The following is a 68481-nucleotide window of genomic DNA, read 5'->3' as shown; positions in this document are numbered from 1 at the left end:
GTTCTCTGCTCTTTCAGTGGGAGCTGCAATCCCGAGCTGCTAGTGATCAGCCATCTTGGATCTCTCTCCTACATCTTTCATAATGATGGTACAATGAATAAAACCAGGAAATTAACTTTGGATCAATGCTGTTAACTAAACTACAGATTTAATTAAGATTTTAGCTGGACATGGTGACTCATGCCTCTAATCCAAGCACTTTGGGAGCCAAACTAGGTGGATCACTTGAGGTCAGGAGTTTGAGACCAGCCTGGCCAAAATGGTAAAACCCTGTCTCTGGTGAAAATATAAAAAATTAGCCAAGCATGGTGGTGGGCACTGGTATAACCCAGCTACTTGGGAGGCTGAGGCAGTTAGAATCACTTGAATCTGGGAGGTGGAGGTTGCAGTGAGCTGAGATTGCACACTGCACTCCAGCCTAGGCTATAGAGCAAGACTCTGTCTCAAATTAAAAAAGAAAAAGAAAAAGAGGTTTCACTATTTTTCTACTAACGTTTGCTATGGTCTGAATGTTTGTGTCCTCCCCCAAATTGATGGTATTAGGAGGGAACCCTTTGGGGAGATGATTAGGTCATGAGGGCAGAGTCCTCATGAATGGGATTAGTACCCTTATAAAAGAGACCCCAGAGATCCGCCTTGTCCCTTCCACCAAGTGAGGACACAGTGAAAAGGCACCATCTATTCTATGCACCAAAAAGTGAGTTCTTATCAGACACTGAATCTTCCCATGCCTTGATCTTAGATTTCCCAGTCTTCAGAACTGTAAGAAATAAATTTTTGTTGTTTATAAGCCACCTAGTGTATTTTGCTAGAGTAGCAATGATTAAGGCATGGTATTTTCCTCCTCCGGGATCCAATCCAAGATTTCACATTGATTTAATTGTCGTGTTTCTGTAGTTTTCCCCAATCTAGGAGTATTTCTTTTGTCTTGTCTCTCATGTACTTCAGTGCTGGTCAGCTATTTTGTAGAATATCTCTCAATTTGAGTTTGTCTGATGTTTTCTCAAGACTAGTTTGAGGTCTTGCATTTTGGGTAAAAATAACAGAGGAGTGATGTCGTGCCCTTCTCAGTGCATCTTTATATTAAGAAACATAATATCAACACAAATTATTACTGGTGATCTTAGCAATGATCACTTGGTTAAGGTGGTGTCTGTTGGGTTTCTCCACAATAAAGTTATGATTTTTCCCTTCGTGATTAATAAATATCTTAGGGGAGCTATTTTGAGATTATGCAAATAGCCTCATCTCCTCAAACATTCGTCCACTAATTTTAACACCCAGTGGTAGATCTACCTGCAAAAACTATTTCTGTGACATATACCAGGTATATGTTCATAAATGTTTAATTATGTGAGAAATGTAAACCCCCATTAAGCTACTGCAGTAGGATTTCCTATTAATTGAGCCTTCTTTGAACTGTCTTTATAATGGAGTCCATTGTAACAGGATTTTAATCTAATAGTGGCACAATTAAATAAATAAAACACTGTTTCATTCATTCATCTCTCCAATCATCCATCCAGACATCCATCCACCCATTCATCCAAGGCTTCTTTTCTTTGTAAAATAAAATTGAGGTACCAATATTCATATTTCTCCCAATTATGCCTAACCATGCTACCTACTCCCTACTGCTCTGTTTGAATTGTTATGTGAACTTACTGTTATGGCCAAACAAGTCAGCCAAGATGAGAACATTAATTTCTTTGAGCAGATGGTTGTAAAGGTCGACCTGTGAAAAGAGGTGCCAATTTGTTTTTCTGTAGTGTGTCATCACAGAAAAGGGACTCTGTTATGGACATCTGTTGTTTTTGCTTGCCTGGCATCACTCATTCCTTCTTTAGGTCACAGCCCCCATATTTCCTTTTCAGTATTTCACCTTTCATGTTCTTAGTCCATGCAGTTTGGGTGAGGCCATTCCACCTGCTGGCACCAGAAGTGGGCACGTGCCTAGGACAGAATTATCCATCCCCTACACCATGTGATTGGTCAACAAATTGGCATTTAGCTTTAGTTGACCAATCAGAGTTCCCAAAAGATTTTTGCTGGAATGGTCAAATAAGAAACTCGCTTCTTCTTGAGAGTGAGTTTTAAGCCTGTAGCTTCCACTCAACATCTTTGCTGCCATGTGGGGAAAGACAGTCTGAGAAGGAAGCCAACAACAGGGGCAAGCAGGAAAGCGGGAGTGAGGAAGAGCTGGTTATTCTTCAAAACATCAACTGATCATCTACGTCCAGCTTTTTCTGAAGCCAGATCCACTCCAGGACTTTTCCATTACATGAACCAATCAATTTCCTTTCATTGTCTCAGGCACTTTGAGTTGAGTTTCTGCTACCTGTAAGCCAGGGGGTCCCCAACCCTCGGGCCACAGAGCAGTACTGGTCTGTGGAAAAATTGTCTTCCATGAAACCAGTCCCTGGTGCCAAAAAGTCTGGGAACTGCTGCTGTAAGCCAAAGTTCTGACAAATACAGTTGCTTTTTGAGCATCTGCTACCTGAGAGGCAGATGCCCAGGGCTCTTCAGGATTTAAAGGCAAACCAGACGTGGCTCCTGCACTCAAGGAGCCCTCAACTTAGCAGAGATCATAACATCAGTGCATAACTTATCTACATATCTACAAAAAAAATCTACAAAAAAAAAAGTTCTCATGTTATCAGCCTGATCCACACATATAGCACTTTGGCTAAAGAATCACAGTGAAGTGAGTGATAAATACCACCATGGGAGTATTTGGAGCATTGAAGATGTGAGGGACATTATTTTCAGCAGAGGAAATGGCTGGGGCAAGGGTACAACCGTGAGAAAGTGCCACAAGCTCAACATGTATTTTCAAGTTCTGCAGGACATCCATAGTAACTGAAAGGTTGAGTTTAGGTATAAAAGGAAGATTTCAGGAACAAAAACCAAAAAAGAGCTAGAGAAAAGTGTTGTTTGATGCAGATTGTGGAGGTTCTGATTGGCAGTCTGAGTGATCTGATTGGCAGCAAGATCAGGGAACCCTGTGAGGAGGCCAATGCCATGGTCTGGTCAAACCTTAGTGCAGGACCGGGAAGGACTGGATGGAAAAAGAAGGCTGGAGGTGGGTGGAATCCCAGCCTCCGAGAACATTCTGCAGAGAAACTTTGGCCATATTTGCTCAAGAATCTTCCTCGTGGTATCATTTGAAAGCCATACTTTTTATTTCATGCTAAACATTGTCAGAGGGAGCAGTGGCAGATTCATCCCAGAATGTGAGCCAATGCACCGGGCATGCATTTTAATGGCATTCCAGACCTCAGGCTGGCAGCTCCCTCGGATCCTTGCCCTGCACTGGCTCCTGCCTTACCCCAAGTTAGGATGTCAGGAGAGAGCATTTATTTTCTTACCTTCCCCGCAGAGAAGGTGCAGGATGAGACATCAGCCCCCCCTACTTCACCTCGTAGAGATGTCACTGCACTGGTGTCAGCCTCGTTGCTGTTCTGGTGGCACCCTCTCTCCTCTTTTGTCCTCATGCCTGATTTTTGGGGACACTGTGTCAGCACTGCCATCGCTATACCCCAGTCCAAGTTACCGTTATCATGCCCTTGGATTCTCACTTGAGCCTCCTGGCTGGTCTCCATGCTTCTGCTTTTGCCCCTGTACAGTCTATCCTCAACAAAACAGCTCAAAGAAGCCTTTAAAAACACACCCAGATCCTGTCTCCCTTTTTCTTAAAACCTTCTGATGGCTTCCTGTCCTATTCAGAGTGAAACCCTAAATGGCTATCATGGCCCATAAGATTCTATGTGATCTTGGCTGCTTTTTCAGCTTTATTTCTTCCAGCTCCCCCATCGCCTTGGGCCTTTCTGCTTGCTCTCCTCTTCATGGCCCATAATGCACCTCTTCACAACAGAAGCTTGTGCCTGTCAGGATAGGCTCCTATACGCTGCAGCAACAAACACCCTCCAAATCTCAGTAGCTCAAAGTAGCAAAGGTTTATTCCTCAGTTACCACACCATGCTGTGCCTGTTGTAGGTTGGCAGAGGGGCTCTGTTTGTCATCAGCACTTGAAGTAGACAGAACTGCCGCCATCCTGAATGTTGCCAGCTGCTGTCTCAGAGGAAAAGAAAGAGGCCCTGGAGGGTCTCATCATGTCCACTAAACGTGAGGCTCAGAATGTTACATTTCACTGGTCCCTTCTGCTCACGCTCTTTGGCCAGTCATTGGCTTCAGTCAACCACAAGGGAACTGAAATGTGTAATCTTACTATGTGCCCAGAAGTGTACAGGATCTGTAATTGTGAAGTGAACAGCACTAATGATGACCACAACTGCACTATAGTGGAGTCAGCCAGCTGGAGTGAGGGTAGAGGATGGTGGAGAATGAGGCTGAGGGAGGAGGGTTGGTCATCTCAGCTCAAGCTCAGGGGGAAATGAGAACCTGGAGGGGGAGACATGGGGAGGGTTAATGGGTATGAAAGGTAGTTAGAGAGAATGAATAAGACCTACTGTTTGGTAGCACAACAGGGTGATTATAGTCAATAATAATTTAATTGTACATTAAAAATAACTGAAGGAGTATAATTGGATTATTTATAACACAAAGCATAAATTCTTGAGGGGATGGATACCCTGTGATATGATTATTACACATGGTGTGCCTATGTCAAAATGTCTCATGTGCCTTATCAATATATACACTTACTATAGACCCACAAAAATTAAACATTAAAAAAGTTAAAAAATAAAAAAGGGAAATGTGAAGATGGCTGTGTTTAACGCTCACTGGCCCAGTCTGAGGTGTGATGTGTGAAAGAGAGCTTGGTGGCCATTTTTCAGGTCCTTCTGGCCAAGTGTGCCTTTCCACAGATGGCAGGTTGGGAAGATCCCCCTGCCCAGAAAGAATTCTGATGTGTGTAATTCTTCGATTACAGATTCATTCCTTTGGCTCTAGAATAGCATTTTCCACATTTTGTCCAGCAGAACACTTCCGTTAGATGCCAACAGATGCTCCTTGGTCAAATAAGATTGGGAGATACTGGGTTAAACAAGATTAAATGGGCTTCCCTCCACAGGCCTTCTCAGAGCCTTGCTTCATATGCGAATGTGTGATGTCACTGCTGTTCTGTGAGTGGGGCCTGAGTATGCGACATGTGACATTTCTCCCATGTTTAAGATCAAGAAATCCCAGCCTCCAGGGATGCCTCCTAGGGCTCCCCTGGCAGCTTGGGAAATGCGGGTCTGGAAGACTGGCAGCCCTACTGAGTCTCCTGTGGGAAGCAAATATCCCTGGGAGGCGAGTCTGTGGGAGAATGAAATCAGTGCTGACAAGGCCTTGGAAGCGTGGGCTCGAGAGGGGCTGCAGGGGCAGTGGGTCTGAAAGGGAGGGGGTGAGTGTGAAGATCCAAAGTGATCCTTTTCCCAAGGAGCCTGGAGCCCAGCAGAGCAGAGCTCCCTGCGCCCCCACCTCACGGCTGCCTTTCCCACGAGAGGCCTCTCTCCCCTCTCCTTCTGCCCAGTGAAGCTCTATCCTCTCCCCATCGCCACCTTCCCAAGCCAACAGCACCCCAGGCTGTGTCTGGGCTTAGTGGCTGAGCTCTTGCTGTCCCTTCAGCCTGGAATGCCCTCCCCTCTCTCAAGCCCTCTCTGGGAAATTCCTACTCATCCTTTAATAGGTTAGGCAGCTACTTCCAGGAGGCGGTCCCTGATAGCATCACCCTGCCCCAACTTCCCCACCCTCCTCCCCTACTCCCCAGGCTCAGCAGGATTTCCTGTCACTCATGGGAGCTCCTGTGACACCCTGCGCTGCACTTCTTCATCGCTGCCCCTCCCCCTGTTCTCATGCTCCATTTCTGTCCCTCTAATCTGGGAGCTCCTTGCGACGTTGTCTCTGTGTCTTTACATCCTCCCCTGGCAGAAGATAGCTGCTCAATAATTAATTGAATGAATGAGACCCAGTCCTGGAGCAGGCAAGCAGGGAGTGGGTTAAAATCCCCTACATGTACCACTTTAAAGAGTTTCTCGAGTTAAAACAATCGATTCCACATGTTCTGAAACCTCATCCTTCTTCGCCATTGCTCAGCTCCACGGTTCTCTGGTTTCCTGGAGGCTGAAGTCTCTCCATCCCTCGTATGGTCTGCTCATCCTGTCTACCTTCCATCTGACCTGCTCTTCCCTCTGTTGCCATGCCCTTGACTGCCAGTCTGCTCTGGGCCACCTAATTCATATTATTGATTCTCAGAAATCATGAATGAGCCTTGGGATATCAATGGCTTGGCCTTTATGCTTCCTTAAGTAGGAAGTAAATGCAAATGTCTTGAGAAGACAATCTAACTTGAAGAGTGGAAAGAAGGGTTGTTTTCCCATTTTGCTCTGTCACCCAGGCTGGAGTGTGGTGGCACGATCTCGTCTCACTGCAACCTCCACCTCCAGGGTTCAAGCGATTCTTGTGCCTCAGTCTCCCGAGTAGCTGGGACCACAGGTGTGTGCCACTCTGCCTGGCTAATTTTTGTATTTTTAGTAGTGACGAGGTTGTACCATGTTGGCGAGGCTGGTCTTTAACTCCTGACCTCAAGTGATCCACCTGCCTCCACCTCCCAAAGTGCTGGGATATTTTTTAAGCACAAAGTTGTCTTTGATAATTCATGAGAAAGGGAAAACTAGAAGGAAACTAGAAGCAGAGGATGCAGAAAATTTGCTGTTAGCAGCGCACCCAGGGCTGCATGATGACTCTTCATGAGCTCTGGGCACTTTTGCCTCTGTGGGCCTTTTCTCCATTAAAATATACAACCTATAGACAAGTACAATCTAAGCTGGGTTCATTATTATGGATGTGATATTGTTATATTATTTTTCTTTTGATTTAAAAAATATTTAAAACATGTTTGAGCCCCTAGGCACTGTGTCTATTAGCTTAGTCTACTCTGAGCCCACCACTTGCCCTTCTGACACTTTGGGTCGCACTATTCCTCCTGCCTGAAATATCTGTTGCCCATCCCAGCCTGAGTTGACCCAGACCACCTGACAGATTACTACTTACATGCAAGGTCCAGCTCCAATGTAACTTTCACCAAATTTAGCAAATTAAAATACAGCATGCCCACTTAGATTTGCACTTCAGGCAAATTAGAAATACACGTTATTTGTTCTAACAAGCATGAGTATGCCCCACATGTCGCATGAGACATACTTGTACTAAGAAATTGTGCCTGCTTATCTGAAATTCAGATTTAACTAGGCATCCTGTATTTTCTCTGGCAACCCTAATCTGTAGCTGTCTCTGATTCATTTTCCTTTTGGCTCTTCCTCCCACCTGCAGCTCTCTCTGAGGCCTTCTAGTGCTCTCTCCACACGTCTTCCTCCACATCTCACTTTTGGGGTGTCACAGGCTCCTCCCCGCATCTGCAGTCCCATTTTCATCCCACTCAGTCACCGCGGGCAGGGACGTGGCAGTGTATTACTTGTCTTATATGAGCTTGCCCTTTGTTTCCCCGACTGCCTATTTTCAGGGATTACTTGGCAGCATTTGGTTTTAATTTCATTCAGGATGTTGTGAGGCTGAGACTACAGATGAGTTAACTATTGTATGAGATTCCAGCAGTGCTTCTGTTAACACCTGTAAGCCCCAAGAAGACACTTGGGGCTCAGACACTTCATTACCTGAAGGAAAAAATCCAGAGGCCCTGGGCTGAAACCCACGCCCCCTCCCTGGGTGGACTATGAATGGAAGCATCAGGCTTCCACCTCCCCAGGATTCTGGTGTCAGATAGTAAATCAGCCGTGGCCCAAGTAAGACCTTGTGTTTGAAGGGAAGGTCTTTGTTTTTGAGAGGTTCAGGAAATTCTGATTTTCCACCTCTATCTCAGGAGTGGGTTGATTCTTTTGAAAGTTCACTTTAATCTACTTCACATCACACTATCACCCAGCGTGCCTCCTTAACACAACAGAAAGCTGGCCTGAGATGATCTTGTGGGCACAAGCCACATAAGGCGTTCGGAGCCAGTTTCCAGGCTCCTCCCCCGGTGCTCTTCCACCCTTCTCCCCAGCGCAGATGTCAGAGTTGGAGGCCGGCAAGCATGGCCTTCCCCTGGGGATCACAGTGAGGGGTAGCGTGCGTTCAGGGCTGCAGGTTAACAAAGCACCAGCCCAGGAAGGACAGGGGGAGCACAGTGCAGGCCCCCCCAGGCTGCTGAGGACTTCATAGCTCTCAGCATATTCTCCTTTTCTTGGTTGAAGGAGGTTTCTAAAGTTGACCACTGGTTAATCATTTTGTTATTCATTCTCAGCAGGAAACCAGTGTCCAAATATTACGTGTGTGTGTGTGTGTGTGTGTGTGTGTATTGGGGTGGGGGGTGTCCTCTGTGTGGGTGTTTGGAGAGGGGTGTCCTCCCAGTGGGGAGCTGCATAGTGGTTTCTGCCTCTTATTGATCTCTAGTCCAGCTCATAACTCACCCTGAAGCTCACAGGAACAGGCAAGATGGCCCAAAATAGTTCCCAGGGTGGTCACCAGATGTGATGAGAAAGAAGACAAAACAATGAGCCGTTTCATGGTCACAGCTATATGGGGAATTCTGTGCTCAGCACCCCTCCTGGACTGTGAAAACATTCATTGGCCTAATAAAGGCTCTGATAAGTTCTACAATTATATTTTAAACTTTATAACATAGTTTGATGCTATTTAACTCAGTATTTTCCAAAGTTATTTGATCAGAGAACCATCCTGTCCTCCTCTTCATTTTTTAAATTTGAGGAGCATCTTACCAGGTAAGTAATCCTGGACACACTTTGGGAAAATGGCTCTAAAAAGGGAGGTAAGCATGAGTTTTACCATCTTGTGTTCCCACTTCAAGTCACTGAGTTTGGACGGGAATTTTTGGCTTGGAGAAAACACAGCTGGCCTCAGCACTGCCCTCGAGCCTCTTCCAGCCAGTCCTGGCAGAAGGACTTTGAATGCCTGAGCCCACAAGTTGGTGCCTGTGACTCCACCAAATCTCCACGCAGGGACAGCGTGCATCTGGAAGAGGGGGCATTTCAGGCAAAGGCTAGTGCCACACAAATGCTGTCCATGGGGCAGCCCAGGCCATGCAGAAGAGCCACAGAACCCCACGCAAGGCCGCCTTTTGATAGTCACAAGGCAGTCTGTGACGTGACTCAGAGTTTCATACAAGCTGCTTCCTCTGCCTGGACGCTCCTGATCTGTTGGCACTGTTTCTTAACTTCGGTCTTAATGTCATTTCTAATTAAAGCAAGCTCCCCTATTATTGTCTATATCATAGGATCCTGTTTGTTTTCTTTTAGCATTTCTCAACACATGGATCACTACATATTTTACTTTTTTTGACTGTTGTCTGTCTCCCTGCAAATAAAATAACTCCAGGAAGGCAGAGGTTTTTGCTTTGGTCACCATTGAGCTCTGGTGCCAGAAAGAGTGCTGGCATAGTGCAGGCACACCTTGAAAGTTTGTTGAATGAATAAAGAACAATTTTCCAAGTTTTTTCCCTCCTGAGTGGTGATTGGTTGCTGAGAGTTGATGGGCAAGGCCACTGACCAACCAGTGGGCTGTGTCGTAAGAAGGGGATGATTCCTAATAAATGCTTGTGGATGGCTGCCTGGCCCAGTGCATTCGAGGAAGTACAGAAGTACAGAAAGCGATAGAAATGGGTTTTTATTTGTAAAAAGTTACAAAATGATATTGTACAAAAATAAAGTCTGTAGAGAACTTTGGTTGTATAACACAAACGACCAAGACAGATCAGAGAAGTCAGAACTTCCAAACAAGTGCACTCCTTACTGTATCAGATGGTGATCACAATGATAAAGAAAAATCACAAACTTTACCCTTTTGTGGATTTGGTGGAGCAATTTGCTTCCACTAAAACCTGCTTGTGGTGTGTAGGTGATGCCGGGTACGAGCTGTCAACACCCATTGGATCCTACAGCTTTTCTGGGCAGGGACTTTCCATGGGGAGCCGGGGTGGGGATCACTGAGGTTGAAGCCTGGGAACAGCAACCACTGCACCTGCCAGGGATCTCTGAAAGGGACAGATGTCTCCGGGGCCACATCCAAATTGCACTCCATGAGTGCCTGGATGGCTGGGGTTTGTCACTGTTTCTAGCAGTCTGACTTTCAGCAAGATCCCAAGGGAGGGTGAGAGGGAAGGCCTTTCCTCCATGTCCCAGGAGGGCATGGGGAGCAGAAAGGACAGAAAAGGGCAGAATCATGATGAATTTGGGCATTTTGGGGGGAGTGGATGGGATGTCTGGTAACTGCTCCTTCTTGTTATTTTGTAAAATTAACCTGATTACTTGATGGAGGACAGTAGCTCATTTAATTGCTAAATCTGTCATAGTTTTGTGGCTAGTAGCCACTAAGGTAGTGATAGATCATCTCCTTGATGAAAATCCTTTATGAAATGTATAACAAGCTCTAATACAGGGCTTAGTGTGTCAGCTGCAAATTCACAATCTAGGACACAGAGGTGGTGGCTGTTCCCACCCCATGCTTCCTCCCCTTCTAACCTCTTTTTCTTTCTTTCTTTCTTTTTTTTTTTTTTTGAGACAGGGTACCAGGCTGTCACTCAGGCTGGAGTGCAGTGGCATGATCACAGCTCACTGCAGCCTTGACCTCCTAGACTCAAGTGATCTTCCTTCTTCAGAATCCTGAGTAGCTGGGACCACAGGTGTGCACCAGCATGCCTGGCTTTTTAAATTTTTTGTAGAGACAGGGTCTCCCTATGTTGCCCAAGCTGGTCTCAAACTCCTGGGTTCAAGAGATCCTCCAACCTTGGCTTTCCACAGTGTTGGGATTATGGGTGTGAGCTGCCATACTGGCCCCAACCTCCTTCATTTAAAGGCAGCACATTCTTAAGCATGAGGCTCCATGTGTGTGGCTATGGCTGGCCCAGACATAGCTTCCTCAGCACCCTTCTCAGCCATCTGCTCTCCAGTGAGCTGTCAGGTGCTCAGGTATATAGGAGCAGCAACTGTTGACCCTCGATGACAGCCCAGGAGTTGTATAGGACCTGGCAGACCCTATCTGTGGAAGGCCCCTGTGTCTCCTGGGCTGCACTGGGCAGCGGCATATTCTCAGGAGGGTGGTGGGTGGGCAGGGATGGAGGGAGTTGGTAAAATGGTAGCTACCTGACAGCACTGTTGACATTACTTTTAGGTCAGCATTAAATCCAGGACTACCTACTAAAGGGAATTGAACCTTTTCTACACATGGTTATGCATAGTATAGATAGATATATGTGGAGGGGACCAAGAGCTTAAATACAACAGGAAGTGGAGCCCACGACATTTCTGTTCCGTGATGGAGCAAGGAAGAAATAAAGCCAAGTGCCATTGGTCTCTGCATGCTGCTCCAGGAAAGGGGGCCTGCCCAAGATGCTCCACAAATAAAAATTGGGGAAAATGCTGAAATCTGGGGGGAAGTGAATAAGAAATTTTCCTGAAAAGGTAAAGTAAGTGATTTTTAACTAGCAAAAAACTTTTTAATACTTTGAAAAGCATGGACCCTTGTTTCCAATTCAAATTTCCTTTTGTCACCTTTCTTTGCATTTTGCGAGCACATATACTTTGGCACCTTTGAAAAGAAATTTTAATAAATAAGGGAAAAAAGAGAAACTCATTAGTGAACGATAATAAATAACAATAACTTAAATCTCAATAAATATCTTCTCTATGTTTCTGTATCTGAAACAGATGCATTGCATCGAGTAGCTTCTCCGGTCACTGGTGACCACACATCAACGGGGCTGGGTATGTACCGTCTGTCTCTCTGTAAACCAACAGGCCAGGGGGGCTCTCCCTGCCAGGGGGCAGCTGGGGGCCTTCCCCGCTTCTCTGCTACAAGAATGCTGCTGAAAACCACAACTCATTTCCTGTTTCCAAGGACATAAAGGAAATACCTTCAGGTTTGTGTTTAATCATGAGCACAGCCTTTTTGATTCCTAGCCAACTTCTTCCCACCCCACACGCCGTGATGGAAATCAATCACCAACCGTTGGCAAAAATGCTGGTTGTAGTAAACCTCAGGCCTTGACTTTCAAATTATCTCATGTATCTTTGTTTTTTTTTTTTTCCTCTCCTTTCCATGGTATGTCTCCACTGAGTGACAGAAAAATAAACCTCTCTTAATTTCAGCAGTAAAACGTAATGACAAGGAATGACACCAGGATTCCTGTTCCCCTGGTGTCTTCGAACACATGAAAACAAACCACAGGAGATACACTGGTTTGGTTCTTCAAGTGCATCCGCGACCACACCGGTGATCGGTTGATGGTGGACTGTATCAGCTGGAACGGTGGTAACAGCCAACCAGGAACATCAGCCCTGAGCTTCTAGTGACATCGGCTGCCATCCTGGAGAATCCAGAGGGCTGTTTTCTTTCTCTCCTGTCCAGTTGTTTGTAGCTGGATTTCCTCACCCGGCTCCCATGATGGCTGCCTTCCTCCTCCTCCTTCTCTTCCTCTTCTTCCTCCTCCTCTGCCTCCTTGGTCCTCATCTTCCATTCTGGGCAAACATTTCCTGGGAACCTTGGTCCCTTTCTTTGCACTGTAGCAGGAATGCAATACACAGCAGTCTCTGGAGCCGGAGTCAGATACATCCACACCTTTTAGCGGAATGCTTTCTTAGAATATGGTAAACCAGGTTATCATCTAAAAATGACAGGTTATCATCAAAGGCGATGGGTCTGCAACATGCCTTCCCTACTTTGTTACTCACCAGCTTTTTATTTCTGGATAAGTTTTTTAATATTTTGTCGTACGTTGTCTCAGCTGCATCGCAGGAGCCGCTGCAGTACCTAAAAATCAGTGCCTCCTTGGTTTCGTAGCCCAAACCCAAGTCAGTGACATTTAAATGTATTGCAGTTAAGACACAACCCCGGTTTTTGCCCCTGTGGCCTTTCTGACCTTTTCCTTTGGAATATTCTGGGTTGGCAGCTGCAGCTTCCCGATTTCGCTCTCTTCTAGAAAGCTCTGCCATTTGTTTATCTGGTGACCTTTTCAGTCTTTTAATGGTGGCTTGAATAAAATCCATGACATCATCGAACTGATCAGGATAATCCTCTGGCATATTTGCTGTTCAACAAGAAGAGAAAAAATGGTACATGAGACAAAATGATCATTTCAAGCCGTCTTCAAGATCAAAGTGCCCCCCTAAAGTCAGCAAAGATTGGACCCACAGCAAAACTATCAACCGGTTAACCTATGGGACCACTGTAATCCCCAAGAACAGAGGCAAAAATGATTTAGCTGGAAGAGGAGACTAATGTGGTGGTGACATACTTCCTCAAAGAAAACAAATCCTTAGAAGTGTAGTTTTCATTTGAATAACATCCACTGTTTTTAACAAATCCATACAGAGGTCGCCGTGAGCTGGCCAATCCTCTAGGGCCATTTTTCTTGCCTAGTCACACAACCTAGAATAGTGGTTCTCAAATGTGAGTGTGCAGGAAAATACCCTGGATATTGACTGCAATGCAGATTCTTGGCCTTACCTTTGGAGATGATGAGTCATTTGGTTTGGGGAGAGGCCATGGAATCTGCATTTCCAACAAGCCCCAAGGAATTCTAATGTCAAAGATCCTCACACCAAACTTTGAGAGACACTGTCTGAAAGGGTGAAAAAAGTAAGGTCTTCTAATATGACTACTTTCATCTGGAATACTGAGTGCTTGTCCCTCAAACTTGCTTTGATCCTGCGTGGCTGAGTGGACAAGAACCATTCTGACAGAAGAAATGAAGAGCTCAGGAATGCAACTATAGTTTAAAACTTCCTTAAAAATCATTAAGGAACAGGAAAACAGTTTATACTTTACTAACAAAGAGACTAATTTACTGCTTCCTTTGAACAGCATGACTTAAAAAAAAAAGCCCCAAAGCCCAGTGATAGAGTACAGTGGCATTTGTGCATCAGAGCAATAAATGAAATGAGATGCTGTTCGTGGACAGAGCAGTCCTGCCCCCAGGGGTGAAGTCCAGCCTCTGCTGCAGGCTGTCACTGGGCTCCCACTGTCTGGCTGCAAGCAGGACAAGAGGCTCATTAGAGAGATCACATGGAGAAAGGATGAGGGGACAGTGAGATGTCTGAGACCTTTGGTAAAAGTATGAATCAGCAGTCTTTTGGTGCTTTCTGCCCCATTTCAGCGTTTGTTTTGGTAGATCAAGTAAGAAGAGAAAAGTAACTAATGGAACAATGTAATAAATTTCTAAATGGGTGGGGGAAAACAATTCAAACACCTTTTCTTAGGTATTAGGCCTTTTATGCCCCCCTCACCTCATTTTTCAGGTCATTTATGTTTAGGATTGTAAGTTGCTTAGAGAAATATACCACAGAAGAGTTGTCAGCAAGAGTAAATGTTTTTTGCCAAGATTGAGTTAAAGCATAAAAAGGTTACATTATGTCTAACCCATGTCAAATTGTTTTGTCATAAACCTAACCTATTTAATTGTTAAAATATATCAGGTATCCCTTCCTATAGAACAAAATCTAGCAAAGGCAACTTAACCACGTGTGTGTGTGTGTGTGTGTGTGTGTGTGTGTGTGTGTGTGTAATATAGAAAACATATGATGTATAATAATGAAAAGACTGGCGATTGGAATCCCTAGAAAGCCTAGTTGCTATCTGAAATTTAGCATTGGCTGGATCAGCTGTACAGAAGTCACAAAGCTGTTTCCACACTGGCTGAAGCCCTGTCACCTCTTGCCTAGATAACAGCAGTGGCCCCTGAACTGGTCTCCTTCATTCTACCCTTACCCACCTTTGATCTATTTTCCACCCAGCACACAGAGGGATACTTTAAATGCAGATCATAATCCCCTTGCTCAAAGCTCAAAACCTTACAGTGGCTCCCCATTACTCTTGAAGGAAAAGCTCAAATCCACACTGGCCTTAAAGGCCCTGCCTGACCTGGCCGCCCCTCTCCTCCAGCCTTTATTACCTCAAACCTCCTCTCCTGTTTCTCCTCTTATTCACTCTCTTCTAGCTACCCTGGCTTCCTTACTGTTCCTCAAACACGGGGCTCAGTGTCAGCACCACTGACCTTTTGGGCTGGGTCATTCTTCATCGTGGGAGGCTGTCCTCTGCACTGTAGGATGTTTGGCAGCATCTCCACCCAGGAGAGGCCTGATACGGTTTTGCCATGTCCCCACCCAAATCTCATCTTGAATTGTAGCTCCCATTATTATCCCTACATGTCATGAGAGGGTAATTGAATCATGGGATCAGGTTTTCCCTGTGCTGTTCTGTGATAGTGAATAAGTCTCACAAGATCTGATGGTTTTATAAAGGACAGTTCCCCTTCCTGCCCATGCCCTCTTGTCTGCAACCATGTAAGATGTGACTTTGCTCCTCCTTTGCCTTCTGCATGATTGTGAGGCCTCCCCAGCCATGTGGAACTGTAAGTCCATTAAGCCTCTTTCCTTTATAAATTACCCAGTATCAGATATTTCTTCATAGCAGTAAGAAAATGGACTAATACAATGCTCGTAGCAACCTCATCCTAGTCATGACAGATCAAGGTATCTCTGGATATTGCAAATGTCCCCTAGGGGCAGCACCATCCCTCGAGAACTACAGCTCTAACAGTCAGGAACTCAGGGCCTTTATGCTGGCTGTCCCCTCTCCTCCTGAACCCTGTTCCCCTGGAGAACCCTGTGGCCACTCCCACATCTCCTTCAAGTCTTTGCTCAAATGTCACTGTCCACAAGTCCCACCCTGGCCTCCCTGTTTAAAACAAGATCCTTTCCCAACCCCTAATCCAGATACCTCTGCCCTGTGCCTCCCGCTCCATCATAATTCTTGCTACATTCTAATACACCATCTAACTGATTTCTTAGGCTTGTTATTTACAGTCTGTCTTTCCAAAAGAATGTCAACTCCAAGAGGCAGGAACTCTGTCTGTCCCGCTTGTTCACTGATGGATCTCCAAGTGCTTCAGTAGGCCCTCGAGGTAACTGCTGGCTGAATGAGTCAGGTTATTTTACTAGGGGGAAAGAAAGTTCTTAATTTTTCAAGGGGACACTGGGACTTCTGCTGAGAGCTGCTTCATTATGAAATAAAATGCTCCAAAATAAACAGCCCACATCACTCAGGAAAGCTACTCTGCTCTGAGTGGCACAGTCACTGCCCACCAGAGAGCTGAAGAACTGTCTCCAAACTGCCTTTCCTCCTCAGCTTTCTGCAGCTTCGCCGTAGCAGTAACTCTCAGTGCCTACCTCCCCTGGGTCTCCCAAAGAGCTCTGTTCCCTGAGTAATACTTTCTTAAGGGAGCCCGAGAGAGTACTTTTTTTTTTAAGACGGAGTCTCACTCTGTCACCCAGGCTGGAGTGCAGCAGTGTGATTTCAGCTCACTGCAACCTTCACCTCCAGGGTTCAAGCAATTCTCCTGCCTCAGCCTCCTGAGTAGGTGGGATTACAGGTGCCTGTCCCAACACCCAGCTGATTTTTGTATTTTCAGTAGAGATGGGGTTTCACCTTGTTGGCCAGGCTGGTCTCAAACTCCTGACCTCAGGTGATCCACCCACCTCAGTCTCCCAAAGTGCTTGGATTACAGGCATGAGTCACCACGCTTGGCCAAGAGTACTTTTAATTTGTCCTTTCCTTTGGACTGCTTTATCACTGGACTTCCTTTAGGAAGTTTTCTTTCAAAACAAAACAAAACAAAACAAAACAAAACAAAACAAAACAAAACAACAACTTTAAATTACTTTGACAGAAACTGATGACTTGTTTTTAAAACAATGAGCTGCTTTTGCTATTGGTGATTTCTTTCAATAATAAGCTATTAAAGAGGAAATAAATGCAGATGTGCCCACTTTCAAAAAAAATGCTTACATAGAAATCAGAACTTATAAGATAGATATATTAGGAGTGATCAATCTTAGGCATGTGGCTAATGATTAATATAGGAGTGATTAATCCTAATATATCTATCTATACAGAAGGGCCTTCAAATTAAAAAAAAAAGACTTGTTTTACAAAAGGACTCACATCATGGGCTCTATTCAATAATTTTAAGTAGGCCATTAATTTAGGAACCTGGGCATATAGAAAGTTAAGATCGATTAACAATCAACTGAAGATCAATCAGAAATGAGGGTAAAAAACTTACTGAAATTTTAATATAAGCTAATGGGAAAACATTAGAGTCACAGAAGTTCAAATTATACAGGCTTAGAGACTTATTAATCTATATGTTACATAATTCATATTACTAGAGTAATAATAAGGATTTGAATCAGCACTTATAGTTCGCTTTTAGCCCTCAATACTTGAAAGATCTTGAAAAACATTTTTCCTCCCTTTTTAAGACATTTTGACTGCATGGCTCTGTCACAGGCTTTCTTTGCCAGGTAAAATACAGACAGTCTGGTTATATTTGAATTTCAGGTAGATAGTGAATACACATCATAGCAAATTTGTCCAAATCCATGGCATGTATAGTACCAAGAGTGAGCCCCAATGTCAACTATGGACTTTCAGTGAAAACGATATGTCAATGTAGGTTCATCAGTCGTAATAAATGTACCATTCTGGTGGGAGATGTTGACAGTGGAGGAGGTGATACATGTATAAGGGTAGGGAGTATATGGGAACTCTGCCTTCCTCTCAATTTTACTGTCAATCTAAAACTGCTCTAAAAAATAAAGTCTATATTTTGTTCTTAAAAAAAGGCTTTCTGGCATATGGCTAATGAAAACTACTTCCTTTGATAGAAAATCTCCCTCACACTTTGTTGCTAATGTGGAAATATTTAAGCCTCAAGTTCAGGCCATAAACAACTCTTATTAAGCTCAAGGTTTTTGCTCCCATTCAAATTCATGAAAAATAGAACAAACGACAAATATTTATGCTGAAAAGTTTACATGGATATGAATTCTGAAAGCCAGGAAAGGGCATTGTATTTTTCAAACCACAGGGCAAATAGGCCTGCCTCTTTTAATTAAATGAGTTCATTCTTAGAGCCAGCCTCAATTTATGGTTGTGAGGCACTTGGGGGCATTAGGAGCCATATTCCTCTGCAGAGGGTGCTAGGCAACTTCACTGAGCCTGTCCTTAATTATTCTGCAGAGTCCTGTCACCCAGCCCAGGCAGGAAACTCCTGGTGATGAGCTGAGATGCCCACAGCTGCCTCCATCTTCCAGGAATTCACTGAGCTGAGGGAAAAGAAGAGGGGTTTGAGTTTGGATTTGTTCCCTGAATTAAGACTTACTGGTGCATCTCTGTCTTTATCCTATAAAAGGCTTGGCAGAATGTCAGATACAAAATGACCCTCATTTATTAACTTTAATAGTGAAATATTTGCAAACCACAAAAGAAAAGCATCATTAAAAAAAAAATAGGTCAAATCCTTGCTCATTTCCCAGACCTGCTTGGAGGATCTATCTTGGAAAACATGTCCATCTAAAAGATAAAGTTTTTGGAAATCCAAAATGCTCAAATGCATTTAAGCTATCCTTCAGAGTGCAACTAAATATTTTGGCATTATTCTATTTAAAATATTTTAACTTTGATGTGTTCTTTGTATAAACAGTGTTACTTAAACAAACGAAACCTTGTACTGGGGCACCACTCTGGGAACAAACTGTTCACTGCAAAGACTTTGGTGCCCTCGATTATGGGGAAAAAATCCAGTAATGTCACCTCAGGAACAAAGAACTGAGATGGTGACTATTTTGTAAAGCCAACTGAGTTTTTATAGGAACAATGGTGAGGGGTCCAGGTCCTTCCTGTAATAGCTGAACTCAAAATTACATAATTCAAAATGTTATATTGGTTAAGCTGGCATTATAGGACAAAGTCTTTTCTTAAAATGTCAGATTTGTCTAAAAATAGTACAGGTTAATTATCTTTTAATCAGAGGATCATTTTTATACTTGTAGCTGTTGCCCCCTCCTCAGCCTGGCCAGGCAGGAAGTCTAAGCTGACTTTCATCTGAAGTTTTCAACCTGTGGGCCTGAGAGGGAGGTGGCACAAGGTTGTCTATGAGGAACAAAGTGGTAAGGACACAACTCCTTATCTAGAGGGTGGAGGGAAGGTCTCTGAGGCTCAGAGGGACCCAGGAGACAGGGGGCCTGACTCCAGTACCGACAGTGCTCCTGTCCAGGAGGGGAGGTCCTTCAGGCCAGGCTTAAGATCTGCAAGAGCTGGGCTTGCCTGATGAAGAGGCCCCAGAGAGAAGGCTCAGGGGTTTCTTGCTCTAGGGAGAATATTCTTGCTATTTCACTGGAAACTGTCCAGCTTCTGTGACTGGAAGGGTGAGGGCTAATGGGGCTTATAGGGGTGATCTGTTGCCTGAGCCAAGACCACACAGGTGAGAGGTACATCAGGAACCAGTGCCCAGATGGTGGGGCCCAGTTCTGGGATGGGGCAAGATGTGGAGCATGAGGCCACAGGATACTGCATCTGGGGCTGCCAAGGTGCGGTGCCATCCATCCTGACATGTAAAGCTTCCCACGAAAGGCTGTCTTCAGACAGGAGGAAAATGAAAAACCCCCTAATGGTGGGAGACATTTAATCTGGTATTCTTTGCTTACCTGTACTGTGGGTAAAGTGCAAATTGCTCTATAGGCCAAATTGCTCTATATTAAAAAATATAGATCGCTCTCTCTCTGTCTATAAACACATACACACATGCACTCATACATACGTGTCTACACACAGAGACACACCCATACATACTTACATGAGAAGAAAAGATCAACTTAAAATTGATATAACTTCTCAAGAAGAGTCCCAATGAATGTCATTGTTTTAGAATAAGTTATTTTTATCTTTCTATAAGATACAAACATGATTTTCTTTCACTAATGCTGGGATACCATTACAAGAATATCATTACTACACGGCTGAGTCTAACCTGTAAAACTTCTCATATGACAAAATTTCATCAGGCTATACCTTATGTAAGAGCTTCCTTGAAGCACTTAAAAACATTACCAACATAAAAGTGGAATACTGCCTACTTTCACACCTTGACTTTAAACTGACAATATCCCTTCAAGGCTAAATTGAATACTATCTCCACTTTACAGCTCAGGAAGCTGAGGCTCAGAGAAGACAAATATTTGGTGAAGGCCATGGGACTAGTAAATGTGGACTTCGTGGTTCCGTTTCAAAGCTCAAACTCGTTGTCTTTTTGTTTTTAATTTAAAACTCTACTACCATGGAGCATTTCAAGTCTTGTGGCATATGGGAATTTATTGTGAAACAAGTGCAAGACATGTTGGTTTCATCTATACACATTTACCAGTTCAGCACAGGAAGCGAGAAATATACTTTCTGTTGAAAAATCCAGTATGAACTCAGGTACACTAAGTAGATCTTAAAGTTAGGCTGCCATGGGCCACAGAATATAGTAAATTGTCTCCGAAAAAGGAAAAGCCATGCCATTCAGGGGCATCTCTCCCATGTCCTGGTTCTTTCATGTCACACTAAGGCAGCTCTGGCAATTTCCCAGTTAAAACAGGAAAAGCTGCAGCCAGCACGGCAGCAGATCCAGACAGAGAGGCCCCATCTCCGGAAGCTCCTCCAACTCACGCTGGCACCAAATGACCAGGCTCTTGCTGCAGAGCTGGAGAGAACAGAGGCCTGGATTCCAGTCCTGTGTCAGTCCCTGATCAGCCCTGTGACCTTGGAAGTAATCACTTAACCCTTCTGAGGTCAGCTCAATGCTCTCTGGGGCCTCTTCCAGCTCCAAAATGCTAAGATGAGGATAGTCTAAGCTTTGGCTGGAAAGTGTGGCCAGATGTGAGTTTTTCGGTCACCTCTGTCGGGGAGAAGACCACCTCTGGTTGACGCCCCAGCAGCATTCAGCTCAGCCACTACCATCAGGCATCCCATGAAACCCCACAGGAGGTATTTAAAAACTTTGCAGTACTCAACCTCTTCAGTTTATCTCTTGGCTCAATGTCTTGGCTACATTTGAAATGATTGTCATCAACCCTCTCTAAATCACCAAGTCATTTTCCTGTGCCCTATTTAACAGAGGTAAAAGATATGTAGAAAGGACCCTGTATCTGCATCTGAAGACATCCAGATTCTACTGTGAGGCATTCTTAAACATCAGTTTCCATCTGTAAAAATAGAGAAGGGCCCCATGACCCTGGAGAGGATACACTACAGCCACATGCTATGGTTCGTTCAGTCTCCATCACCCACAAGTCAAACACTCAATTTTCCATTCTCATCACATCTCAATTGTATTCATTCCTGTTTTTGCCGCTTCCAGTATGCTTACGTCATACCTGCCTTATGACTCCAAGGCTAGAATCGCCCCCTGCAAGTGGTACAAAATGGATCAGGAGAGTCAAGCAGTTTCTCCTGGAAGCCCATCTGTGGGCTATCAACACTTGTTCTTATTGGACCTCCAGGGACCTCAAAAATGTGCAGTCCATGAGAATGGACTCTAAATGTGAGTTCATGAGAATGTTCCAGTTCTCTGAAAAACTTCTGTAAAGTTTTGTCATCTGCTTCTATTTCAAAGTGATGACTTTGTCACTTATTTGAACTACTTTTTTTTAAAAAGCCCATAGATCACTAAGCACTGAATGCTGATGCATCTTATGTTATGTAATGACCTTCCTTGCTTTCCTATTTTGGACGCAGAATTCATCTAGTGTTTGGTAGACTGTCCTGATCATAGGCTGCTCTTGGGTTAACTTTCAGAAGTGTCCACAGCATCTATTTTCCTAAAATTAATCACCAGCTGAGGCAATTTACTAAGTCACTGCAACCATTTCCAGAGCTACCAGTGCATTCTCTTCAGGACCAGTGGTTTGTTGACAGTAAGGCATGACATCAGTTTATTTGAAAAGTATTTGCTTTGTAAAACCACCAGTGTTTTGTTGTTTTAAAAAGCATTTCTGGATTCTCTCAAGGCAGAAGAAAAAGACCAACCAGAATGCAAAACACTTTACAGAAAAAGGAGCTATGGGTATACTCTGAAAAGCCACTTTGCCCATCAAAATGCCATCTTATTTACCATCTCCATCCACTCTGAATGACACTGCACATACTAGTTGTACTGTATCCTAAGCTGTTATCCTACAACTCAACTAAGAAAATTTGTAATAAATGGACTGAAAATTACTCCATGAATACAAATAGCCAGAAAACCCCACTCAGGGAGAGACAGACAGTAAATTCCTTTTGTTACTCAGGTTCTGATCATCTTGCTCTGATTTCTATGTATGGGGTCCATGCTTTTATCATAGTTATGCTAATGATTTTACAGTGATACAGCATGGTCCCCCTGGGTGGAAAGTGTCCACTGTTCGCTTTTAAGTCAGAAAAACACCCAACAGGGTGTTCATTTGTTAGCTAATCCACGAACACCTGGTGTGAGCTAAAAGCACTCCACAGTCAGTAATAAACACCCCAAGCTAACGAGCACACACCAGGAGTTCTGCTACTGCCCTTCTAAAAAACTTAACAGGGAAGGGTAAGAAAGTTACCTGGTAAAATTAAGTGCACAAAAAGCCACGAGGGCAAATCATCCCTGTGGTGTTATCAGAGGCAGGTGGTTGCGGGGGTGTCTCTCCTTTCTTCTTTCAGCGAAGCCCTGCCCTCAGCCTGAGAGGCTGCAGGACCCCGCTGGATTCTGCACTCAGTGTCCGTCCGTCAGCCCTTCCCAGAGGACCCACTGAGCAGTGGGTAAAAGGCATGTAAGGGTCTCAGTGATTTGAACAAGAAGGAAGGACTAAGGTTTGATAGATTCCTGTGGTCAGATACTAGGAGGGAATTTCTACCCCTGGTGAGTGAATTTATGGGAATCTCAAAGACTCTATAGGTAATGAGATATGGTTATCATTATAAAACAACTTTATCTGCTAAACGCATTCCCTGATTTTTTTTCCTTAATGACTTTTTGATGGAGTCAGAAGAGTGACATCTGAGCATCCTGGGCTGGCAGGAAGTGATCTTGTGCAGTGGCGACAAGTGTAAGTGCTGGACTCGGGCTGCCCTGTGTCCAGACCCTGGCTAAGTTGCTAACCCTGTAAGTCTCAATTTCCCCTTTCAAACGGGGCTAGTCACAAGTTTTCCTTCAGGTCAAATTAATATGATAACATAAGAAAAAATTCAAGCTCAGTTCCTGGTCCACAGAATGCATTTCATAAATGGTGCCTAATGTAAGCCAATATGGTTGTCACATCTGGGACCCTCCTTCAGCAATGTTTACACAGAAGGCAGCAACACAGTCAACTCTACAGTCTCTAGACAAAGCAAGATTGCGTGAAAGGGGATCCAGACACTGGTCCCTACTTAGTCTAGCATGTTCTACAGAGGAGAGACCTCTGTGCAGGGCCTGGAGCCCTTAGCATGGTGGGTTGTGGGCAGAAGCCACAGGCCCATCTTGAGAGGCTGTGTGAGCTCTTCTGTGTTCATCAAAATGCCTGACAACTAAACATGCAAATGTCAGCACACCCCAAGCCCATGAGTGATATCTTTGTATGCACCATGGCTTAGAGCAGTGTCTTCAAACTGAGGTGCCTGGCCCTCTGGGGGCACATGAAGACTTTCTGCAGTGTCTATGGGTGGTTGAGAGAGAATCCATGTCCATTTCCTAATTTCCACATGTGCCATGTCCTAAAATGTCTGGGCTGCCTGGAGATGCTCCTGCTGCGGTTCTCCTTGCCCACATCCACTTTACCAATCCCCCTTCGACCTTACTGAGAGACGGTGAGCTTCTCATCCATCTTGCCATTCTACTGTGGGGCCTGTCCCAGGGATAAACACCTTCAGGTGCCATACAAAGGCATTCACGCATGAATGGCTCCTTGAGACAAACTGATATTGGGCACCTGCTGATGTGAGGACACAGTGTCAAGAACATGACATTCCAAGGATGTTTACCTACATTTAATCATGTGGAAGTAATCAGATCCAAACTGAAGGGCAGTGTGGGAAACAGCTGGTGAAAGAGCCCAGACTTTTCACAAATGTCCATGTCATGGGAAAAAAAAAGGCTTGGGAATCATTTTAGATTAAAGATGTATAAAGATACCAGACAGTCAAATGCAATTTATGGTCCTGGGTTTAAAAAAAAAAAACCAAAATGTAAAGGACATAATGGCTACAAATGGGGACATATGAACATGAACTATCTATTGGATAATAGTATTACATCCATGTTAAATTTCCTGAGACTGATAACTGAACTGTGCCTATATAAGACATTGTCCTTGTTCTTAGAAGATACATATTGAAGTATTTAACGTTCTGATGTTCGTAACAAATGCTCAAATGGTTCAGAAAAAACGAGGTAAAATGTTGAAAAAGAAGTCAATCTTCGTGAAGTGTGTATGGATGTTCACTGTACTACAAACATTTGCAACAGGAGAAAACTTTATGAATAAACCAAGAAATCCTGAAGCAAGTTGCTCCCTATTTCCTCCTGGCCAGGCCCTTTGGGAAGCCTCATTGCTTTCTCTGCTTGTCTGACCGTTCACCTGTCCATCTCTTTACCTTACAACTGGGATTCAGAAGTGTGAGAGTTGTCATGGGGTATATATTAACATGAATATTTGAACTGAAAATAAAGTCAGACCTTTTCTGACCAAAAAGCCAACTGATGTGGGCTGATTAGTTTGATCATTTTCCACGAATTGAATAAGCTACATGTGCAGGTGCAAAAGTTTTGCTAAAAGAATATTTAAAGCATATATACAGTTCCCAAAAGGGTTAGCAATGACATCTGGTATAACCATTTAAACTCGTGATAAAAAATTTTAGAAAGCTTCAAAGTAGGTAATCCTTTTTTAACATTCTTATTTGCAGGTTTGCAGGCAAAAAAATTGGAAGGCCGTATTGTTTTAAAACCATACTTTTCTACTTCAATGATGTTATTAACGTCATGCAAAAGTGGGCTTTGCCTTTACTGAGCTAGCCTGTTGTTTCCCAGGGGTGACCCAAGTCTGCTTATGCATACTCCTATTCCCACTGAGGCCATCGCTCTGGCACTAGTGCAGTCATGCCAGGTTTTCATGTGGATGCCATCCCCCCCCTCGCTGGGCAGAATGGGAGTGATTTGAGAACTAGTCTCCCACAAGGCTTCCCGAATGCTGTCTGCCTACCAAACACTTGAGAAGACCTTGCTTTGTTGCAGAATTAGGGAGGCTTCTCTCATTGCAAAAAGCATCAATATTATAGGAATACTTAGAGAAATTCATGTTTCTCTTCTTCAAATGTCCTGATCTGGACTTTGAAGTAGTCATTAATAATACTTGCTTAAGCTTACCACAGCCCAAATGGAAATTTAAAAAGGGGCTAAAGGAAATTTAATAGTCTCTGCTTCTCCTTTCTCTTCGCTTGCTTGTTTAATTTTCCTGGAAATCTTTGTTTCAGAGTTAGTGAGTGCATTTTTAAGCAAGCCAAATGTCTGCATTTTCTTAATCCATTAATATGCATGCTTGTATGAGTAAAGTCAAGAAATATTGGCTTTCAGACCAAAAGGCTGAGGTTTCAATTCTGGCTTCACCACTTACCAAGTTTGTGACCTGGAACAACTCCCTAGGTCTCTTTTCTTCACCTGTAAAATGGGGATAATAGAATCTCCTCTTGTATTGCAGAGCTCAAACTTACTTGATTTCAGGACAAGAACTGTGTTAATCATGTGGATAGTTAAAAGGTGCTATGTCATTAGCTTTAAAATTAAGTGTTTATTTGCAACTATTCACTTACTTGGGGCTAATAGTTTGATTCCATTGTGCCTATGCCTAGAAGATTGTTAAAAATAAGAGCACAATACCTCAAAATAAAAGACATGCTTATGCCCAAGGCTCCACTCAAAAGCAGTCTGGTTATTTAGGTAACTTCTGCTTCAAGACAGCTTTGAAGCAAAATCCCCTTGCTGTTACCTGCCTGCTCTATGGGTGCCCCACTGCTATTAGAAGCAGAGCTAACACCTTTTCCTGAATTTTATAGCATCACCTACCAAGGCATTGTCAATTTCCCACCACTTCTTAGCACCTCTTTCTAGAACTTGGAGACTGGTCTGTCCTTTCCCCCCATGATGGTCACAAATTTTCCCATGCTGCTCCCTAGTATGGAATGTCCCCCTTTCCTTTTACCTTCTTTTCCCAACAACCATCTTTCAAGTACCAGGTCAAATCCTCCCTCCTCCTTGAAGTCGTCCCTGCTATGATCCCCAAATCCCAGTGACCTCACTGCTAGGAATGTTCACCATGCATGCGTACAGCTCACCTAAACCCTTCACAATAAACATATCTATCTGACTGACATTCTATCCACGCATCCAGCTGTCTGCCCATTCACCTAACAATAGTTTACAACTATATCACAAGCAACTTTATTTAGAAATTTAGCTTTTTTGAGGCCACACAGCACCTAGTACATGAAAGATATTTAATATTTGTTTCCTATTTGAGCTCAAGTAATTAAAGAAAGAACAAGTATTTTAATCAAATGAAGGTGCTATGGGCCATGAGTGATAAATAAACAAAGATCAAAGAGATGTTAGGAGGGGAAAATATCAGGGAGCTTTAATTTTTACATCAGTTGAGGTAGAACCTGTTGAGTATATTGCTTACGCCCTGGGTCAGCCTAAGGTCCTAAGACTGGCCAAATCAATTTAAGCCTTAAATAGATTTCTAGACACAGTAATAGTTTGAAATAGGTTTCCAGGCTGGGGCTAGAGTGAGAATGTCGGTTTCAGATCTCAAGTAAAAGATCAGTGCCTTCTATAAGAGTCTGATGTGCAATTTCTTTATTCCAAGAGACCCTTCCTAAGTGGCAGAGCTCCTTTCCAGCTTAGGTAGTTACTCGGTTATAGTATTGTTAATTCATACAGTCCGTAAGCAATAAGACATAATAGATAGATGGTGTTCGTTTATTCTAAATTCTGTATTTCATGGCATTAGATTTGAAAGCTTAACATTTACCCAGCTTGTTGTACTAGAAGCTTCCTTAGTTCTATAGAGGTGATGGTCTCAGAGTTTACTAAACGTTTTTTATGCTGGGGTTATGAAACATCTTAAATTAAATGTCCAGCTGGGATCATTTACAACAGAAACGCTCCATCTCCACATAGGTAGCCTCCAACTCACAATCCTCTTATCACTTACATAGAAAGAGCCTACCCTACCTTAGCTCCCTCCTTACCATAACGGAAGAGGTTTCCCTAACATAACCATGGGAGTCTGGTGAGAAAAATTCCATAGGAAATGCGTGAGTTTGGAAAGTGGGGAAGAAATGGAGCTGTGAAACCTTGGAAGAGCCAGGGGCATCTGACCCAGGGGCACGATCCCAGGCAAGCCTGGCCTGCCTACGTGCTGACCAACCAACAGTGAGGCCCAAAATAGCCTGCCCACAAGAGCTGCATTTCTCTCACTCCCCGTAGGCTGTTGTGCTGCTGAAATCCCACCATTTAGAGCAGCATCCTGGCAGATGTCACAGCGGAAGAAGGGAATTCACTGGGTGCCCAGGGAGGGGCTGTTGCAAGTAGGAGGGTGGCAAATGACAACTATGATCCCTATTTATGGAGCAGAGGGTTTACAAAGCAATATCTAACTTAACCCTCACATCAACCCATGAGACAGGTTTACTGTTATGACTATTTTACAGGAAAGAAAACTGAAGCTTAAGGGATTGGTTAAGTAACAGCTCAACATCTCAGTTTAGTGGCAAGGCTGGGGTCCAAATCCTAGTCTGGTCTGAATGTATTACCTTGAGCTCTTGCTTGCTGAACCTACCTGATTTCTTGTTCTATTCCCTCCTTTTGCAGATTATGGGATGTGGCCCCCAGGGCAGAGACTCTCACTTCAAATATTGTGAATGACAGTTCAGTTATATCACAGTTTACATAGGTTTTTGTGGCTACCCTGAAAACCTGATAGCTTAATTTAAAAACTTGTTTCTATAGGAAATTTTGTGACCTGCTAACAAACTGGTAGACTATAATCCCATATATTACACTAAATTGGAAATTACTTGTAATTACAACTTAATGGTGCTCAAGGTCATTTCAGTTGGTTTCCAGTTGCACAAAAAGTTAAGCCCACCTTACTGGACTGAGGTTTCTTCATGCTGGATTTTTCAAACCACCATACATGTACACTTACTCGAAGGTATGTTCTGTGAGGGCAGAGACTTTTGTTTACTTGGTGTATCAAGGTATCCCTAGCACCTAGGACAGTGCCTGGCACAGACAGGCATACATGTAACTGGTGAATGGATGTATGCATTTAGATGCAATTTTTTAAAACTACATGCATTTTATGCTTTTACTTATGAAATACATTTAGAGTTGAGATAGGGAATATGACTATGATGAACTAACTTTCAATAAATTTCGACAACCTTGTGAACCATTGTCTAAGCCATTAGTTCAAGACCTTCCTCCCATATAAAGTATCCTTCCCTTCCCATATAAAGTGCATTTCAGTTGTTTGAGGGAAACTCTGGTCCCAGCTTCAGGGTTTCCAGCGATTATGGAACTGTGGCACACTCTAGAAGAACTGCTTTGCCTCTTTAGGTTTCAGGACTAGAGAGGTTTTCTTTCAGCTTGAAAATGCTATGACATTTGCAAGTTTCACCTTGCAGATTCCTCATGCCTACTCTAATCGCCCTTTGGACACGATAGTGGCAAAAAGCAAAATAAATGAACAGAGATAGCCAAAAAGAAACGTCTTAGGTGCCCCAAAAGTCAAATCACAAGTCCTTGAGTTTATATAGGCTAGAAGTTGCTACAGGCGGTAGCCGTGAGCCATTTGCTTTACAGCCAGCCTCTAGGCAAGCCCATTGGCCAATTATGAATTCTATTTGGTTATCTCACACAGATCATATTAGGAATAGAATTCTGAATGTTTCATTTAAACTGGAACCAGCAGGACATATACAATCTCAAAAGTGAGTGTGCAAACTGTGTATATTCCGGTCCTCCCGTGAAAAGCACAGAATGACTGTTAATGTGGCATGAAAGCTCTTTTGCTCAATCATTAAGTTACAAGCATTTGGAGGGAACTAGAGGAATCAGAATTTATGATACTTTCTATTTTTTAGTGAAATGTGGTGACAATGTTTTTTTACATAAGCCTTAACCAGTTGCACTGTGTACAGTGCAGGATATAAATGTCAGCACTGTGACAGGGGCGTGTTGACACTGGTTGAGTGTTCAAAGTCTGCATACTGTCATTATTTTGCCTTCCCTGCGCTGACAGCTTGCTACTGAATGAAACATACCTGGAAAAGAGTCAGTTTGGCTTAGAATGCAGCTCAGTTTCTCTTTGGTAACATTTCTTTTTCTGGTTTCCTCTAGGATCTATTGGGTCTTTCCATAGACAAAACACAATAGGGTGTGTTCTGTCGTTCAAATGTAAATAGTGAGAATCTTGTTCATTGATGACATAGCATCAGTTCTGGAAAAGGGAAGCAATCCCTCTTCCCCACAGCATGCCCTCACCCCCACAATCTGTGCTAACTCGTTTGCTTTGTGACTGTACCTTATATGAGCCACAGATTTTCTTGGGTATTATCAGTCCATAGTGATTCAAGTCTGGCTGTACATTAGACTCATCTGGGGAACACCTAAAAACTCAGGTGCCTGGGCTATACCCCAAATCAAGTAAATCAGAATTTCCTGGGGTGAGACCTAGCATCAGTATTCTTTAAAGTTCCCTAGGTGACTCCAATCTCTTCCTAGGAGACTCTTACCAAAGGACTTTGTGACAGGAGCATAAAGGCCAAGGGGCAAATCTCATAGCCGCTGGCATTGTGGAGCAGAAAGGCCTCTCTTCATGGTACAGTTACAGAGTATTCATTGAGCTCGAAAGTAACTTGCCCGAAAGTCACACAGAGTTAGTTGAAAACTGAGCCAGGAGCCAGAGCCAGTATTAAATGAGCCTAGTTAAACAGGACACTAATAATGGCAATTAAACCTCCATGAATTAATCAGCTTGTAATCAGGCACAGTCATTTTTCTCTTGGCAATGTCCGGGTTAGAGAACTATTATCTGCCACTGTGTTCCTGTCCCTCTTGTCTAGGCCGTTTGAGTGAATGAATAGCCAGTTTCGGAAGACCTGGTCCAATGGGGCATTTTTAAGTTTCTGCTGGAGAAATATTTATATACATGAAATTTGTGATGGAAATAAAAGCCTTTAAAATAGGTTTACACAGTTAATTGACAGACATTCTTGGAACAGGCACTTTAGTTTCAAAGGATCAACCATGTTCCCTAACTTACTTTTGAAGTCTTAATTTGCCTTATAAAAAAATCCACTTTCTGTCTTTCTTGGGATTTGTGGAAGAAGATGCTTTTGTTGCTATAATTAAGCATAAAATAAGCACATTGCATTTACTGGGTTGTTTTGTAGCCCAAGGCCAATGGGTTTGGGGGATCAGCACACAGCTGATTGTTCCAGGATTATTACTGTGGTTGTGACCACAGTAAGTTTCAAGCGCAAAAGGGATAATTCTGGGGGTGGGGGTGACGGTGGGGGTGGGCAGGGAACAGTGGCCAGGGTGGTATCCTAGTCACATACAACTCATTTTTTCTTTATTTTGGGGTTATGAAATTTTCTGTTGCTACCTTTGTTGACATTATGCCTCCACAACAGCCTCTATCACCTGTAATATAGCATCTCTAACTTCGTGTAATAAACTTCTGAGGAATGGAGGGAAAATGATATCACATCACAGCCGATGTTCCCTAACTGACTTGCTTCTAAAACATGTTAGTTTTTGAGAGGTAAATCACAGACTTAATTTCTAATAAGAATAACCTGGCTTTTTTTTTTTTTTTCTTAAGAGTTAGCATTGTCACATGTGGAATGAACTACAGTCTTTGTCCCTAGTCCCAGCCAGCACTATTTATGGTTAAGTCTTTCTAGAACCGGAACTTTTCTGAACAGATCTGACACTACCCAGACGCTTGTTCTGGAAATGTAGGCCCTTCTGTGTTTTCTCTGCCTCCGGCTTGCTTTAGTGAAAAGCCGGCCTCTCGGCTTGCAGGCCCAGTTTAGGATGAAAGTGCAATAGTTTTCAGAATTAAGCATAGCCAGGCACAGTCACATAGATAAAGGGCTTTGGAAGAAAGAAAAACTGGGCGTGTGTATAGATGAGGAAATAGAAAAGGGGACAGCTGTGTGTTTCTGAGCTGGTGGTGCTGGTGGGGAGGAAAGTTGTTCATCGGAATGCTAAAGGGGCAGCATAAAACCTCTATCCCCTCTGCGATGGGCAAACCAGCCCGTGTCGCTTTCAGGCAAGGCCCTGGGGGCTTCAGCACTAGCACCCCTTGCCCATGGGTCGGGAGGCTACACAGCCATCGGGCTGGCTTGGGGTGCGTGCGGAAGACGGGTAGGGGTGCGAGGGGGTCCGCCAGCGGCCCCCCGCGGGGAGGGAATAGTTCTTACAGTCACTGCTCAGCGCGAAGGGCGCGCGGCGGCGGCCGAGGGAGCGGTCTTCGGCGGGCGCCTCGAGAGGCCTCTTACCGGCGGGCAGCGGGAAGGCGGACGCGGTGTGGAGCAGCACCAGGCAGACAGCCACGACATCCCATAACTTCATCTTAGAGTCCCGTCCGGCGGCGGCACCTGCGCGGGCAGGCGGGAGGTGGGGGAGAGAACCACAGAATGCTCGTTAAGCCTGGGCTCTCCGCGGGTCCCTGCGCCCCCCTCCAACCTCGTCACCGCCCTCCTCCGGCACCGCAGCCGGCCAGCGGCTCCCAGGGCACTCCCGCCCTCCTTGCGAGTCCCCAGTTCGCTTCTCCCTCCTGAGTGCGCCCCAGGAGCAGCTCGCACTCCCGGTTCAGGTTGCAGCTGCCCTTCTCCACTCTGACTCTTGGGGTCAGAGTTTCAAGCAGGGCTGCTGTCCCCTCCAGTTAACCCCTCATCCCCACCACCACCACGAAGCCTGTCCAGTCCCCTCTACTGGTGCGCAACATCTCCCATTCCTGGGGGGCAATCGGGTAGTTCCCACCCTGAGTCTTCCACCCCAACCAGAGACCTCCCCTTCTTGTCCTGGGAGCTCCTATGGGCGCGGAACCAGCCCTCGACCCTAGCAAGGACCAGACTTTCTCTTTGGGAATACAATCAAGCACACCCCCTGCCTCCGGTCCCAAACCGCCTTCCGGCTAGTAGAGGCCAGGCTTGGGGGCACCACTTACCCCGCCTGCCGCCCACTCTTCATTCTTCCCACCTAAATAGGTATTCTGTTGCCAGAGCAAGAAGTTAGGAGGGACTTGGAGACTTTGGGGCTGTATGGGAATAGCTCGGTTAAGTTACTTAACTTCCCGAAGCACTGACTCGATTTAAAATACTCGTCCCACCTCTTAAGGTTATGAACATTAAATCACGCATGAAAGCGGAACATGTAGTAAGAGCTCAATAAATGCTTTACCATTGCTGTTAGGCAAAGACTGAATTTGTCTTTAAAGCTTTAATCCTCCGTGATATGCCTGAAAACCCTTTCTTGATTGGATTTTTGCACCTTTGAGAGATTCTGGCCCTAATCACTTCCCCTCCCAGAGGAGTCACTCCTGGACGACTCTACCCAGTCCGGGACGCTTTGGAGGTCCTCTGGCAGAGGAAGGCCTAGACAGTGGTACGGCGCTGAGTGGGGGTGGGGGTTGGAGGTGGGGTTCAGCTCTTTTCAGCTGTTTGGCTTCTCAATCCTCACACCCCTACAAAGTGGGGCCACGCAGCTGGGGGTGGGTGAGAAAAAGACGCTGTAAATTCTGGGAGGAGTTCCAGCCAATAAGGAAATGGGGGAGGACGGAGGCATCTTGGGGTGCAGTGTTATCCAGTGCCTTCCTAATGCCAGGGTTCCAGTCTCCAGGGGACTAGTGACTAGAGAGACTCTTCTCCTGCGGAATCTACGAGATTCGTGCAGTCCATTATCCCCTCCCCCTGACCCGCCCCATAAAACGGATTGTTAGGAAAACTCGATTTTTTTCTATGCAGGAGGGAAATGCAAAAACCAGATAAATGCAAAAACCTCAATGTCATTCCTGGCTATTAGTTCACAGGCACCCCTCCTCCCTTCCAGTGTCCAGTCCTCATCTCTACACGGAACCCCATCCCCTGTACCAGTGCAGTCAACCCGAGGAAGCCTTTAATTCGGCCGCCAACCTCCCACTGCTGCAGAGACCAATGCGTTTTTCATCCCCTGGGTGTCTGTTTGTTCGTCCTGCAGCTGTTGGGCTGGGAGGGTGTAGGGACTAGAAACTCCTAGCGACCTGCAGCACCGAGCGCCTCTTGTCTCGCGGACTGGTTTGCAAACTCGGGGAAAAGCTAGGCTCTGGATCGCGACGTTCAGACACAGGAAAACTGCACAAGGCAGTGCAAAATGAGCAAAGAAAGGCGCTTTGGCAGCTAGGACCCGGGGAACGAGAGCCGCCCTCCCCAGTCACCGGCTGGTGCCAGCTCTTGGGTGCGTGCGAAATGGCTGGTGGTCCGGGGGAGCAGGGAGGCGCGGGGTTAACACGCCATTCCAAATTATTGTGCCCGCCAGCAGGAAGCCACGGAGGCACCAGATTTCCCTTCCGTCTTAAGAGGGTTTTCCCTTTTTTCCTGCTTGGCCGACCGACGGCTTTTTAAATTGGACGTGGAGATCCTCAATTAGAAGTGTGGCGAAGCTGGCAAAAGACAACACAGTGGAAAACTCCCTGCCTCGCCAGAGGAGGCTCCCGGCAGCCGTTCCCGCCCTCGGCGGAGCGCAGCCGGCGCCCTTATCGAGCTCTCCCTCTTCCCCACGGACAAGGAGGGCGCATTCTTCCCCCTGAGCGCCGCCGGGACCCGCTCTAGTCAGAGCTGCTCTTTAGTTCCCGGCATTTGCTGAGTGGGGGAAAAGGGGGGAGGTTCTGGGGACTCGGCACACACAGCGTCTGCTAGGACGTTTTTCTCGGAGTCCTTGTGGACTCCACCCCGCGGCTTCTCAGTTTGTCTGTCGCTTTCCCCAAACACATTTGTATCTGCCCGGCGCGTTTCTCCTCAAACACGGCCTTTGCCCACAGCGCGAACTGCTTCACCCCCGCCACGTGCGAGAACCAGGCTCTGCTCCTAAAGTGACTTGAGCACTACTCCGCCAGGGGACCCCGGACCGTTTCTCGGGCCTGGCAGGCTGGTCCCCCTGTGGGTCCAAGACAACCACGTCCCGGCAGAGCAAAAGCAGCGGGCTGCGGGCGCTGGCACCTGGTGGGTCCCCAGGCCTGGGGAGGCAAGGCGCCCAGGAAAGTCACAGGAGTGCTAGCAAAGTAGCTGCTCCTTGTGAGGCGCTTCTGAGTTCCCGGCAGCAGGGGGCACCAGAAACCGTCTGAGCTGTGTCGCGCCCACGCGGCCCGGAGGCTGTGTTATCTTTTAGTTATAAAACTGGAGAACCACCACTCCCTCTACAAGCCTCCCGAAGTCCGATTAGCCCGGGAACCTGTGGAGGTCCTAATGGTCATCTTTGCTTTTCAGGCTCCCACCCCTCCATTCTTGCTGGTTTTCCTCCCTACTTCACCTGAGCGCGTTTCTTGGCAACCTGCTTTCAGACCATCCCCCACCCCTTCCCCGCGTCACTGTGACAGCTTCGCCAGGGGGAGCGCTCCCGCCGTCAGTGCCCCCGCACCTTCTTGTGCCTGGCAGGCTGGGAGGTTTGTTTGGGCTTTGCCTTCAAGATCCAGGTCTCAGAGAGAGAAAAGGAGGCGGTGGGGCGAGGAGACGGGTTTGCTATAACCTCGAGTTTTTTTTTTGGAGGGGGGAGGTAGAGACAGAAATTGCTGGAAGATCTATTGCTTTTCTTAACTATTCTTCGTGTTCTTGACTGACAGAGGACTTATTCTCCCCTTTATCACCCATAGCTGCGGGGCCCAAGATGAGGAAAGGAAAAAGAATTTGGGACACTTCTCGCAGGCAAACTGGGGAGGGGGGTCTGTCTAAGGGCCGTGTTCCAGGTCCGAGAGCACCCGAGTTGCTAGCGGGAGTGGACTAGGGGCATGGCCGACTTCCGAGACATCGGACACTTGTCACTTGTTGAAAACGCTCCACCTTTCCTGCCAAAGCGAAGACGCAGCAAAACAGGGTTTGGTGGAGGCGGCTGGGCTCCCATGTTGACTGCTTTGCGGGACCGGGTGCGTGAGTGAGGCTGGAAGAAACACCTCTTCCTTGAAATACTTAAGCGTATATTCCAAATACTGAGAAAGAGTCCAGCGGTTGATCAGTATTTGGAATATAGGCTTAAGTATTTCATCTTAACATCTCCGCAGCAGGGGCCGGAGGATTTGCCTTTGTCCCCGCCTCTGAGCAAAAGCGGCAGGAGCTCAGGGATGGGTAGCCCCCGGGACACGCACACCGGTCCTGCCGGCGGATTCTACCAAAGCCGAAACTAGCTGGGCGCCAAGAGGCGCGGGGGAACCCGCGAAAGTCCGTTTCCAGCCCGAAGAGGGTTCGTTTTTCTTCCTTGCGGCCAGAAATAAACCAACAGCGCGGAATTAGCCCGGAGGTGGTGTAAAGCAGTGGCGGTGGTGGCGGGGTGTTATTGGAAGGCGGCACGGAGTGCAGGAGAAAAAGGGATCATTAAAATAATAACTTCAATGGCCTAGTGGAGTCTCAAGAATCTGTTCGAGACAGAGATTTGAGCCCAGGACTGCCAAGAAAGCCCCTCTCCTAACCTCGACCGGGATGGTTAGTTTGGGTGGGGGGGCGTTAGGAAAGTGCTGGCAGCAGGGTGAGGAATGTAGCTTTGCCAGACCTCGCCTGGAGGAGGTGAGCCCTCCATTTTTAGGTTCTCAGCACCTTTGCAGCAGTCCCTCCCGGGGCCTGCGCTTTTCCTTGGAACAGATCAAAACAAGCTCAATGGTAAGTTGCATTCTTGGCAATGATAAGATCTGCCGGTCCAGAGAGGACACTTCGGCGGCGGTGGGTTCGAATTATGATCCAAGCCATGCATCATTCTGGGACTTAACGGAAGAGCGCCTCGCCAAGTCAGGGAAGGAAACTGCGCCTCTTGGGCATTCTGGGGTTCAGGGGCATCTGGGGCTTCACAGATCTTTGCCCACGTGGAAAAGACAACCTGCCCCTCCCAAAGGCCAGTCTCTCCGGTTCCACTTTTCTCTCTCCTCGCATAGCTTAGTCTCCCTCTAGTCTTTCCACTTTCTACTCTCACCGCTTGCTCTGGGGTCCAGACGCACCCCTCTGACTAGGGCGCCCTTCAGCCAGCGGTTCCTGCCCGCAACGCAGGCACCAACCGCTCCCTCCAGCCCATCCCGCTCCCCTGCTTACCTCGGATCGGGTCTCCGCAGACCCCAGGTTGGACATTAACTCCAGGTGGCCCAAGTCCCAGCCAGGAGACCCATCCGGGCCGATGGCTGGAGCACGGAGTCCCTCCCAGCAGGTCCGGGCCAAGAGTTCGCAATCCTGGGGTCGCGCGGGGCAGCGAGGGAGCGCTGGAGGCGACGGCCGAGAGTCCCGCCGCCGCCGCAGCGAAGAGGGCGAGGGCTGCCGACAACTCTCCCGCCGGCTCCCCACACCCCCAGAAGCCGAGGTCCGAGCAGCTGCCGCTGCTTTGGGTCCGTGGGTGACAGGGCTGCGCGCGCCGCGCTCTTGGCTGGGGCAGCGCGGGCCCGGGGCGCTGCGGGCGGCTCAGCGGCAGCTGCAGAGCTTTGCGCCTCCTCGGGGCGCACTGCCTGGGAGCACGAGATGGGCTTGTCTGATGCTGCCGCGGGAGCTGAGGTTTTGCCTGGAGATCCGAGCGAGACACCAAGTCAACCGGCGCGGGGAGTCCAGTGAAGACATGAGGGCGCCAGGAGCGCAGGCTGGTCTTCGAGAGCCCGGGCTGGGGGGCCAGGGGCCGTGGTGGGGGAGGGGAGGCGCGGGCCCCCGGAGGGAGGGGTCGGGAGGCGGCGGCGGGGCCCGGCGATGGGGGAGGAAAGGAGAGCAACGTGGAGGCGCCGGAGTTCCCGAGGCTGGGACCGGGGTTTCGAGCGGGCGACGCGAGGCGCCCCTCCCCGGGCTGCAGGGAGAGCCCTGAAAGCGTGGAGAAGCCGCTGGGCTCGCGCCTTCTCCTCGCGGGGTGGATCGGGAGGAATGTGCGGCGCTCCACGCGCGCCAGCCGAAAGGGGCAATCCGAACTTGACCGCGGCGCCCTCGCCGGGCTTTGCCCCGGCGCCCCGCGCAGGAAGGGAGGCGCTCTGCGGGTGCAGGGCGGCGCCGGGCTTTCCTCGCGCCTTTCGAAGGCCGGCCTTCCCGCTCCGGTGTCTCGCCCCCTCGCTTCTCCGCTGGGCAGGAGGCAGCGGCGAGAAAAGGAGCTGCCGGCTGGAGTTCTAGCACCGCGAAGGAGAGGTGCGGAGCGGCCCGGTGAGGGAAGCCGAGTGTTTGCCAGGGTACGCTGCGAGTGGGGATGAATTTATAGGGTTCTCACTCAGTGACGTGCCCTCCAGTGGCTTTTCTGATTCGCTTTCTGACCTAAACACACATTAGTTTAGGCCCCATGATAAGGCCAACACGATCTCCAAATATCTGCTGGCTGAAGTCAGAGGCTTTGCATATCATGTATTACATGGCAGGCAATGAAGAAGGCTTCTGAGACTGGCCGGCTCCTCAGTCCTAGGCTCCATTTTCATGCTGTTGTAATCTAATACCAGACATGGGGTAGGCACATACATTCAAAATCCCGATTCCAGAGGCGTAAGACTACTTTATCAGGAACGGGTCAGGGGAGGTTGACCTAAACCTGCTTTTATCCAGATTTTCGAAAATGCAAATGGAAAACTTCAGCAAGCAGCCCCTTGGGTGCTGAGTTTCCACAGATCAGGGGCTGGGTCCCCATTCCAGAGCTCTGTGGATGGGAGAGGTGAGACCTTCTGGGCATTCCTTTTGCTGGTTAGCTCACCACCAGAAGCTGCCGGAGCCTTCTTTTGTAGAGGACAGGAGGAGGGCAAGTCCTTACACACCCTGTGCATGGCTATAACCATAAATACGTTTCATTCACATGGGGCATGGAATTGGCTCTACCTCTCAAATAATGTACTAAATAGGGCATGTCTTTGCTAAGCAGAAACCTGCTTTCCGGAAGCCATTGGACCTGAATTCAGTGGGACATCTTTTATTTTATTAGCTGGGGCCAGGGAAAGTGTAAACAGGCTCAGTTTACATCCATGTACCTCTTATTTTATGACTCATCCGGTTGTTGGGGAGTATGTGTTCTTCAAGTAGCTGATACAGACAATAGGCAGGGGAAATGCGTGTGGCAGTGTGGGGGGAAGATCATGTATTATTAAACTTCTTAAAAGTCAAAGATCAGCTACTTTGCAGGTTTGTCAGTGAAGCGTGTGTGGGAGGAAAATTGTTCTTACTAACGTTGCTGTGATTTAAGATTAAGCGAAGTGAAAATCAAGTCATCCAAACATACCTTAGCTGAAATTAGGATGCTCTCTGCAGTTCTGCAGAAAATGACATTTCCTTTGATAAATTTAGGGTAGAAATTCGTAAATTGGAGGGCAGAATAAGCTTAATATATTTATCGCCATTTAACATTGTTTTTGGAATTTGAAGACGGCCCTCATCAATGTTCTTACTTTGAATGATTTCTTTATTTTCAGCAGGCTTTTTGCTGGGGATAGTCAGGCCATCAAGCACCTGCAAATATTTAGCACTTGCTGTGTGCCAGGCAAAGTGCTAGACCCTGGGCATTGTGTTGATTAGGCTTTCTTGTGGGGTTGTAAGGAACAGATACCACTGAGTTTACCCTAAGTATTGGGAGTTTACTGTGGAAGGAAGGCTGACCGGAATCTCCACCACTCAGCCACGTGTCTCCAAAAAGCCTTCCGGAAAGGCCACCCAGCCAGGCCTCACGAAAACTGGATTGAAGCTCAGGAACTGGAAGGTCATTCAGGATACGGCTCTGTGACTGGGTTATCTCACTGCCCCCTCAGCAGCAGGCATCTGCCTATCCCTACTAACAGGCTTAGCCGCCAAGGTGATTCAGCTCCTCTCTCACTGTTTTTCCCTGGGTGTCCTTTGGCTTCTGCTCCTGCTACCAACTGCTCAGCTCTCAGTTGATCTCACATTTAAACTCCTTTAGTGAAAGGATCTAGTTGGCCCTGCTGGGGGTTCACCGGGGTGAGAGTTGGACTGAGCCTTTGTGTCAGGCTCCTTACAGGTTGCAAAATACCCTGTAGATCAGCAGACCTGGGGGCAGGTGCCTATCCTGGTCCAATCATCCATGTCCAGGTTGTTGGCATCACAGAGTACAAAGCCTGGCCACCTTTGCTTGAGATACTTCCTAGAGATCCTCCCTACGTTCCCTCCACAGCAGATACTCTCTCAGAAGGAGCTGGGTTAATGGTAGGCACTTTAGGTTTTGACAGCCCTCTCCTGGCCCTTCAGAAACCATCACTAAGGAGAGGGAGATATGCACATGATTACTGGTGGTATAAAGTGATAAATACTCCAACAGAAATATGTATGAGACTCATGTCCTGGAGTCTGATTTTCTCATGACCAGTGTGAAAATACCCAGATCTATAGGCTGGGCACAGCGGCTCATGCCTATAATCTCAGCACTTTCGGAAGCTGTGGTGGGTGGATCACTTGGGGTCAGGAGTTCGAGACCAGCTTGGCCAACGTGGTGAAATCCAGTCTCTTAAAAATACAAAAATTATCTGGTTGTGGTGGTGGGTACCTGTAATCCCAGCTACTCAGGAGGCTGAGACAAGAGAATCTCTTGAACTCGGGAGGTGGAGATTACAGTGAGCAGAGATTGTACCACTGTACTCCAGCCTGGGTGACATAGTGAGACCCTGTCTCAAAAATTAAAAAAAAAAAAAGTCCCAGACGTAGGCCCTGTTCAGGGCAATTAAATCAGAATCTCTTGAGGGGTGGAGCTCAGGAGGTGATTTTTTAGATGCTCTCAGTTTACTGAATTGGGTTTCTCTTTTTCCAGTGGTTGCAATCATCTTATGATTCTTTTTGAAAGCAAAATGAAGAAGTCCTATTTTGATAGGTTCTAGGACTAAGACTCTTGCAAAATATTAAATTCCTTTCAAAATACAAAGTATCTTAAAACAGTAATATAAAGGAAAACATTAATTTAGAATTAAAGCAAATATTTCTAATTTTGAAAGAACATTTATTTACATGGCTACAGCATGCAGATGAATTCAGCAAAAGTTCCTTCTAAAGTGACTGCCTCGAATAGAGTTAAGATGGGAAGCAGGCATTTGGTGTCTTGGGAACAAGGGGATGGCCTGATATCATGCCCCCATAAGCTGAAAGTAGGGAGCCTCGCAGCTCCGAGGCTCCATCTTCTCTGTTCTCAAGGAAACGAAACAGTTTGATTTGAAGCTGCTCCTCAACAAAGTCCAGAAAGGATTAATTTGCAGCACCAACTCTTCTCTCAATAGGCAGAACATCTTCTGATAAAGCAACAACAGAGGCATAGTGCTAAGGATTTTCACATTTTCCCCAGATCTCAGCTTTTAATCTAGGAAGCCCTTCCTGAGAATCAGAGAGAGCAAACATTGTTCAAGCCTCCCATCTCTTCTTTGAGAAAAAAGGTTCAAAGCCCTACTAATGTCCCATTTCACCACTATCACCCTCTTCGCCAGGATTCCTTGCAGTCTCTAACTGAAAGTTGTCTAAATGATCAGTGCAATTTGTGCCAAAGGATCTTATAGTCCTTCGGAAGAGAAAACACAACCATAAAATGATGAAAAATAAAACAGGGTATTTATAAGGCTATGGAACTCAAAGTAGGCCTTGATTGGAGTAGGTAAGCAGAGAGGAGGTGGGGGCGAGGGGACGTTCCAGGCTGGCTGAAAGGGTTGCTGGAGGAGACTGGATGCTAGGTGCTGCCACATTCTTGCTCAGCCTCTGTGGCCCTGAAGGGCTGCAGCATGGAGAAGTGGTGGGGTGGGTGGGTCGGCTTTTGGCCATTCACAGAGTCCTTGGCGAGCTCCCCATGGGGCTTTGCAGCTGCTTTGACTATAAGGGCCAGGACCCGGGTCCCTGGACTGCCTTGTAACTTGGGTCGTGAGGACTGAAACAAAATCCATCACTTAAGCAGGGCAATTTCCTTTTCAAAGTCACTGCTTTATTGGACCGCAATTTGTTCCATGCTTGCTTGCTCTTTAACAGCCATTTTCACGAATGATCCTATTACTCAAGGAGGAAAGATAGATTTGCCTTCAGACCACTTTAAAAAAGTGAAAAAAAAAAAAAAAAGGAAAGGGGAAAAATTCACTGTAATGGCCTTTTTGCAAAGTAGTGGGAAGTGACAAATTCTTTGGAGTAACTCGTTTCTCACAAGAAATCAATCCTGACATTGGCAAGGGAGATTTATCAGTGATTTCCAGTTTCTTTCATAAGGATCAGACTAATTGTCCATTAATTTTGTTTTTGGCGTTTGAAATTACTATGTGAGATTCCTCTTTTCCAGAGATAAAAATTCAATCAGGTGAGATTGTTGCAGCAGACTTTCTCACTATGCAAATGGTCTGATGGCTTAGGTCTGGGGTTAGCAAACATTTTCTGTAAAGATAGTAAATATTTTAGGCTTTGAAGGCAGACTCTCCCTGTTGCAACTTCTCAGCTCTATTCTTGTGTTGCAAGAGCAGCCATAGATGATATGTAAATGATAATATAATTTTTTCCATGTCATGAAATACTTTTTTGATTTTTCTCTATTTTTAGTTTTTAAATGTAAAAACCATTCTTAGCTCATGGACCATATGAAGCAGGCAGTGGACAAGATTTGACCCAAAGGCTATGATTTGCTGACTCCAGTGTAGGTTAAAGTTTTAACTTTGATGATATTTGTCAGCTCCAGAATTGTGAAATTCCGGAACTGGAAGGGACCTGAGACTTCTAGTCCAAGCTCCTCATCTTACCAGGGAAGAAAATGGAGGCAAAGAGTGATTAAATGACTTACCTGAGGCCACTCTTTGACAGTCTTACCATCCAAGTAAGGGTGCTATAAAATTATTTCACTGGTTTTACTTGTGTGTGTGTGTGTGTGTGTGTGTGTGTGTGTGTGTATGTATGTAAGGGGGCACACAGGGAGTGTTCTGTCACCTTTTAAATTGTGATTTAGTATATTTTATTGAGGCAAGAAATAAGCCAAAATTCAGATAAGTCAACAGTGATCTCTATTGGGGGCAGAGGTTAATGTCGGGCTGAATGGGGGAGCAGAACTTTGAAAAGAAGTTGATTGCTGCCTTTTGGAACAGCAAAACTCCTAGGCAGAGAGCAGAGCACTAAATAGATTTTTCCCCCTTAAAAGGCCGTGGTATTTCTGTGATTGGCTTTTAGACAGCCATCAAGAAGGCAGAGATAGGTGGGGATTGGGTGAAAGAGATTTGAGTGGGGAGTCAAGATACCTGTATCCTAATTCTTTTGCAGACCGCCTAGTTCCTGTTGCACACTTTTGGAACCTTCTTAAAGAATGGGAATTCATAGTGGTCAGTTGACACTGACAAGTACTCAGTATTTGGACCTTTATTTATTTAAAGAAAATAGAGATGGAGTCTCCCTATATTGCCTAGGCTGGTCTGGAACTCCTGGGCTCAAGCTATCTTCCCACCTGGCCTCCCAAAGTGCTGGGATAACAGATATGAGCCACTGCATATTTGGACCTTTAAGCCAAAATATTCCAAGAGACCTCTTTGCCATGTATTAATTACATAATAAACAGACTTAAATCTAGTCTCTTTTCCTCTTACCTAAAATAGATGAATTGTTTGACCATTTCCAAGAATGGCAGCAGAGCAACATGGCACCCACTCCTCTCTTCACCCCCTCCTCCATTGCCTTCTCCATTTTTCCTCCATATGGGAACACTAATCAATCGATTCATGAATCCTCAACAATTACTTATGGGGATAATAGAAGCAAGCCATGAATGCGAGTGTGGATTTTAGGGTTCCTTGAGTGTTTCAAGCTAATGCATCCCTCACTGAGGTAGCAGCAGGGCCAGCACTCAGGTGAGGCCACCGAGGCACCTCTCTCACCTCACCCTAGTCCTGGCCCTGATTAGCAGATTAGCTCCCACTTCAAGTTGAGTGCCCCAAATCTCGCAGCGTCAAATTGAGAGGAAGACATGCCAGTGATCAGGAAACTCAAGTTGGAGCTCTGCCCCTGACAAGCTGTGGGAGCTTGGGAAACATGTAGACTCACCTATTTTTCTACCCATTTTTTTCTTCTTGCTCCTTCTCTCCCTCCCTGAATCTGTGTGAGTAGAAGAGATTTTCTGAGCTCATAAGTTACTCCCTGGGAATAATTTATATTGCACAAATACTTTCTGGTCACTGGGGTATTATTTGGTAAATTACTGCCCTCCTGCAATGCTGTAAGTGGAACCCTAGTGACTTGAAAGAGTTAATGCCTCCCTGCAAGCAATTAACTTACTCCTGGGGCATAATTTACACTCTAAGAGGATCTGGCAGACCATATGTGAAGCACTTGGAATTCTTTGAGAGGCAGCTCTAGAAATGTAAAGAATTAATATTACACAAGGTGAATTTGCAGACCTTTCTTTGAGCAGTCTATCGTGTAACTTCCCAGAACAGTCCTGTGAGGTAGGCCATTGTTATCCTTTCCAGAGGCATTCTCTAGCCAATGGAAAGTCAGCCAATAATATACCCAGCATGAGGTTAGGGAATACCTATTTGTAGAATGACTTCACTATTTGAAAAATAATGGGTGAAAGATTGGGAGGTCTATTTTAGAAATCTGAGTAAAAAACAAAAGCTAAAGTTAAGATAAATTTAACAAGTATCTACTTTACAATGTTGAATAGTAGGAATGTGACCTAAATATAATGGGTCTTTTTTAATACAAACTCAGGGACACCGACATATTAGAAGGTGGCATCTGTTTCAAAGTAGTCATCTCAGAAGACTATCTGTATGTCCTAATATGCACCTATCACTTGAAACACTTTTGTAACATGCAAACACAATTGTTCATCCATCCAACAAATATTATTTAGGGATCTCCCTTCATAAGGCTCTGTGTTGGCAGTTGCTGAGAGACCAGAAAAAAAGTCATGAGACAGCATCTCTATATTCAGGGATGGCAGTTTTGAGGGTCGGTTGAATTTTGAGCAAAGACCAAACCATCTGAAGTCAATTCTAGTGAAAGAGAAGGGGTAAAACCAAGAGAAGATGATTTAGAGACTGCTTATGGCTCAGTGGTAAATTGCAACGATGGCCTCAGTTCTTACCCTTTTCTGTATCTAAGCTCTTTGCTATATGACTCTGCAGTTCCTCTTGCTAAAGTGATGCCTGTCTATTTCCCCATCCTGTGAATCTGAAGTGGCACTGTGACTTGTCTTTGCCAGTAGTATGCAACGGTAGTGAGAGTGTGCCAGTTTTGAGCCAAGACCCACAAGGTAAACATGTTTCCACTTACTCTTTCAAAACTATGCCATTGCCAGGAGACCATGCCTGGGCTAGCCTGCTGGAGTATGAGACGTGTGGAACGGAGCAGTATTGCTCCTTTTGTCACAAGCAAAGCCACTTCAGATGAGCTGAGAGCCAACTGATTTCCTCTCCACTCTTCATCCCCAGACATGTAAATGAGCCTGTAAAGATCAACAGCACTGCCTCTCTGACCAGTCTGGAATAAGCAAGGAATGCTTATTGTTGTATGCCAGTGGGATTTTGTGGTTGTTAAGCAACACCGTTATGACAGTGGATCACTCATACAGCTTGTAAACTGATTCCAAAAGAGGAACTCTCAATGCTAAACAATCACAACATTTCTGTGCTAAGTGATTGGTGATTCCAGGTGACTACCAGGAGGCTGTAACCTATGTTTGGGAATAAATGTCCCAATGTTTACTGGGCATCCTTTCTCTGTTCTACTGTACTTCATACTTATTGTATAAAATTGCTTGTATGCAGAGCCATGGCTACATTAGACCAAATGTTCTGTAAGGGCAGGAACCACATATTTTATTTTTGCCTTCTTAGTATCTAGCACATAACTGCTTGTTAAATGAATGAAAGAATGAAGACTCTCATTAGAAGTCACATCTTGCATTGTGTACTTTTAGTAACTTTGGTTTACTTATGATACGTGTTGGGTGTGTAATATGTAATCTTAAAAACTTAATGCAATAACTTGGCTAGATTATATATGCACATTACACCTTTCAAAAGGTGCAAAGTTATTTTCAGTGATAAGTGATTCTTTTTCTCATGCCATTTTCAAGCCATCCACTTCTCTGGTAACAAAATTACCAGTTTCTTATCTATTCTCCTAGAGAATAGGTACTCATTAAAATAAAACTTTTGTCTAGGAAAGAAATAACATTTCCAGCCATTAATTTTTTTTGTAAGTTTGCACATTTTACAATTCCTTTTCCTTTGGAGCCTGGGCCAATTGTTGCCCTATGTTCTTTGCTAGAATGTTTTGAGAGCTGTTCCCCTGAGTTTGTTCCTTAAATTTTTTTTTTACTGTCAATTGATAAATGATAATTGTATGTATCTACGGGGTACAATGTGATGTTTTGATACATATGCACATCGTAGAATGATCAAATTAGGCTAAATAACATGCCCATCATCTCAGATACTTACCTTTTCTTTGTGGTGAGAGCATTTAAAATAGTTGTTTTAGCCATCTTGAAATCTACAATACATCATTATTAACAGTAGTCACCATGCTGTGTCACCAGAACCTACTCCTTAGGTCCAACTGAAACTTTGAATGCTTTGACCAACATCTCCTCTTTCCCACCCTCTTCCTCCCTCCCCCTGCTACCCCTCCCACCCTGGCCTCAGGTAACCACCTTTCTAGACGTTCAACTTCTATGAGTTGGACTTTTTCAGATTTCATTTTTGATTCAGCAAGTTTCCTCAGGTTGTTTAAGGTTTGAATGCTGCTGGAATTCAAGCAGCTGTTTATTTGTTTCTTTGCTTGTGTACTTCTATCACATGAGCTGTCAGACCAGCACTGGGAGCTTGGTAATTAGCACTGGGAGCCAGGTAGCAGAGAGAGCAGATACACTGGGAGCCAGGCAGCAGAGGGAGCAGATAAACTGGGAGCCAGGCAGCAGATTGAGCAGATAAACTGGGAGCTGGGCAGCGGATTGAGCAGATAAACTCGAAACGTTGGGCTCTCCAGGTGACAGGGCTCAGGAGTTCTGAATATCTAGAAAGAACCTTTTATCATGAAGAACCAAGGCCCTCTCTTCAATGGTGATAGTGGAGTGAGTATAATTTGAATTTAAGACTTGTGAAAGAATCTTTGCAGACTGGCATGTTGTTTCTGTTTTATAACAATGCAAAGATTTATAAACTGTGGTGAAACCATGTTGGCCTGCTCTGGAATAAAGCTGGTATTGTATTTTTAAGGCATGTTTTGGGGGTTCTATGAAGTGGTTTAAACCAAAGCCACAAGAACAAGAAAAAATTTATTTTCAGATAAATCCTCGTAGACTGCCAACTCCTAGAATTTATGTGCTAAAGATGCATAACTTATTCTTTTCAATAATTAAGTGGTTTAAAAATATTCTTCCTCATGGTTCATTGAATTTCAGGTTCAACTAATTTTTAACAAGCACAAAATATGCACTAGGTACTCTATTAAATATTCTCATATATATTTTCTCATCTAGTGAAATGTAGTGTTCATTAAATATTATGTTACAAAGATCAAAGCAAGAAAATGATTAAGAAATAAAATGACTTTTTTTATATCTGCTATATGGTTTGCATAATCTTAGTTTGTGTAACATGGTTGCTCATAATCTCCCTAGACGTCTTTTGTGGGTTTGATACCAGATTTAGCATGATTCATTTACATGCAGATGATGGCAAATCTCAGAGAAGAAAAATTGCAGCATAGCATGCATGGGATGTGAATTTTTTTCTTTTTGATTGAGGGATTGTTTCATCAAAACATTGTTTCAAACAGATGTGTTCTAGTGTTTACTGAAGGGAGAATTCAAGCCAGACTGATTAATTAGCAGTTACTCAAGCCTTTTCCTTGCTCCTATCTGGGTAGTCTGGGGATTATGAAGCTGTCAGGTTATAGTCAGAGGATGGAAAAAAATGACAAACAGCAACTAAACCTCAGATCACCATGCTAGGATGTAAAATAAGGTGTTCTAACCACTCTGTATAATTTTTATTGGAGCATAAGTTTTTATGAGCGGGTGTGAGAGGACTAAGGCAGAGGTTGGCAAACTTTTTGTAAAGAGCCAAATAGTAGATATTTTATGCTTTGTGGACCATTCATTAGGTCACAACTACTAAACACTGACTGCTTTAGTACTGCAATTACAGAAGCCGTAGACAATATGTAAACAAATGAACATATCTGTATTCCAATACATCTTTACTTATGGACACTAAAATTTGAATTTCACTTAATCTTTGTGTGTCATGAAATTGTGTTCTTTTAATTTCTTTTAGGCATTTAAAAAATGTAAAAAATGTTCTTAGTTTGCCAGCTGCACATTTGGGCCATAGTTTGCCAACTCCTAGACTGAAGCAAAGAGTCCTGAATCAGTGCTAGGTTTGGTTCGTTTGATTTTTTTTTTTTTTTTTGCATGAGATTAATTCTTTCTAAATTTGTTTCTATATATGTAAAAATGATGGATAATAATACTTGCACTATCTCTTCGCAGGATTATTGGCAGGATTAAAAAAGGTAATGGATTTAAAAGTATTTTGAAGAATGTGAAGTGCCATGTTGATATAAGATATTGATTACATCATTATTTGTGTCAGGAATGTGTTTGGTGTAAGCAGCTGAGAGCTTGATTAGCAATGGCTTAAGCCATAAAGACATTTGTAATTCACTTACCTGGATGTACAAGTTCCCAGCATTGGTGTAATGGCTTGATGTTGTCATTAAAGACCTGATGCTTGCTCTTTACATTCTGCTGATGTCCCTGTGTTGGTGATGCCTCTTTTCATGGTGCAAGATGGATGTCATAACTCTCTAGAGTTATAGGTCAATGTCTCAAACAAGAAGGAAGTGGGGAATGGAGTGAAAAGGGATTCCTTCCAGGACTCTCTTTAATCATAGAGGAAAGTCCTTCCTAGCATCCCCCAGTAGCCTTCCCTTCACATCTCATTGGTAAAAACGGGTTCATGTGCCTGCCCTAGACCAATTGCTGGCAAAAGGAAGGATGATTGATGTGCCTGGCTTGTAGACTAATCATGAATCTGCTTCTGGGACTGGGCACAATGCTGTGTGGACAGTCAGGGTTCTGCTAGCGAGGAAGAGGGAGGAGCAACAAATGATATCAACACATTATTTTTTTTCCCCCTTATTACAAGTTATATGTCTGGCCTCGGGTTGGGGGAAGAGTTGATGAGCTAATTTCCTAGGAATACTCCAGGTGCCGTACAAGCTGTCCGCATGGGTATGTAACAGGCAAAGACCATGTAGTCAGCCGGCAGGGTCAGGCTGCAAGTTGAGACTGCATCAGAATGGAATCAGCACATCAACCAGTGCCCGTCTCAGAAGGAAGCAGAAGAAGGGAGGAATTTGAAGGTCATCTGCATATGACTTCTGGCTCATACTAGGGAGAACCAGCTTAATTCTCAAATATGACACATGATGATAACATGCTCCACAGTCATTTTTCTGGGGAATCTCTTCATTGTAAAATCCAGAACTGTAGGTGCCTATATGGGTGGGTCTCATTTTCAGAAAGGTCAGATTAAAAATCTAGATTTGCAAAACACAGGTTAGAAGTCAAATAGTCTGAAGTTTAAACTAATCTTCATTTCGTAAATAATTTAACATTTGTCTAAATAGTGACATAATTGGTACACTTTAAATGATTTCATTGAATATTTGATTTCCACATAATTTAGTTTATATAGTATGTGTGTATACACACACATGCACACACCTACTGCACACACCTTGACATCAAGCCTCTACATCAACCCTGGGAACTTGTACATCCAGCTAAGTGAACTACAAATGTCTTTATGGCTTAAGCCATTGTTAATCGAGCTCTCAGCTACTTATACCAAACGCATTCCTGACACAAATAATAATATAATCAATATCTTATGTCTGTATTGAGTTAGGTAGACCTACAAATTGATTAATTGAAAAATCATGAATAAAATAATCCTTTAGAATAAAATGTGCACTAATATGAACTTAATTAAACATCTCAGAGTTTTAGAGTACCATAGCAAATGACATTTCCCAAGAAATTAAATGCCTATTCAAAAAATCAAGTCATACACAGATTATACACTCTGTTCATACAGGTCAAATATTCAGTGCAGATATTGCCACATTGTGTAGGATATAGAACCAAAGTCCCTCAAAACTCTTAAGATTCTTTTATTATATAAGTGCCATTTGACCTTGAAGTTTTCTACTTAACTACTGCAACATTATGATTATAGTAGAAATATCTATATTATTATAGATTTAGTAGAAATATCTATATTATTATACTATGATTATAACCAAGTTGCAAACTCATACCTCACTGTTCATTCATTCACCTATTCATTTATTTGTTCATTCTTTTTTTGAGATCCTATGTGGTCCCACTCTCATGGAATTTATGGTCTAGAAGAGATGAACATTAAACATGCATGTGATCCTACTTATGAGTACATAATCCCATATAGCTTAGTGATCTGAAGAAAGGAACACTATACTATGTAAGGACAAAATGAAGGAAGCTGATCTTGACTGGGGATCAGAGAAAGCTTCTCTGAGAAAGCAATGCTTGAGCCGAGAGCCAACACGTGAATAGGAGTTAATTAGGTGAAAGTGGTAGAGTGAATTGGAAACAGCATTACCAACAGAGGTACAGTGTGTGTGTTAGCTTATCATCTGTCCATCTGTCCATCCATGCATCCATGCATCTGTGTATTCATCCATCCATCCATCCATCCATCCATCCATCCATCCATCCATCCATCCATCCAGTTTTACAAAACAGTACAGCACCAAGTGGTCATAGAGATGCAAACAAGTAGAAATCATCTGTGTTTTCTAAGTCTGTAAGTCCATTAGCAAAGACTAGAGAAGTACACTGGTAAAAAAAATTCTTAGAAAATGTTCAGAGGCTATTTTAAGTAACAGTAGGTGTGAGGCAATTTCAGCAGTTGCTCTTGCTCTTATGGGAATGGGATTTGCAGCCCTCCTGGGCATTGACCTCACTCTACTTTTTCCCCATGGGAAAGGTGCAGAGTGTACAGGATAAGACTCAGGTGCTAGCAGCATAATGATGCTTCCATGGGAACTGCAATTTGCCATTAAAAAATGAAGAAAAATCTTGTATTAACAAAGGAATTTATTTCCTTTGTTAAATAAGGAATTTTATTTCTACAATGAATGACTTTTTTCTAGTGCTTTTAGGATTAACCAAAAAGCAAAATTCATTTAAAAAAAAATGGGATTTAAATGAGCATCTATTCTACACAGATTTAATCATCTTATTGTTACTTCCCTAAATGTGGTTGCTTATACTGAAATCAGGGGTAGTTTGGGGCTCATTTGTAGTGATTAGCAAATTATCCATTTGCATTTGTTATCAGGTAAATGTTCCACTGAGTTCACAGAATCTTGGCATTAAATTTATAAGTGGAATTGAGCTTAGAGGTCAATCTAGTATAAGTCTCATTTTACACAAGAAGAAATTGAAAGTCAAATAGATTAAGTGACTTGTTGAAGCCACTTAAAAATTTATGTCCCAATTCACTCCATAGACTTTTGTAATGCCTGTATGAGTAGAGTAAAAGTTGGATCTAGGAACTTCTAACTCTTAAGTTCAGTATAAGGGAATTTGGAGTGTAATTCTCTGCACTAAAATCCCTGTCATTTACTAGTCTCATGACTTCTTTGGAAATATTATTTACAGTCTTCACATCTATAAAAGAGGATAATAATTGTACTCATCCCACTATATTGTTGTAGAGATTAAAATGCATGAGAAGAGTCACACTTCTAGTAAATGCTCAGTAAGTGCTTTGCCATGTGTCTTGCTTTGGTCAATAGGAAGGATGGAAGTGACTGTGTGTCAGTTCTGAGTGAGACTTCAATAGGCATGGCAAGTTTCTTCTGCCCTTTTGTGCTCCTGGACCCTATCATGTCCTGGGAAGTCACTCCTTTCAGAGAAAAGAGACGTGGAATAAATTTGAACTATTATGACTGATGTCATCATGAACATCCTTGAACAAGTCTTTTTTGTGGACATATACATTCATTTTTTTCAAGTATTAACCTAGGAGTGGAATTATGTTAAAAAGAGCCAAACAGTTTTCCAAAGTGGTTGTACCATTCTGCACTCTCACCAGCAATGTATGAGGGGCCCGATTGCTCTATATCCTTACCAGTGCTTAATATTGTCAGTCTTTTGAACTTTATCCATTTTGGTGGGTATTTGATGATATCTCATTGTTGGTAGGCTACTGAGTTGAAAAAGTTTCTTGTTTATTTGAAGATTTCTAACACTAGCTTCTAGGTCCTCTGTTTTATCCTCAAGGAGGACTGCACAAAGTTTGACTAAACCCAGACCCAGCCTTATCACTCAGACTTCCTGGTCTATGCTACCAACTGGAATTAGCCAGACCAAGTATTACCTAACCCAGAAACACCCAGCCAGTTCACTAGGCATTTATTAAACCTCCCAGGTGGCTTAGAGGCCCCTGCTTAGAGGCCAAAGCTCAATTCTCGTTAAGTGGCTAATGTATCTGTTAACGTGATGTAGAGGTATTGAAGATCTTTCAGTACTTTCCATGTATTTAACGAACAGCAAAAATTCTTACATTTTGGTAGACTAAAATCACATTGTTCTTGATAGCTGGAGATGTTATGGTAGTTGGTACAATAAATTTTCTAAATCTTTCTCTTTCTGCTCCCTTTTCTGCTTTCTATTCTACTTTTGCCTTCTTCCTTTTTTCTCCCTTCTTTTTCTCCTCCCCTCCCTTTTCATTTCTTCTTTCATCAGCTGAACAAGAGTTTAACAAAGCCTCTGAACACAAACAAAATCATCAGAAAAACACAAATTGTGGGAACATTAATACATGCCCTAATCTTTTCTGAATTTAATGTGGAACTGATTTATGTCATATAGAATTTTAATATGTGTATTATTGAGTTCTACTTTGTCTTATTATTACTTCATGGAGTTTTGCCGTATTTCTAGATAATCCTCATAATTGTGATGGCAACAGAGTAGTTCATTGTATTATCATGCCAGCCTGCTGAGCCATTTCACCAAACTGATATACAATATTCTGTTGTATGAATGTAGCCATGTTTATTTGACCAATTCCATTTTATTAGACATTTATGTTACTTCCAGTTTGGAGTATTAATAATAATGCTATAGAAAACATCTATAAAACATAAAAACATTTTAGGTTGGGCATGGTGGCTCACACCTGTAATCCCTGTACTTTGGGAGGCTGACATGGGAAGACTGCTGGAGCCCAGGAGTTTGAGACTATCCTGGTCAACATGGCAAAACCCCATCTCTACAAAAAATACAAAAATTAGCCAGGTATGGTGGCGGGCTCCTGTAGTCCCAGTGACTTGAGGGACTGAAGTGGGAGGATCGCTTGAGCCTAGGAAGTTGAGGCTGCAAAGTTGTGATCGTGCAAATGCACTCCAGCTTGGCCCACAGAGCGAGGCCCTGTCTTACCAAAAAAAAGGAAGACAATATACTTTTACATAAATCTTTATCTGCATTTCTGCTTATTTTCTTAGGATTCATTTCTAGATGTAGAATTTCTGAGTCAAAGGGTGATGAACCTTTTAATTGTTCTTTCCCACCTACCCAATAACATTTCAGAAAAGCCCAACCAACTTTGTTCTTAAAATTAATATATGAGAATGCCTATTTCATGGCAAATGAAAACACTTTGAAAATATTGTATAATTAACAAAAATCTTTATTTTTTAAAATTATAAAGCAACACCTATCACCTGTCTTCTGCCAAAATCTCACTCTTAATAGAGGAGCATGGTTATTTTTTTAGATATTGGGATGAAAGCTGGATTATGCTTTGTGACATACCCTCTACTTTGCAGGTTTTACAGGCAGTAGGAGATGCTGTTGAGTCAGGATCTGGGTACAGTCAGTGACAGTAGTAGGATTTCTTGGTGTGTCTTTGTCAGCAGCAGGTCTTCTCCTGTGCTCCCTTATTGGTGGTCATTAGTGCTGTTCTTCGAATCTTTCTGGATCTTTGACGTTCAGGCACAGAGGAGGATTTCACTTCCCGACCCCCTTGTCGTTGAGTGACTGGTGGCTGGGCCATGTGACCAGTTCTGGACAATAAGATATGAGTGGAGGTGCTGTGTGTCACTATTAGATCAAGCATTTAATTGCCGGTGCAAGGCTGTGCAGAGCTTTCTTTCCCTCCCCCATATGCCTGGCAGTGTAGGAATTGGTGGCCACTTCCCCAGCCAGGGTCTTGGAGTAAGGAGATATGGAGTGGTCCCTCCATCCGACCCCCCACTGACCTGAGATGGATATGTAGTAGAGTGAGAAAGATGCCTCTCTTTTTTTTTTTTTTTTTTTTCCCTTCCTCCCAACATATATGGCCAACACACCCCTATCCATCCTGTAGTCATAAAGTCTTTGCCATGAGCCTGATGGTTGAGTCCAACAGAAATGGACTTGAAGCTCATGTTACATAGCTGACATAAAATGCTTGTTATCTACACTTACCACTTAATTTTCTAAACTGTATTTGACACTAAACAAAAAGTAAGTACTTTTGTTTATTCAGAAAGGCATAAAAGCAAATAGACTATTGGCTGAAGGACAGGAAGGCAGAGGCAGGGAGCAGGCGATGCTGGCCAGCTCATGGAGAGACTGATGTCTCACCAGGCTGGGCTGTAGCTGCTCTAGTCTGTAGCTCGAAGCTTCCCAAAGTAGTACGAAAAGGCTTAGGCCTTTATAACTTAAAAACCTGTCAAAAGAGTTTTCCTCCGTGTGCACAAATAGATAGGGGGTGTGTGTGTGTGTGTGTGACACACACACACAGAGAGAGAGAGAGAGAGAGGAGAGAGAGAAAAAGAGAAAGAAGAAACTTACTTGCCAGTGGAAAATAATGCCCCCTTTTAAACAAGCTTAAAAGGTCTTGATATAAGGCAGTGTGGTCTTGCTCCTCTGTTTACAGAGGAATCCTTTCATGCAGCCATGATATATGAAGGATTTAAACCACTGAGATCCTTTATACTTACAGACCATTTGTCTTGGATTTTCCACATTTCCAGATTGTCTTCAAGGAGTACATCATTGACTCTGAAATTAGCTATTGTGTGGACAGATATATTACAAGTCCCTAAATTATCATGTTGCAGAAACTTGTCATTCTAACACTTTAATGGAGACTAGCTCTGTGTCAGCCCTCCCTCTGTCCTGAGACTTTGTCACTTGGGTAATTCAGATGTCAGTGCCTCTGCCTCACTTCCTTGCTTTTCATTAGCATCAACATTTCCAACTCCTGTTTTATGGTTGTCTTTCTTTTTGTTTCTGTGATACTTTCAAACCTGGGATTTTTCCCTTAAGGGAAAAGTGGGTCTTTTGTTTGGGAAGCGTTTGTCTTCGTCAGTTGCACTCCAGGGCCCTTTCTTTATGTTTTTAGACTTTTGGGGAACTAAAACCTTTTGGTTGTGAATTGTGTGTGTTCCCTACCATCACAGAAAAGAAAGAATGTGTGTTCCTTCTCTTTTAAATTAAAGTCAGCTAAAGTCTTGTTTAGAGAATGTTTGAGGACTTCCCTCAAGGACGCCTCAGGGCACCGATCCACCAGATGTAGGCACTCTGGGATGAACATCTTTCTCCTTCCAGAAGGCTTCCCTTCTAGCCCAGTGGCTCGTTTGCATCAGAATCACCAGGGTGGTTGTAACTGTGCAGATTCTTGGGTTATACCCCAACCCACTGAGTGTGATCCTTTAGGGCTGGGACCCCAGAAGCAGCATTGTAACAGGCAGCCCAGGTTTTGAAGCCCTGCCTCCTGGTAGATCGCTCACTGTTTGCAGAGCATCTCCTAAATAAGCATCTCACCTCGCCTGCAACAAAGCCACTGACTCTGCTGTCTCAGGAATGAGGCCTGGAGTGAAGGAAGATGGCGCCCTCTCTCTTCTTCCTAAACTCTCCTTTGGAGCTGGGCCTAGTGTCCTTGAATGAGAGGGACTGCCAGGAAAGCCAGTGAACAAGACTTAGGAAATACACAAGGAGTGAAACATGGAGATGTCAGAGCCTTTTCTGGTCAGGGATGGTGGAACCAAGCACCATGTAGTGTTTTCACGCATTAGTCCTCAGATATTTATGATGTGCTTACCATGTGCCAGGCACCATTCTAGGTGCGTTCTGCTCAACCTTGCATTTCCCATCTTTTCGTCAGATATGAAAAATGAAGCTGAAATTTAAGTCCCGAATTATCACCAAATAGGCAGGACCAGCAAAATAATTAGGAGAATCAAGACAAATTTCTACCTTTTACTGTGTGTGTGTGTGTGTGTGTGTGTGTGTGTGTCTGTGTGTGTGTGTGTGTGTGTTGTATGTGTGTCTCTGTGTGCTTTTGTGTTGCACATATTCATGTGGGTTAGATTTTGTTAAATAGCTTGTGTTTTCCAAGCATATGTATATACTTTCTTCATTTTGTTACTTCATTTATGCATTTGTTTATTCATTCAGTAAATATCTATTCATTCATTCACCTAATATCTATAGTAGGTCTGCTGTGTGCCAGTTAGTTAGTATATATTAGAGATACAGTGATGACCAAGTTCTTGCCCTTGTGGAGCTTTTATTTCAAAGTAGATGATGCTCTTGTATGCCTTATCGAAAACATAGATGTTGTTTTGTAATTTCCTTTTCTGTAGATCTCATTGATTCAGCAGATTGCCAAGTACAGCCCAGGAGCCCTGCCCTCTGCTTTCCTCCTTCCTGGTTTCACAATGTCCTTTTCAGCAAAAATGCCTTTCCAGACATTTCATTACATGTTTGAAATATTTATACACAAAACTAGGGGGGAAATGAATTAAAATTGTGAACTCTGCATAGCACTGAAGTCTAAAGAGGAAGTGAAGCTGTTCAGCTGTGGGTTTTGACTGGTTCCCATTGGGAAACTCCTTTCCAGCAAAACCTTCGTGGAGCAACACGCTTCAAAGAGGTTCCCATCATGCCGTGTTTAAAACTTGTTAATTGGACCTAATTGCAAACAGCTGCTCAGTTTAGCCGCTGTTTGGATTGGCATTCACCTGTCATAGATCTAGGTCATCTTTTTGTTACATTATATTTATATTGGTATCGTAATATATTTGTTATAATCTCAGAATTTGTCACCATCCAAAGGATTATGAGATAATAAATAAAAACACGGAGACAACATATTTGTCAAGTCCTGAGGTCACTGCCAAGTACGAAAGCACTTGGTAGCAGATGCCCTGTTTGATGCACTGTGTGTAGTCATGGCACTTCACTCACACGCATGGGAAGATTTCCAATAGCAACGAAAACCCGTGGTGTTTGCTGGAAGCATTGAATGATCTTTTATTGTCAGTTTCTTCTTCATTTAACTATTGCCTTTTAATACCATACATCACAGGAACAAGGGGGAGCCTAATGAATAGTAGTTTATTAGGTGAAATCGCTGTTGGATCTAGTTTTGTACAATATTCATGTTTCCTAAGAATCACTTGGGGGAACAACTTATTGGTTCAATGTGAGGGGGTGATTTGCAAAATATTTAACAAGTGGTAAGGCATGTGTACTGAGCAATTAGAAGGAATACTGGCCATAGTAACCGGCATGGCCATACTCAGGCATGCTTGTTATGTAGCAACTAAAGTGTCTATTATCAAGCAAGTTATCACTAAGGGTAACTAGAACATAATCCTGTTGGGATTCAGTGTAGAACATGGACCTCAGAGTTATCTTACTCTAGGAGTAAGAGAGCCAGGGTTTTCTACCAACTCTCGCCCATCATTAGTTGAAGGAAGTCCTGTCATGCTAGTGGCTAAGTGAGCTCTCGAGGTCTGAGGATGCCTTTATGCAAAGCAATGCTGGTTTGGCAACTGGAAATCAGGCTACTGAGTACTGAAATGATGAGTGCCTAGGGGTATGGGTGGGCACCAGCAGCACCTGCTATGGTGATGGGGGGCATTTGAGGATGTCGGTGGGGCTGAGCATGAAAGATTTCTCTCTCTGCATCTGGCATGTCAGTAGAAATAGCCTCCCTGAGGTTATTTGAAACAAATTGATCCTCAGATTATGTCTTAAAAATTAAATGGAATTGAAGGAGTGGAGCATTTAATGAAAATGGTGATGGTCTTGAGAACAGTGTAAGCAGTTAATACTAATTTGTTCTTCTTTGTGATAAGCATGGCTTTTCTTTTTTCCAGATGAGGACATTGAGGATCAGAGATGTTGAAAAACTTGCCCAAGCATGCACAAGAGGAATGGTAAAGACGGGATTTGAATTCTGACCTCTCTGACTCCGTATCACAAACTCCTGAAAGTGTGAAAGGTTTAACACAAATTCCTTCCCCGCTCTTTCTCTCTCTCCCTCCCGTCCTCCTCCAACTTTTCCCTTTAAACAAATATTTAAATACTTACTATGTGCTGGGCACTATTTTAAGCACCACATAGCAAAGAAACAGTTTTGGTCTTTTTTGATCCTGATAATCCCCTACCCTCCCTTAATCGTTTTTCCATCCCTAGGCCCTTCCCTAACTTCTGTGGGGCCCCACAGGTGTAAAAACGGAGGCTCATATACCATGTCTAAATATTTAAAAGTGATAAATCAAACTGGCAAAGTGTTGAATAAAAGATGCTCCACCCTCCTGCCTCGATAAAGACACTTGTGCACAAGGGCTGCTGTGCACTGAGAATATGTGGGCTCCCGAAGCACTGGGCAGGATTGTGGATGCTCAGAGGGTGTGGACATCTAGCCCATGGCCTGTGACCTTTCCCTCATCTCTTCCCACCCTGGCAGTCCCACATAAGGGGGCGGTACACATATGCGTGTGGACATCCTAGCCTACACATCCAAGCTATATCCCTGCGAACAGCACCCTGTGGCTTAGGGGTGTGTACACTAGTGGTATGGCCTGCCTTGGAGAGAACAGGCCTGGGAAAGCTCTTGAAGTGGACTTGAGACCACTTGGAAAGGGGATTCAGCGTCTCTGGTACCCAAGACATAGTCTGAAAGATGACATGCAAGCTGTAGGCTCCAGGTGGGTACATCTCTGTGCCCCCCAACTCTTCACCCCATAAGAAAGGGCACAACCAGAGAAGGACTGGGGGTCCCCCTTTCCTGGGCCTAAGAGTAACGTTGCTCCTCCTCATTCTATTTTCTCTTTCAAATCCCACTTTAGCATGTGGATGTTTTTTGAGATTTGGCCTTCTGAGGATTTTTATAAAGGAAAATGTGGAATTCAAACACTCCGCTTATTGAACAGAGAGCAGGTCCATTGAGGTGAGCAAATGGTAGATGTTACCGGAAGCTGGGGAGTAAGATTGTGGAGAGACCCAGTGGCCTCTCTAGGGTTACATGGACTTCCCTGCATTCAGCAGCCCTAGCCTACAGAGGGAGAAGCTATGCTGTTCTGGCCCTCTGTTGAGACCTTGATGGGTTCATCCCAAACCTTGGGAAGTGGATGCCGTTCAGCAGGATCAGCTCTGCGTACCCTGTTCACTTTTTCAGCCTCGACGACCGCAGCTCCTAAAGCACACGCGAAAGCAGTGCTTCCTTTACGGGGCCAGATTCTCCTGGGGGAGCAGACAGAAGCTCTCCAACCTGAATAGCACATGCTCATGCCAGTATGCATTTGCCTGTCTCCCTTGGGGAAGGTAGATGGCTTAAATTATTTATTTATTAAGCCTGCACAGTGTGATAGGACACTATCGCAGATAGTCTTCCATGTTTTATTCTGTTCTTAAGAAAATAGGAAACTATATATACATTTCCCTCCATTTAAATTATTTTCACTTCTCTCTTTGTGTTAGGGGAGATACTGAGGAATGCTGTTTTCATTTGCTTTTATTTTTAATATGGTGTTACTCAGAACCAGTAGGGTATAGCTATTAATATATCTGTATCTATATCTATATCACCTATATCCCTGTCTGTTTGTCTGTCTGCCTATCTATATATCTTACCTATCTATAGATAGATACATGAGTGGGAATTTTTTTTAAGTTTTTGTTGTTGTTGTTGTTGTTGAGACAGGGTCTTGCTCTGTCATCCAGGCTCTCGTATGGTGGCACAATCATAGCTCACTGCAAGCCTCAAACTCCTGGGCTCAAGTGATCCTCCAGCCTCAGCCTCCTGAATGGCTGGAACTATACATACACACCACTATGCCTGGCTGACTTGTTTAATTTTTATTTTGTAGAGAAGGGTGGGGTCTTGCTACATTGACCAGGCTGATATTAAACTGCTGACCTCAAGCGATCTTCCTGCATCAGCCTCTCAAAGTGCTGGGATTACAGGCATGAGCCACTGCAACTGGCTGGAAGTTGGATTTTTAATGTTTTAAAGTAGAGCCAGTGGGGTCACCCATTAGGGAACACATCCCAACACCTTTTCTCCTCTGAGCTGCTCCCGTGTTCATATCTCACGAGGGGCTCTGTGCTTCAGGATGTCTCCCCAGTTGCTCTTCAGCCTCCGCTTGCTACACAGGCCAAGGGCACTGTTTGATGACTGCAGCTTGTCCCCTTGCCTCCCTTCAACCCTTCAACTTACCTGTTTCCATTAGCATTATCTCTGGCCAGGTGTGTGCTGGGGGTCGCTCATATGGACTCACAAGGGCCAATGTTAAATTTTAAGGAATGTTGTGAGCTACTTATTAAATACAGCCATTATAAAAATGAAATGGCCTAAGCTTACATTTAAATAAATTTCATTAAAAACAAAGCTAATAATAATAATACTTAAAACTCATTACTTTCAAATTATTTTACTCTATGTTACTATTATCTATGCTCTTGGGGTTATTTCTGTCTGTTGCGATGGCACTGTGGAAATATTATATAACAGTGTGCTCTGCTATGCCCTTTTCCCAACTGTGTGTTTCATGATGTCTTTTTGGAGACTGAAGTCAGCCGTGGTTGTAGTATTTCTATCATGTAAATTAGTAAATATTATGAAACAGGAGTCCCTCTTTTACCCAGAGAGCCTGTTGTTAACATTTACCAGCAAATAACAACCTGTAGCTCTCAGATCCTTAGATCAGTTTCTCAGTTCTAGCACTGTTGACATTTTAGGCCAAAGAATTCTGTTTTTCGGGGGTGTTGCATGCGTTGTAGAATGTTGAGCAGCATCTCTGGCCTCTACCCACTGGATGCCAGTAGATTCCCCACCCTGGTTGTGACAACCAAAAATGTCTCCAAATGTTGCCAAATGTCCTCTGGGGGATAAAGTTATTCCCACTTAAGAACCACAGGCCTAGACAACATTATCCTTTAATGTAAATGACTTGCCATTCTTCCCTTTTAAAACTTTAACATGCATCTGACAAATATTCAGTACCCATTATGACTATAGATATAAGGATGAACAAGATAAGCATTGTCCCTGCCTTCATGAAACTCCAGTCAAAAGTCATGGACTAAGCTGGAAATATATTGAGTATCTATTAGGACTAGAACATGCTATCCATATGCTAATGTGCTCAGTAGATGATCATGATCCTTATTAATTCTATTAACACTAATTGCAACATTGTATAATGTTTGTGTTTCCCCTTCAGGTGACTGTTTTCTCTTGGGCACAGGTAGTTGTCAACAGGTTAGCCTCTCAGGGGATCACTGGTAGATCTAGGAATGCAAATAGCTTCTGTAATATGCCAGCCTCAGTGTAGTGGCTGGCAAGGAGCTGCAATTGGGAGGAACTGGAAGTCACACCCAAACTCATTGAGCAAGCATGCTGTGAGTGCCATGAGTAAGTAGCCCCATCTAATGAGCTTATCAGGGGGTTGCCAGTGGGACACTGTTCAGGATGGAGATAGAATGGGAGACATGGCCAGACATCAGAAGGTTATGCAGCTCCTGCAAGTACCTAAGTAGAGCTGAGTCAGCATGGCCCTGGTGAGCATACAACAGGCATTGATCAGCTACAGACTTCAGCATCATGGCCTTCCAGCGTGGGAACTAGATGAACTGGAGCACAGGACAGGAACCTGCACATATGACTCATGTGGGCCAAGGACCTTCCTCCCCTTTCCTACCACCATGAAGCAGACCCTTTCCCTGGTCATCTTGGAGAAGAATGGGAAAGTGGAGCAGTGGTGGGGAGCAGGGGGTGCTGCAATACTGAAATATCCAGGAGGCGTTTAAAATTATTGGACTAGATGACATTTAATTTTCCTTCTCTACTCAGTAAAGTGAAGCGCTCAGGAGAAAGATTGGATCAATTATAGAAAATAACGAGGGTACATTTTCTTTGCATAACTAAATGTAGGGTAAGTACATTTGGAATTTGTTAAAATTGTCTTTCTTCTGCATCTGCACATGCAAGTGCACACACACAAATGGCACTTCTTGGAGTTCTTCTTTGCTACCACCTCCCCTCGAGAATCAATACTCACAAAAGCATTTATGAAAAATGTAGACTTTACTGAAGATTTCAAAGGGAAGATGATGGAGTTTCACTGTAACCCCCACAACAAACATATTCATATTCCACTTTGATATTGTGTTCATCGTTTCCAATATGTACCTTTTTTCTAGTTGAGTATTTGATACCTTGGAAACCGGAATCTGTCTTGCCGTGTTAGTGTGTCATGGTATAATTGGCAGCATGTTTCCTTTAGCAGCAATAAATAAGACAAATGGTATGTCTTATGCTGGTGACTTCTTATATTTGATAAAATCTTTTAAGTCTACTTCTTTGCCGTCCTTCCTCAACTGCAACCAGAGGCTTCCCCACTGAGGACATTGAGTAAAGTGGTTTAAAGTATAGTTTGGAGTCAGACCATCACTCACTCTCTCCACCATTCAGAAGCCAGGTAACCTTGGGCAAGTTACTGAATGGTTTGGGGGCTTTGTTTCCCCACCTGTATAACGGGGATAATATTATTAACCACTTCATTTGATTGTAGTAAATGTTAAATGAGTTGATACATATGAAGAGATTGGAACAATGTCATGTGATAGTGACTTCTAGAAGAGTAGTTGTTCTTACTCATATTGCCTCTTTAGTCCCGTCCCACACAGGCCTGCCTCCTGTCACCTATTGCTTTTCCTTTCCTCCCTTATTTTATAAATAATACTTCAGTGACTGCTTTTTGCTATTTGAACCCAAACTTGAGATGTCTCCTCTCCTTCCCAAATGTCGTACCTAAGTATTTACTCCAAACAAATATGTTGTCTTTTAGACATACTCTGGTAAGTAAAGATTGGTGTATGTAGTAACATATTTTTATCATTATTTCTGATACTTCTATGGTGGATACAAGAGATAATAAGGTATGAGCTTGACAGGAGCCAAGCTAGGTTGTTGGGGAGCATTAGGAGATAGGATGGAAAAAATAGGCTGGAGACAGATGGCAGTTGAAGAATCTCCCCTTTGAAATCTTTGGTAAAGTCTACAATATGATACCTCTCCTTACATCTCTTAGGAGGCTTTGTATTTTGATGACAACCTTGAATGCTAGGGACACCCAGACACACTGGCTAGCCCATACAGGGCAGAGTGGACTTTCACCCTCTTCAGATCATTGTGTATGGGTGGCAATGTTTCCTCCCATATATTTGGCTTGCTCTAGGAGACAAGTCATGGGGTGTGAACTAAGAGAACAGTTAGGGCTTAGGTGAAAAGTGGGGATTCAGGAACTCTTCAGAAATAGCGACCTTAGGGAAAGATAGATATATTAGGCCATTCTTACATTGCTATAAAGAAATACCTGAAACAGTAATTTATACAGAAAAGAGGTTTAATTGGCTTAGGGTCCTCTCAGGTGATATAGGAAGCATATTGCTGGCATCTGCTCGGCTTCTGGTGAAAACTCAGGGAGCTTTAAATCATGGTGGAAGGGAAAGGGGGAACACGCATGCCACAAGTCAAAAGCAGGAGCAATGAGAGAGATTGGGAATGGGGATGTTACACACTTTTAAACCACCAGGTCTCAAACAACTTACAATTGTGAAGACAGCGCCAAGCCATGAGGGATCTGCCCCCACGATCCAAACATCTCCCACCAGGCCCCTCCTCCAGCATTAGGGATTACAATTCAACATGAGATCTGGGCGGGGACAGATATCCAAGTAATATCACTAAACACTAACCAGGAGACACCTGGCCCATCTGGGTTCAAGGTGTGTCACAGGTCTGCATTCCTCCTAAGCTTTTCCAGACCCTTGGTTCCAGAGTTCAAATGGCCGCAGTCCTGGCATTTTCCTCAGTGAGGCTGGACAAAATAATCCACTCCTGTAAATGGAAAATTTCTTCTGTGTAGGGTGAGCACTCCCTGCTCCAGAAATGAAACGTCCTAAGGGCAGAGTATGACTTGGAGTGGGGTGACCAGTACCCCAACTGATCGGTCCTCTACCCTGTCAGTTCATTTTGCTGGCAATCTTGTTCCATAAGGGCAAACAACTTTCTAGCTGGTCACCTTTGGAACAAAGTAAGTTTTTGAAAGAGGATTAAAAAAGGATTCTTTTTTGGCTTGTTTTGGGTTTAATGAGTCAATGCTTTATTTTACCGTGAGTGTTTATAACCAAACCTAAATGTGTGTAGGATCTTGAACCTCCCCCACAACTATTTCCTATTTGTTCCCAGAAAAATTCCAATGCCAGATTTTGCCATAGCAACCAGAGGCAAATATCAATACAGCAATAAAGAGCAAGCTGGGAAAGGGTTTCCCTACAATGTGGCTTGAGTTTCTGTAGGGCATTCCATTCTCCATGCAGAGGCTTGAAAGGCAAGAGCATTCCTGTGGGGGCTCTGGTAGAGTTCAGCTTTGCCAGCATCCAGGACCTATGAGGAAATGTGTCTCTCAAGAAGCTGGGCCAGGGTGGAAGGATCAGCTTGCCTGCTCCTCGGCCTTGGCACCTGTTGTATGTTGATCTTTATTTCTGTATGTCAAATTCTCGAAATTAAATGTATTGAATTATTATTTTTCAATATATTATGCTTTTCCTCTGAGCAGTTTAGTAAACAAGCCTGTTGTGTAGTTCCTAATTGTCCCCTCAAGTGCTTTTTGGAAGATGGCAGTGCATGTGTATAAGTAAGCAAATGAAACCAAAGAACAGGAGACTCTTCCAACACCTGCCCATGATGTCCCTCATTCTGTGTCCTTCCTTTTTGCACTGGTTATCATGGTGATGTTAGGAAGTCCCACTTCTTGCCCATAGGTAAAGTCGCCTCACTACTGCATAGCCTTCTTGCTGAAAGAACTTTGGGGTTCCGAGTTACTTCAGGTGCTGCTTCGGATTAGTGGTGTGTTGGTAAGTGTTTAACAACTGGCTCGCAGACATAAAATTACCTTGATTTGTAGAGCTGATTTGCTGATTTCTGTGGCCCAAATCCTCCCACCATGGCAGATTTCAACTTACCAGAGGGATCTCCTGAATGTGGAACTGGAAAGAGATGCATGCATTTGGCTCTGGTGCTCTGGTAAGAGCTGACTGCCCCACATCACTGCTTCTGTTGATAGGCCAGGGTTTCTCAACCTCAGCACTACGATGTTTTGGGCAGAATGGCTGTTGGTTATTGGTGGCTGTCCTGTGTATTGTAGGATGTTTAGCAGCACCTGTGGTTTCTACTCACTAGATGCCAACTCCTCCCCACTAGGTTGCAACAACCAAAAATGTCTCCAGATTCTGCCGGATGTCTCCTGAGGGGCAAAACCTCCTTTAGTTCTGGGCTGTTCTGCATTGATAGTGCTTAGAAGGTCCATTCAGCAGGCAGTAGGCTTCCATTGGTAGCTTTCCCATGAACCACTCTGAACACACAACCAAACAGGTTCTCTCTTGACAATTTTGGACGTGGTGTACTAGTCTGTTCTCATGCTGCTAATAAAGACATACCCAAGACCAGGTAAGTTATAAAGGAAAGAGGTTTAATAGACTCCCAGTTCCACATGGCTTGGGAGGCCTCACAATCATGGCAGAAGATGAAGGAAGAGCAAAGGGACGTTTTACATGGCAGCAGGCAAGGCAGTGTGTACAGGGGAACTCCCCTTTATAAAATCATCAGATCTCGTGGGACTTATTTACTATCATGAGAACAATGTGGGAAAGTCCAGCCCCATGATTCAGTTACCTCCCACTAGATCCCTCCCATGACATGTAGGAATCATGGGAGTTACAATTCAAGATGAGATTTGGGTGGGGATACAGCAAAACCATATCGCTTCGTACTGCAAAACACTGGAAGTGTGCTTCCTTGGGTAGTCTTGAGAAGAGTCATACTGTAAGGACTTAAGGCATCAAAAAATTAAGATGGAGCAGGGCCACTAGGAGAGCATCATGGTAATTCCACAGGTTGGAGTCAATTATAGGATAGATTTTGACAGACTGCAGAGGTCCCCTAGGCAAATCTTTTCTTTGTATGGGTGAGAACTGAGACTCAGAGACAAGGTGTGACTTGTCCAAGGGCAAGGTGTGGATGGTGTGGATATGCTTGGGACAGTCACAGAGGTGTTGTGGTGAGTGCTGTGAGATACCTGTGTGACATACTGTGAATTAGAACTGACTCCAACTTGTAGCCAAATGTGTTTTGTGGGCTTTTCAATGTTGGGTTTAGATGGATATATTTTGACATCTCTGTGTCCCCTACCTCTCTGCCCCTTTGGAAATATCTGCTCATGAAAACTGTATTATAATGAGGGAATCCTGTTTCAGATAGAATTATTCCCATCAGAGTGAGTTGATTATTCACATGTTCTGTTTAGGGGGGTTAAGCCACTCATCTTTAAAGAATAAATGCTGAATCTTGTCACTGATTCCTCTTCCTCCCACAACTGATCTGGGCCTTCTCATTGATGTGGTATCTCAGGTTACTTCGAAAATAATTTAAGAAAAGGATTTGTAGAAGAAGCTAGCTTTCCTGTAGAAAAGTTAAGATGACAAGATTAATGTGTTAAGAACTAAGAAAGCCCTTCCAAGCTTTCATTGAAAATGTATTTTTTAATGCGCAGAGGTGCCCAGTCAAAAAGGAAATATCATGGAAGGATTCTTTTCATCAGCAGAGTTCTTGGGCATTGGAAATTCCAATGCAATTAGGGAAATCATGTGAGAATACATCAGTACACTTCAGATGCCAATATATTGGGCTTAATGAGGAGAGCAAGTCTGCCTTTATTAGAGGATTGAATAAAAGTGAAAGCAGTGCTTGAAAAGAATTGGTAATTTTGGATGGGATAATTCATCACTTCACTCCAGATTAGTTCTTCACAGTGAGAAGTGCTGTCTCCAGAAAATTTGGCATAACCAAAGTTTATTGTTACTACCTCCTACTTCTCACATTGTCCTTTGTCACACCCCCAGCAGGTTCATAGTGATGCTGCAGGCCACCCCATGGGCCCTGCCCGCTGTCTTCCATCAGAGGCTACCTTACATCAATCTTTCAAGGCCTTCTAGGTAACGTAAGCCAGTTGGATTTTTGCTTTCTTTACCCAGCATCTTGGTCTAAAAGGATTCGTGCAAGAGTGTCAGACATTGTATTAGGCTAAGGGCAGGTATTTTGGGTTGGGGAGAGCACTTAATGCAACCCTGTGTGACGTTCCCTATTCAGTGATGTTCAGACTACACAGGCCAACATGGAAGGGGCTTAAGGGAGATGACCAAAAAATTCTCTTCTTTCACAAGGATTTTCAATAGATCAATGTTGTTACTTTTTTGTGATGAAACTATTTGCACAGCAACTAATGATTTTTTTTTTCTCAAGGAGGAAAAGGTAGGAGCAACAACTTTCAGTTCTAAAGATACATTCTGTTAACCTTCATACGCCCTAGGAACTAGGCGGGCAAGATTGAGGAGGAAATAAAGTAGAGAATTTGCTCTATAGTATTTTCTCCTGAGCTGCCATCTGAGGCTTTCAGAGCTTAGCAGTGCACTCTTACACTGTTGTGCATGCCACAGGAGCAATACAAAGAGATGGCAAACATGAGTGGTGTTAGTCACTGGAAACAGAAGATTCCAAATAGCTGTCTCACCAGACTGTTCTTTCAGAAGATTCATTTGTGCCAACTACTTTTTTTGTCATGGATCCTTCCTGGTTCTGCAACACAGATGTGGAAAGTGAAAAGAACATGTCATTGGATTCCATTCCTAAAAGTGCAGAATACACAATTTACCATGGGATGTTTAAAATACCAAGATACTGTTCACCATGTGTATTCAGAGCTTTAGTAAAAGTAGGTTGAAAGAGCAGTGCATACCTGCACAATGCTCCTCACTGTCAAATGCTGAAGCCTGTTTCAGGATGGGTTTTGGGGCCGGGGGGACTTATGGGACAAGGTCTGACCCTCGGTCTGTAGGCTAAGCGCCTTCTTGTGCCTTGGGACTCAGGATCTGTTCACCCCATCTATACTCACAAGCCTACTTCATTCATCAGGATAACTTACTGGGCTGTGAGCTCTTTGAGGACAGGACCTTGTACCTTTACCTTGTACCTCTCCTGCCTAGAATAGCACCAGGCTTGTAACAGGTTCTTTTTAAAAAAGTATTTTACAGCTTTATCAAGGTATACATGCTGTAGGATCATCTGCATGTGTTTAAAGTTTTCCATTTGATGAGTTTTGATACATGTCTATACCCATGAAACCATCACCACAGTCAAGATAATGAACGCATTCATTAGCCCTGAAGTTTCTCATGGCCCTTTGCAAGCCTCCCCTCTTTGCTCCATTGTTCCCAGACAACCACTATTCTGCTTTCTGTCACGACAGATCGGTTTGCTTTTTCTGGAATTTTATATAAATGGAATCATACAACATGTACTTTGTTTTTCTTTCTGGCTGTTTTCACTCAGCATAATTTTCACAAGATTCATTGAAGTTTCATATATTAATAGTCTGATACTCTTCATTGCTGAATTGTATTCCATTGTATAAATCATAATAGGTACCTAACAAGTGCTTGTGGCTTTACAGTGACTTGAAATTAGTTTTCAATAATTTAATTGGGAGAAAGTGGATAATAGGATACCACTCCATTCTTGGTGAATGGGTTCACTCAGGAAGTGGAAACAGGAATCAGGAGATAATTTGGCATGGTGGAGTCTTTTGTTGTCATCCAATATCTGTTTTTCTTTCTTTCTTAGTACTAGAATACCTGAGTTTTGGCTGGGCACAGAACTGTCTGGAATAAAGACTATAATTCCCAGCCTTCTATGCAGTTCTATGTGTGGCCATGTGACGTAGTTGTGGCCAATATGAGGTAAGCAGAAGGGGTGTGTGAAACTTCTTAAAAAGTCTCTTTGAAGGAAGAGGGATTTCCTCTTATTCCTGATCTCTTTTTTCTGGAAAGTGGCTGTAATGTCTGGAGCTCTGGTAACTATTTTGGACCAGAAGAGACCTTGAGAATGGTGGACGCTCATGACAGAGCAATAAAGTAGAACAGGCCTGGGCCCCGATGCCATAGAGTGCCATGCAAGACCTGGACTATCTCCCTCCAGGCTT

General features: G+C 44.0%; 1 protein-coding gene across 5 annotated transcripts; it reads right to left on the bottom strand.

The window, feature by feature from the left end:
• Nucleotides 1–9607: 9607 nt before the first annotated feature.
• GDNF (glial cell derived neurotrophic factor) lies at nt 9608–36715 on the bottom strand. Of its 5 annotated transcripts, none has more exons than XM_017548230.2 (3): nt 36181–36715; nt 31336–31512; nt 9608–13042 (listed from the first exon to the last, which is right to left on the bottom strand). In XM_017548230.2, the coding sequence occupies exons 2-3, from the start codon at nt 31484–31486 to the stop codon at nt 12558–12560; spliced, it is 636 nt and encodes a 211-aa protein (XP_017403719.1). In that variant the 5' UTR covers nt 31487–31512; nt 36181–36715; the 3' UTR covers nt 9608–12557. The 5 variants fall into 5 exon arrangements, with proteins under 5 accessions (XP_017403719.1, XP_017403720.1, XP_037601530.1 ...); XM_017548231.2 differs by having other exon boundaries at nt 31414–31512; nt 36181–36509; XM_037745602.1 differs by lacking the exon at nt 36181–36715 and adding an exon at nt 32318–32489.
• Nucleotides 36716–68481: the final 31766 nt, after the last annotated feature.

Source organism: Cebus imitator, unplaced genomic scaffold, assembly GCF_001604975.1.
Source record: "Cebus imitator isolate Cc_AM_T3 unplaced genomic scaffold, Cebus_imitator-1.0 Scaffold205, whole genome shotgun sequence".
Lineage (NCBI taxonomy): Eukaryota > Metazoa > Chordata > Mammalia > Primates > Cebidae > Cebus > Cebus imitator.
This window is presented reverse-complemented; position numbering and strand designations above follow the sequence as displayed.

What these genes read in the sequence shown, in the direction of transcription:
- GDNF (XM_017548230.2), bottom strand. Translation starts at nt 31,486, where the DNA reads ATGAAGTTATGGGATGTCGTGGCTGTCTGCCTGGTGCTGCTCCACACC. An exon ending in CTTCGCGCTGAGCAGTGACT is followed by an intron (nt 13,043 to 31,335) that starts GTAAGAACTATT and finishes CTTGTTGAACAG; the next exon opens with CAAATATGCCAGAGGATTAT.